General features: G+C 36.5%; 2 protein-coding genes across 3 annotated transcripts; one reads left to right on the top strand and one right to left on the bottom strand.

The window, feature by feature from the left end:
- Positions 1–33086: 33086 nt before the first annotated feature.
- On the bottom strand, positions 33087–57746 carry LOC117077498 (phospholipid scramblase 1-like). 2 transcript variants are annotated; one of them, XM_033201203.1, is made up of 7 exons: positions 57658–57746; positions 52587–52689; positions 51196–51238; positions 43178–43398; positions 40350–40511; positions 37460–37621; positions 33087–33286 (listed from the first exon to the last, which is right to left on the bottom strand). In XM_033201203.1, the coding sequence occupies exons 2-7, from the start codon at positions 52668–52670 to the stop codon at positions 33257–33259; spliced, it is 702 nt and encodes a 233-aa protein (XP_033057094.1). In that variant the 5' UTR covers positions 52671–52689; positions 57658–57746; the 3' UTR covers positions 33087–33256. The 2 variants fall into 2 exon arrangements, with proteins under 2 accessions (XP_033057094.1, XP_033057099.1); XM_033201208.1 differs by having other exon boundaries at positions 43178–43248.
- Positions 57747–60983: 3237 nt separating this feature from the next.
- LOC117084067 (keratin, type I cytoskeletal 18-like) lies at positions 60984–62375 on the top strand. Its single transcript, XM_033212389.1, has one exon. It carries the CDS (start codon positions 61196–61198, stop codon positions 62315–62317), a length of 1122 nt encoding a protein of 373 aa, XP_033068280.1. The 5' UTR covers positions 60984–61195; the 3' UTR covers positions 62318–62375.
- The last annotated feature ends 9714 nt before the right edge of the window (positions 62376–72089 follow it).

Raw genomic sequence — 72089 nt, 5'->3', positions numbered from 1 at the left:
CTAAGAACTATGGTAAAAGTTAATGGGCAACCATTAAGCTAACTAATTATAGCATATGTTTTTAGAATTTACTATTTACTCTTTGTTCTTATATGTAGGTTTTCAAAGTAAATTATTTACTTTATATTTATGTTGCTGTATACACATTTTGATTTCTCAGAATTCAGAACATGTCTTTTGAATATATAATCTAACATATATATATATATGGTTGAGTGAAGTAAATACAGCTTTTACTTCAGAGATGGTGCATCATGCTTATCCCAGCCCTAGAACATTTCCTATCCCTCACTTAAACACCAGTTGACGCTGGCCACCAGGTCACTCCTGGCAACTAGGAAAACAGGGTTAGGACATCAGCTTGCCTCACCAGGTTATCTGTGCTGTGGTGGTGGATGCAGAAATCTGAACAGCTGCTGAAATTACACAGAACTAAATAGACACAGTCAAACATGAAAACAAGTAAAACTGAAGAAATAAGAATAAAATCTGAATAATATTTGAGACAAATGTTCTATAAATTGGATAAGTTTGTAATTTTGATTATCTTTTCTACATCATAGCTTTTTTTAATTTGGAAGGCTGCACTAAAAGGCTTTGAGGAGACAATGCAAGTCATGAATATGAAGAAAAATTCCTAGTATAGTTAAAAGAATGAATGACAGAGGTGAAGATTCATCTCAAATGTAAGACTGTTAGGATTAAAACATAACAATAAGGGAACAAGATATCTAAGAACAACAACTAACATTCTTTGAGTAGTAGACTATCTTCCAGGTGCTGTCCTAAGCATATAACGTTAATTTACCATTTAAATCTCAAAAGCTCCTATGTGATATGTACTATATTATCTCTATTTTACAACTGAGGAAATAAAGAAAAGAGGGTATTGTAGTACATTAAGATTAGTAAATGCTGGTACTTAATATATCTTTTAATATCCCAGTAAACCTGTGGAGTATTGTTATGCATATTTTATGTACCAGAAGATCGAAGCCCAAATAGGTTAAGTAAATTGTACAAATTTAAGTAGGTGCCATGTCTAGAATTTAAATTCTTGTTGGCTGCTCCAAAACTGCTTTTCTTTTTCCTGTAGTAAACAATACTCCTAGAATGAGGCAGGTTATATAAGAGTAACCGGACTGTAATGCAGCACACCTCCATTGAGATTCTGGCACAGTCAAGTGTAACACCTTCTCAGGCACTTAATCTTTTCAGCCACTCTTTCTTTCCTGTAGAAAGGTGTGGTTTGTGGGGCTGGGCAAGGTGGCTCACACTTGTAATCCCAGTACTTTGGGAGGCTGAGGCGGGCGGGCCACAAGGTCAGGAATTCGAGACCAGCCTGATCAATATGATGAAACCCCGTCTCTACTAAAAATACAAAAATTAGCCAGCCGTGGTGGTGTGCGCCTGTAGTCCCAGCTACTCGGGAGACTGAGGCAGGAGAATCACTTGAACCAGGGAGACAGAGGTTGCAGTGAGCTGAGATCGTGCTACTGCACTCCACTCTGGGTGACAGAGTAAGATTCTGTCTCAAAAGAAACAAAAAACAAAAAACAGAAAAGTGTGGGTTGTGATGAGTAGTATAAAGGAATCTGAAGTCCCTTCCAATTCTAAAAGCATATGTTTATATTTACATTACTTTATCTGGTAATATGTAGGTATATTTAGATAAATGAATGTGACTATGCTACATAATAGGTAAATTTCTAATTGAATAGATGCAACTGATGGAATCATGATTATTGACTAAACAACCCTAATTGTGCTTGACCCACCGATTAGCACTAAAGAGCAGTAACCCACATAAAAAGGCTCTCTGTAATTTTCCTTAGGTGAGGCAATTTGGTTTCCTCCCTCTCCACTATCCTCTCCCATTCTGATTGGACGGGCCAGGGAAAATCCCTTTTGTGTGGAAGGAGCAAACTGCTGTGAAAAGTTGGATCAGAAGGAAGCTGTGGATTGGACATTCATTGTTTAACCTCTTGCCTGGCAGAAGGGCAACAGCAGGTACATTTGAAAGGTCTCTGTATGGTCATGATTTTTCAGCCCATGCATTCAGTGATCGGAGGATGAAGGGCCTTAGTGTCCAATTACACATTTGTAGTAAAGATATGTGTGTCTTCAGTTACAATGAAAACCATCTGGTCTGAGTTGTTTTTAACATCATTTCTATTATTAGTTTCAAAATATGTCATCACTAGAAAATGAAATGAGAAAGTCATCTTTAAATTATTAGCAGTTAAGTCTGCCCTCAAGAGGTAGGTCATCATGAATCATTTCACAGGGTGTAAGACAAAAGAGCCTTTTAAAAATTTCAGTTGAAACATAAACAACTGATGGGAACATCAAACTATTTCATCACCTTATAAATGTTAATATGCTTTAGAATTTGAAGTGTTTATTTTAATTTCAGTGCAAGATGACTTAAGAGTTTTCCATGTAAAAGATAAAAGTCATCTTGTATCAGGATGATTATGTCTTGTATATTACCTGCATTCAGAAGACTTTAACTATAAAATATTTTAATTATTTTATACATTAGAGCATAAATTATCCAGCTCAGTAAGATGATCAGGGTCACTACTAATTGCAAATGGAAAAAGTAACCAAGAGGAGTTGAAGATCTTGTGTTGTCAAATGAATGTGTAGAGCTGCTGCTTCAAGAGTCAGCCACACTCTATTGATGAACAGAGGTTAGGCTTCATGTTTACTGTGCTCATTTCTTCCTGACTCCAAAGCAAAGGCACTGCACTACACTTCAGCAAATCTAGATTCTGCTTGACCCTCACTAAGTCATTTCATTCCTCTGCTCTTTCTTGTCCTTATCTGTGAAAGTTAAATGATGGGTGGATAGAAGGTGTAAGTGTAAGGGGGCATTGACCAGATAATATATAAGATCCTTTTTAATCTAAGAGCTAATGATTATATAATTTGTAAATAAATAAAATTACACAAAATAATTCTCTTTTAATTTTAGAGAACAGTGTTTTCTGTTTGAACCACTGAAAAAATGATTGCTGTAAAAAGTAACTGCCTGTTTAATAATGTCAATTTCCACCTGATTCAAATACTGCTGAACACTACTAAATTATATATACTTTCCAGGGGCTCCAAATGCTGAAAAACATGCATGTTGTCCAACTATTGAGAGAGACAGAAGTAAGAGAATTAAGTTAGCACTAAGAAAGAAATTGATGATAGATGTATCACAATGAATCAAATGAGTTCTAAAACAATTTTTGAGTATGAATGAAATTAATTAAAAATATGTGTTATCAAACTGAAATTAGCCTATTTTCACCTGGTCATATAGACATTAAAAGGGCTGTTCAAATAGGAAAAACAGTTTCCTCCAGTTCCACTGTATAAGACTGAAAGTTTTATCTAAAATATCAGAAAAGCATTAACTTGCCAGAGCAATATCTAGAAATAGCTGTGTATACCTAGATTGTTTCTTGCTCAGTTACTACTCACTGGTCTCTCTGACATATCACCTCCCATTTGGATTTGATCAGGAAGTTCAGGATGGTTTTACATGGACCAATTATAGACAGTGCAATTTTTTTCAATGGCTTAGGGAGAGTAAGTCAGCCAAGGTGAATCTCAAAGAGTGACCAATTTTAAACTATTTCATGGGTACCTCTGAGAGATTAATGTATTGACTTCCATTCACTTGAGTTAATAATGGAAGTTTTCCCTAGGTGCATGGGATAATAAGGAGAGGTTTGAAGATGGCAGAAGCATGTGAATGAAGCTGGCACAAAGGAGAGAACACATTCTGGGGTGATATTACATGAAAAATGAGTTTGGGAAAAACATTAGGTAAACTTTTAATCCTGGTTTTACTTAGGAATCACTCACAAGATGAAAGTCTAATGGGCAGTCTGATTGTGCTTTTGTAGAGTAGCTGTGCCCTGCTCGTGTACCGCTTCCATCCTCAGGTGGTTTGGACTCTCGTGAACCCACCGACTGGAACAACTGAGTTGTCTAAACAGCAAAGATGGTTGGCCACCCCTCCCTTCAGGTGCTCCATCCAAGGCAGAAATTAAAACTGTCTGCTGGAGAATATGGGTGGGGGTGGCTGGAGGCCCCAGTTGGAAAGTCCCACCCAGAGTTACAAACAATCCATTTACATTCTTTAAGTTATTTAAAAATATACAGCTTAATTATTATTGACTATAGTCACCATATTCTTTCTACTATGTTGTCCTGTTTATCAGTGTTTAGATTGTGTTCATTTGTGTAGCCCAAGTGAGATGGAAAGCTGCTGAGGTAGAGCAGGTCAAGGAAGCATTAGAACAGCATATTGATACTGATTTGACTTAAGAAATTCACCGAGTCATAAGCCAATATGTAGATTTTTAGCCCAAATGTGTGTCTTGCTACGTACGGGAGAAAGAGGCCAATTAGGCTTGGACTACTTCCACTCTCTCACTGGAGCTTGAGTTAGTTGTATAGTATCAAGAGGTATAAAAGTATTCTGGGACACATCAAAAAGCATGTCTCAATTATTGGACAGCCAAAGTAGTTCAAGGACTGGTCTTAACCTTCAATGATAAAAATATCTGGTATTTTGGAAAACAACAAATATTTATGGAACCTTCAATTCTGGTCATTCTTAGGTATACACCCTTGAACAATTTACACATGTACACAAGGGATACGTATGAGAATATTCTTTTTTTTTTTTTTTGGTATCTTTTTAGTAGAGACGGGGTTTCACCGTGTTAGCCAGGATGGTCTCGATCTCCTGACCTCGTGATCCGCCCGTCTCGGCCTCCCAAAGTGCTGGGATTACAGGCTTGAGCCACCGCGCCCGGCGAGAATATTGTTAACACCATTGCTCATATAAAGAGAAACTGAAAGCATTTATAATGTCCATCAACAGTAGACTTGATGTGGTATAATCATATAATAGTACACTAGTGAAAACAAAAATATAGCCACATGCATCATCGTGAATAAAGCTCAAAAATATTATACTGAGAAACAGATGCAAGTCACTGGAGAAGATAATATTATTTTATTTTAAAATGTTTGAGAGCAGAAAAACTAAATAATATTTTTTTCCAGATGCATGTATGAAGTTAAAACTTAAAAAGAAAGCTGGGGAATGAAGAGAAACAAAAAACACAATGGTTATCTTTGGAGAGGAGTGAAGAGGAACAAGAGACTCTAACTTTCTGCAAATAGTCTTAAGAATAAGAGATGATCAGTCATTATTCTTTAAATGAAATGTGTGTTTATGAATTTTTAGATATATGACATTAGTTCACATATAAAAGAACCATTTGACAGCAAGTAGATTGGTTTGGGAGGTGGAGAACGTGGGGAGATTTTGGTTAAACGATATAAACTTTGAGTTATAAAATGGATTCTGGAGATCTAATGTTTAGCAAAATGACTATGCTTGATAATAATTCATTGTATACTTGAAATTTGCTGAGAACAAAAAAGTATTTTCACCACACACATACACACACAATGGTAACTCAGTGAGACGATGGATATGTTAATTAGCTTGACTGTGGTAATCATTTCACAATATTTATTTATATCAAAAGATTACATTGTATACCTTAAACATATATAATTTTTGTCAATATACCTAAGCTGAAAAAAAAAAAAATAATAGAATGCATTTAAGAAAAAGGTTACACTCAATATGTAACTGTCAAACTTAGATATTTAGATAACAGAATTTGGAAAGGTAATAAATTCAGGTTTTGGAACTCTAATAGAACAAGGAAGTTAGAACATATCAAATTATTTTTCAATTATAATGTCATTTACCAGATATTTTAAATATCTTCTATGAGCCATATATTTAGATTTATTTGACATCAAAATCAAGATGAGTAGTCAAATAATGTCTCTTTTGAAAGCACAAAACTTAAAAGTTTTTTCAATCTCTGAAAAAAATGAAATAATAAAAACTTACCCAGAAGTATATGGTCTCTGTTTTACATCTGTGAAGATCTGAGTAATGGAGGCTCTGAATTGAATATAGGTGATAGACACTCCCCTTGTATTAGTCCATTCTTGCATTGCTGTGATGAAATATCTGGGACTGGGTAATTTATAAAGACAAGAGTTTTAATTGGCTCAATGTTTTGCAGACTGTACAGGAAGCATGAGGCTGGTATCTGCTCAGCTTCTGGGGAGGCCTCAGGAAACTTAAAATCATAGCAGAAGGTGAAGGGGAAGCAGGTATGTTATGTGGCCAGTGTAGGAATGAGAGAGCAAGGGGGGAATTGCTACACACTTTTAAACAACCAGATCTCATTAAAACTCACTCACTATCACAAGAATAGTACCAAAGAGGAGGGTGTTAAACCATTCATGAGAAATCCATCCCCAGGATCTAGTCCCTCCCTCCAAGCCTCACCTACAACATTGGGGATTATGTTTCAAAATGAGATATGTGTGGGGAGACACATTCAAACTATATCAGCTCTTGTGACTCTAATGATGCAATAATTACTGCTCGTCTCCCCTCTAGCCACCACTTACTCCCATTGTACCTCAATATTCCTCAGTATTCACTCTCACCATCAGTTCCCAGATTCAAATCTCTGCCGTATTTATACTTTACTATCCACCTACTGAGAGCTGCTGGGGTTGGATGAATACGCCATATTTGAAAACAGAAAGATAAAAAATAGTGGTCCTGTGAAAGGAAAAGTAAAAGAACTGTGGTTACTATTACCTTCCATTTTTCAGCAACAGCTCAATCTCATCACACTTTGTGGGTAGAGAAGAACAGAGAAAGGTAAGGGAATGGAGAAGCAGTGTGAGACTGGGCAGTCTGAAAATAGTATGGGTTATATTGCAGTGATATGGTTAGGATATGTGTCACCTCCACATCTCATTTTTAAATGTATTCCTCACTGTTGAAGATAGGATCTGGTAGGAGATATTTGGGTTACAGTGGCAGATCCCTTATGAACGGCTTCCTGGCATTTCCATGGTAATGAGTGAGTTTTCACTCTAGCTTCACATGAGATCTGCTTGTTTATAAGAGTGTGACACCTCCCCCTTCTCTCTTGTCTGATCTTGCTGTATAATGTGCCTGCTCTACTTTATCTTTTATCATGATTGTAAGCTTCCTGAGGCCCTCACCAGGAACAGATTCTGACACCAGGCCTTTTGTACAGCCTACAGAATTGTGAGCCAATTAAACTTCTTTTCTTTATAAATTACCCATGCTCAGGCATTTCTTTATAGCAACACAAGAATGGCCTAATACAGATAATTGGTACCAGGAATGGGGTCTTGCTACAAGTACACTTGAAAATGTGGAAGCAGCTTTGGAACTGGGTAATAGCCAGAGGTTGGAAGAGTTTGGAAGGCTCAGAAGGGAAAGTTTGGAACCTCTTGGAGACTGTTTAAATGGTTGTGAACAAAATGCTGGCAGAAATATGGACAATAAAGTCCAGGCTGATCAGGTCTTAGATGGAAATGAGGAATTTATTAAGAACTAAAGCAAAGGCCACCCGTATTATGTCCTAGCAAATAACTTGGCTGCATTGTGTTTATGCCCAAGGGATCCATGGAAGTTTGAATTCAAGAGTGATGACCTGGTGATATGGTTTGGATTTGTGCCCCTGCCCTAATCTCATGTCAAATTGTAACCTGCAGTGTTGGAGGTCAACTTGTAATCCTGTGTGAAAGGTGATTGGATCATGTGGGTAGAGTTCTCATGAATCATTTCGTATCATCCCCTTAGTGTTTTTCTCATAATAGTGAGTGAGTTATTGTGAGACCTAGTTGTTTAAAAGTGTGTAGCACCTCCTCCCTCTCTCTCCTCCTTTTCCGTGTGCTCCAGTCATGATGTGCATGCTTCCCCCTTAACCTTCTGCCGTGATTCCAAGTTTCCTGAGGCCTCACAGACACTAAGCAGAAGCTGGCATGCTTCCTGTACAACCTGCAGAACCATGAGCCAATTAAATCGTTCTTCTTTATAAATTGCCCAGTCTCAAGTATTTCTTTATAGCAGTGCAAGAATAGACTGATACGCCTAGTGTTTTGTTTTTTCTAAGACCACCTGAGCGGGCGCAAAGGAACCAGCGACTAGGCAAGGGTAGGAGCAAAACTGCAAGTTTATTTTGGTCACCTAAGGTGTGGGGAAGAGGTCTGTCGGCCTCCGGCAAAGAAGGCCAACAGAGTCCCCCCGTGGGGCTCTCGGACGGCATTCCTGGAGTCCTGACATCCTGATAGGAGTGAAGGACTGAGGAAGGCTGCGCGTGGGGTCCCGCCAGAGCGGCTTTTCTAGGAGTGGGAGGGCAATAGGCGGGGCACGGGCGTGTCGGGGGCGTTCCGCAGGTGCGACCAGGTAAATCTTGGTCACTTCAGATTGACGTCACCTGGCGCATGCCCAGTTGGTCTGCACCTTCCCGGGCGTCGGCTGCATTTTCGCGCGCGCGGGAAGAGTTGCGGGGGATGAAGAACCCGGAAGTGCGCCATCTTGCCTCCGTTCGTCCAAACACCTAGGGTATCTGGTGAAAGAAATTCCTGAGCAGCAAAGCATTCAAGATGAAGCCTGGGTGCATCTAACAGCCTATCTTCAGGTACCAGAGCAAATAAATGACTTAAAGTTGCAATTTATATTTGAAAGGGAAGTAGAGTATAAAAATGTGAAAAATTTGCATCCTGGCCATGTGATAGAAAAGGAAAAGGCTTTTTCAGGAGAGAAATGCACTTAGGCTGCAGAGCAGCCATTTGTTAGAGAGATTAGCGTGACTAAAAGGGGGTCAAGTGCTAATATCCAAGACAATGGGAAAAAGGCCTAGAAAACGTTTCAGAAATCTCTGAGGCAGTCCCTCCCATCACAGGCGGAGACCTAGGGTGAAAGAATAACTTTCTGGGCCAGGCCCAGGGCCCCACTGCCCTGCACAGCCTTGAAACACTGCTCCCCAAATCCCAGCTGTTCTTGTTCCAGCCTTGGCTCAAAAGGCCCCAGATATTTCTCAGGCTGTCACTTTTGAGAACGCAAGTTTCTGTAAACCTTGGCAGCTTCTATGCAGTGGCAAGGTTGTGGGTGCACAGAATGCAAGAGTGAAGCTTCCACCTAATTTTCTGAGGATGTATGAGAAAGCCTGGGTGCCCAGGCAGAGACCTGTCACAGAGGCAGAGCCCTTACGGAGAACCTCTACTGGGTCTGTACGGAGGGAAAATGTGGGGCTGGAGTGTGCTGGTTCTTTCATTATCTTAAGATATGTTGGAGTGAAACCAAATATAGTATCTGATACCTATCTCGCAAAAGTTGTCTGTAGAAAAAGAATGAATCGAAATAGAAAGCAAGGAATAGTTTGTATGGGGAAGCAGTTCCTGCAATAAGCAACCAATTTACAGTAATTTAGTGTATAAATTATCCAAGTAAAAAAAGCCAAAAACAAACGGTCCTATTTTTAAAATTTTCTTTCTTGGTTTATCCTTAATATTTTGATACTGAAGATATTTTAAAATTATGATATAATTCCATTTTCATATATTAAAAATACCAAAAAAAAGAATATGAAGATATAAGTTCCAGTTTGATCCTGAACAAGCCATTTAATTTTGATTCTTATCTATTATTTACATAATAATGCCAACTCATTTATTACAAAGAATCTTTGTGAAGATTAAATGACATAAGGCTGCATGTTTCAAGAGGGCACCATCTCTATCTCTGTGTCTCCAGGGATTAGCACAGTCCTGAAACAGTAAGCAATTAATAAGTACTTGCTGGACATTTCATAACTGAATAGTTGTTCAAATTAAAGGGTTTTTTCTCCTTTTAGCAAGATTGGAAAGAATATTTCTGTTTTGAATATTTCTAGCTTTTCACTTTGATTAATTGTGCTTTACTTGTTCAGATTTCCTGGCCATCACTTTTGAGCTTATAGAATCAATAATTTCTGCAAAATTTTAGAACAAACTTTTACTCCAATGGGAGAGTATATTAAAACATCCCTTTTCTACAAACTTTGGACAAGTTCTTCTAGACTTTTTGAAAACAGTGAATCTTTCCACTTATAAAATGATCTAAGAATTTGCCCCCATCCATCAATGTTTTATTTCAGAGCTCTGGAAAATCAATAAATTAAAGGTCTGCAGAAACCCATAAAATTTCTGACACATTAAATTTGCATCAAAAGACAAATTTCTGCTCTTGCAAAATCAGCACAGAGTTCAGAATGAGAGAAGAAATGTGACATTAATTCTGCGGGATAAACCATTAGAATGAGATAATTAAACAACAGCAAAAGAAAAAAGCTAAGGTGATCTACATTAAAGAATTTTTTACCAGAAAAGTAAAATTGGGCATTATCTCACTGTTGAGTTCTAAACAATCTTGAGAACCGAAAGAACAAATTTGCATTGCTGTTTTTCTGGCAGATTCAAGAGAATCAAAATGTACTGCACAAAAACAACCAATTAAACAAGTAAGATGTGAGAACACTGTATTCCAAGAAAGAACTACTAACTCTAATGGAATCTGAATTCAAGGTACATGGGTGTGGTGATAGTTACTAAGCTGATACATGGTTAGAGGGAACCTTGAAGGAGAAGGTACCAAGTGTCTGGGTGAGCATAAGAACAATGGAAAAATCTCATTAAAGAATAGTGGCATGGTGATTTTTTTTTATTGTGTGGGTCAAGAAAATATTTGGATTGACCATGCTAGTATGGTTATTTTCATGACTAAGCAATTTGCTGGATATAATAGGCAAAATTTGAACTATGTAAAGATGCCCTTTGTACCTATAACTATATTCCTCTTTCAGCAGGAGATGAAGAAAAGCAATAACATAACAAAACTGAGTGATGAAATGCTGTTCCTTTTTACTTTGGATATTGAGAACTATGAAACAAATTGAAGAGAGGGAGCTGTAAACATGAGAAGAAATTGTGATAAAACTGGATAAATTCTGTATTGTATTTCTAAGAAGCTGGAGCCAATGCCAGAAGAGAAATGTGAAAAGCTCATCAAAGAATGAGAAAGATAAAAATTTGGCCTAAGGCTTGAAAAGAGAAAAAGGAAGCCAAAAGTAGTTTCAGACAAATTTAACAAACAACACTTTGAGAATTGCTCTTTTCAGGAAAAAATGATAAATTCCAAAATGAATTTTTGATATGCATTTTCTCATCGAGTGTACTAATGTGATTTCCATATATTGGCAGGTAAATTGGATGAAAATATCACTTTCATCTACATCTGGGGAAACTAATTACACTTAGGAAGCTCTGTTGGCATTGGTCTCTGGAGGAGGAAGCCAGGGAAATACTGTGTTGTCTTAAATTCATCGTGGAGAAAGCAGAAGTAAATTGTTGGGGGACCAATCTTGAATTCTCTCATCTATGTTGAAATTCCCTGGAGACAGATGTCCTGAGGATAAGAAAAAAAAAATTGTTTTTCAAAATCAGAAGATAACAACTAGCAAAGGATAATGATAAGGATGGAAGATATAAGGAAAATTAGATTTTGGATTCTACATAACGCTTATATTGGACTTAATTTACCTCTAATTTCTTGAGGTCCAGATTTAGATGACTGATTTGAGACGTTTCTCTTTTGTAACATGAGTATTTAATTTGGTTCTCTCTTCTTGGCTAATTCACTAACAATCTATAAATATTATTTACTTTTTCAAAGAACCAGCTTTTTGTTTCACTTGTCTTTTGTGTGTGTGTGTGTCTGTGTGTGTGTGTGTGTGTGTGTGTTTGGTTTGTTTCAGTTTCATTTAATTCTGCTCTGATCTTTGTTATTTCTTTTCTTCTGCTGGGTTTGGGTTTGGATTGTTCTTGTTTCTCCAGTTCCATGAGGTAGGAACTTAGATGGTCTATATGTACTCTTTCAGACTTTTTGATGTAGGCCTTTAACACTACAAACTTTCCTCTTAGCAATGCTTTTGCTGTATACCAGAGGTTTTGACAGATTGTGTCCCTATTGTTCAGCTCAAATAATTTTTTGATTTCCATCTTGATTTCATTCGTGACCCAATGATCATATAGGAGCAAGCTATTTAATTTCCATGTATTTGTAGGGTTTTGAGGGTTCCTTTTGGAATTGATTTCCAATTGTATTCCACTGTGGTCTGAGAGAGTACTTGATACAATTTCAATTTTCTTAAATTTACTGAGACTTGTTTTGTGGCCTATCAGGTGGTCTATCTTGAATAATGCTCCATGTGCTGATGAATAGAACTATATTCTGCAGTTGTTGGGTAGGATGGTCTGTAAATCTCTGTTAAGTCCATTTGTTGTAGTGTATAGTTTAAGTCCATTGTTTTATTTTTTGTTGTTGTTGACTTTCTGTCTTGATGACCTGTCTAGTACTGTCAGTGGAATATTAAAGTCCCCCACTATTATTGTGTTGCTGTCTATCCCATTTCTTGTGTCTAGTAGTAATTGTTTTGTAGATTTCAGAGCTCCAGTATTAGGTGAATATATATTTGGGATTGTGATAGTTTCCTGTTGAACTAGTCTTTTTATCATTATATAACGACCCCCATGTGTCTTTTTAAACTACTATTGCTTTAAAGTCTGTTTTGTCTTATGTAAAAATAGCTACTGCTGCTTATTTTCGGTGTCCATTTGCATAAAATGTCACAAAATTTACCTTAAGTTTATGTGAGTCCTTATGTGTTAGGTGAGTCTCCTGAAGACAGAAGAAATTTGGTTAGTGAATTCTTATCCATTCTGTCATTCTATATCTTTTAAGTGGAGCATTAGACCATTTACATCCAATGTTAGTATTGAGATGTGAGGTACTATTCTATTAATTGTGCTATTTGGTGCCTGAATACCTTATTTTTGTGTTTTTTTTTTCTTCATTGTGTTATTGTTATATAAGTCCTGTGAGATTTATGCTTTAAGGGAGTTCTATTTGGGTGTATTTTGAGTATTTGTTTCAAGATTTAGAGCTCTTTTTTAGCAGTTCTTGTAGTGATGACTTGGTAGAGGTGAATTCTCTCAGCATTTGTTTGTCTGGAAAAGACTGTATCTTTCCTTCTATGAAGCTTAGTTTCCCTGGATACAAAATTCTTGGCTGATAATTGTTTTGTTTAAGGGGGCTAAAAATAGGACCCCAATTCCTTTTAGCTTGTAGGGTTTCCACTGAGAAATCTGCTGTTACTTTGATAGGTTTTCCTTTAGAGGTTACCTGATGCTTTTTCCTCATAGCTCTTAGGATTCTTTCCTTCATCTTAACTTCAGATAACCTGATGACTATGTGCCTAGGCTATAATCTTTTTATGATGAATTTTCCAGGTGTTCTTTGAGCTTCTTATATTTGTATGTCTAGATCTCTAGAAAGGCCAGGGAAGTTTTCTTTGATTATTCCCTCAAATATATTTTCCCAACTTTTAGATTTCTCTTCTTCTTTGGGAGCACCAATGATTCTTAGGTTTGGAACACTTAACATAGTCCCAAACTTCTTAGAGGCTTTGTTTATTTGTTTAAAACTGTTTTTTTCTTGTCTTTGATGGATTGAGTGAATTTGAAAGCCTTGTCTTCAAGCTCTGAAGTTTTTTTCTTCTGCTTGTTTGATTCTATTGCTGAGACTTTCTGGTACATTTTCCATTTCTCTAAGTGTGTCCTTGACTTCCAGAAGTTGTGATTTTTTTTATTTATGTGATTTCACTGAGGTTTTTTTTTCCTTTCATATCCTGTATCATGTTTTTGATTTCTTGAAGATGTACTTCACATTTCTCTGGTGGCTCCTTGATTAGCTTAATAATCGACCTTCTGAATTTTTTTCTGACAATTCAGACATTTCAGCTTGGTTTGAATCAATTGCTGGTAAGCTGGTGTGATACCTTGGGGTGTTAAAAACCTCATTTTGTCATATTGTCAGAATTGGTTTTCTGGTTCCTTCTCATTTGGATAGACTATTCCAGAGGGAAGATCTGAGACTCAAGGGCTGCCATTCAGATTCTTTTGTCCTATGGAGTGCTCCCTTGATGTGGTGTTCTCCCTCTTCCCCTAGGAATGGGGCTTCCTGAGAGCCAAAGTGCAGTGATTGTTTTTTCTCTTCTGGGGTCTAGCTACCCAATGGAGCTACCAGCCTTGGGGTTCATACTGGGGACTGTCTGCAAAGAGTCTTGTGATATTTGTCTTCAGGTCTTTCAGCCATGGATACCATCACCTGCTCTGGTGGAGGTAGCAAGGGAATGAAGTGAACTCTGTGAGTGTCCTTTGTTGTGTTTTTGTTTAGCATGCTGATGTTGCGTTGGTTAACCTCCAGTCAGGAGGTGGTGTTTTCAACAGCACACCAGCTGCAGTACTATAGAGAAGATGCAAACTTGCCCTAGGTTGCCTGGTTATGTATTTATGTTTCTCAGGTGGTGGGCATGGCCATAGAGCTCCCAAGAGATTATTTCCTTTGTCTCTGGCAACCAGGGTAAGTAGAGAAGGACCACCAGGTGGGGGCAGGTATAGGTATGTCTGAGCTCAGACTTTCTTAAGCGGGGCTTACTGTGGCCGTTGTGGGCAATGGGAGTGTGATTCCCAGACCAGAGGAGTTATGTTCTCAGGGGGATTATGGCTGTCTCTGCTGTGTCATACAGGTTGCCAGGGAAGTGAGGGAAAGCTGGCAGTCCCAGGCCTCACCCCACTCCCACACAGCCTGCAATCCCAAAGGCTGATCTCACTCCCACCTTGCTCCTCCAACAGCATCGAGTCTATTTCCAGGCAGTCAGTGACCAGGGCTGAGAACTTGCCCCAGGCCATCAGCCTCCCCACTGAGAAAGCAAGTCCTTCAGCATCTCAGGTAGCCTACAGTGGCGATCCAGTTTCTTCAAAACATCTTTGGATCCTCTCAGCTTTCCGGGTATGTTCCTGTGGTAGTTCTCAGATGTTCACGATGTGAATCTCCACATACTGCTCGGTCTGTTCAAGAAGGAGATGCAAGCTAGTCTTGCCTCCTATCTACTATCTTCTTTGGGACTTCAAGTTTTAATGAACAAGACTTGAGTTGCTTCTCTTTCAGTCCAATCAATTTGGTTATTGTATCTTTAATCAAATTGTTACCCTATCGATTTTTGTTTCCAAACAGTTAACTACTACTAGCACTAAAATAATTGGGGAAACTCATGACATAAAATTAAATTAATAAAAAGTATGACATTTAGGTTTTAAAAACTAATGACTGCCTTTTGCATAATCACAAAGGGCCTCCTGGCAAGTATATTATACAGAGGATTCCAGATATACATGGTCCCTGCCCAGCCCTGGCAAAATTATCTGAGAAGGGAAGATGAGAGAGCTTCACTTCTTAGTACAGTAGATCAGACACAATACTTTAATCATGGAATGAACTTATCTACAAATATTGATGATAATGATGATGATGATGATAATAATAATGTGAATAAATTATGCCAAACCTGATGTTTTCACATTTAGGAAAGTGGAAAATGCATAGATTCTGTTGCTTTTCTCACTTTCTTTTGAGAATTTTAAATTGATAATACATTGCACCATTTGAAAATACTCTTTGGTTTTCAGGAGACAGAATAAAAAGTAGAGACAGAGTAAAGTGTCCTCTGTACAGAAGCTGCATCTTTAAGGGAGAGAGTGCCCTGCAACTAAAAATGTAATTCTTGCTCTGCAGTATCATTGCAGAGGATGGTTTGAAAATAGAGTAGACAGCTGTTTCTTCACAACTTTCTTTTGTTGAAAGCTGCATCATGCTCACTAAAATAAGCCTTGAACTGCTCTTCTTGTCTATCTGAATAGGTCAACTAGAATGGAGAATTTTGCAATACAGCTTCTTGTAAATGCTATGCATCCTTTTCATTTGGATAACTCCAACTTTTTCAGTGGTTTTGTAAACAATGAACAAGCGTTAAGTATCCTAGATTTGGCGTAAGCCAAGACCAGCTCTGCCACCTGGCATGTGTTTGCATCTATATATTTCCTCCTCTGTGGTAGTGAAATATCAGTAATACTTACCACACTGCATTGTTTTGAGAATTGAGATAACCACATATATAAAATATTTAACAGAATACTTGGCAAACAGAAGGCACTAAAAATATTTGTCATTTTTATTATATTCATGTTCATTATTTCAAACAATGGTGATTCCACAGTCACAAATAGCTCTGTGAAGAAGCTAGAGCTTCTTTGTACACAGCCAAGACTTTTTGGATTGCTGGTTTGCAAGTCATCTAAAGTAAAATACTGTTTGTTGAACAATATCATGTTTTGTACAAAGTTCAGTTTAAAGTACCAAGGTCAAATAAATTACTTGAATGCTGTCTGTTAAAATACAGAAATAATTTTGATTTGTGACTTTTTGTCTTCTCCAGGATAAGGAAAGAGAAATGAAGAGAATTTGTGGAATTGAATTGAGCTAAATATAGTTAGAGATTCTGGAACAGGGGATTCTATGAAGATGGTGACTGCACAGTAGTACCCTTTCCCCCACTACCTACTTATATGCGTCAGTGTCTCCTCCCTGAGTTCCTAAGAACTCTTTCCTGAAATTCTTAGGCCCACTGGTGTCTGTGTGTATGTGAGATGTTGGTTTGGACAACTAATGCAGAGCCATGTATCATTTGGGCTTGATAATCTCCGTAAGCCAGGACTTGCATAGCACAGATAACAAAAACTTGACCTTCATGCTCCTCTGTCTAGGAAAGTCCTAGTAGATTTGGGTGTTGAAAATCTTCTTCTAACTGCCTCAGAAGGGGACAGGTGACTCCCCTGCTTTTATTATACAGTCTTCTCAGAATACATACCAATGTCTTTATAATGACCTGCACAGTTTCCCAGTTCAGACCTCATCTCTCATTGTCTCTAATTTCTTGCTTTCACTCTAGCCACATTGGCCTCTTTTTGTTTTGTGAGTATCTGCAGCATACTCCCACCTCAGGGTCTTTGCAAATGCTACATCCTCTGATTGGAATGCTCTTCTCAGATGCCCACAAGTTTTGCTCTCTGGTCCTCCTCAAATTTTCCGTTAAATGTAAAACTTTTTCCCCATCATTCCACTTAAAATTCAACCCCAAAGTGTATGGGTTTTCCTAGTTTCTTTGTTTTTTACCTAATGCACTTATAACTTTTTCAAATACTTTTACAGATTGTTTTGTCAAATGCCATATATCTTATTTCTTTAAAATTTGTTTAGCTTACAAATGTATTTATTAAATTTGTCTTCTGCCTCCCCCAAGGAATACAAGCTTCTACAGTTCTAGAAAAGTAATAATAAAATAAAAATAAAAATTTATGCACTGGAAAGACAAATTTAGAATTTAAGAATAAACTTAGAAATGAAGATATTCATGAGAAAGTGAAATTTTAATGAATGTTGAAAATGTAACCAATGCTTTTGAATAGGATCACTAAAGATAAAGTGAACTCATTCAAATTTAATGTATTAATTTAATACATAATAATCCCAGCATTTAAAAAATTATCTAAAATGATATTCAAATTATGGGAGAAATAACCTCCCCCACATAGGCAAGGAAAATATTGAAAATATAATTTAAATGATAATTCAAAGTAATGGAATCTGAGTATTTTCCGCATTAGTGATTCTGTGCAAGAAGTGATTTTTCCAGTCCATTTCCATGAGTAATTCAGTCCATTTGATTAGCTTTCAAAGTGTAGCTTCTCAATGCTTTAGATTCACAAATACGTGACAAGTGTTAAAAGGGTTTGCTAGTCTCTTCTCTTGTTCAACCCACAGTGTATTTTTTTCATCCTAATTATACAGTGGTGTGTTGTGAATTTGAAGAACAAAGATTCAAAATATTTTGTAGTTTAGAAATTGTCTGCAGGTTATAGAAATAAAGAGTAAAAATAGTGGAATATTTTAAGTTGTTTATTTCCAGTGAAGATGTAGAATTTAATTCTATTTTTAAAGTTTTTTTAGAATTACCATGTGTTACATGTGAGTTTATTGCTGTCTGAATCATTACAAAGAAAGAATCTCTGTCCATTTTCTATTTATTAAATTTAGTCATGTTTTTCTTCAGTATCTCTATCCCATCAATTTTTGTTTTGTTCATAATGTGCATAATGTGTATTACTTTGGGTTCTCCAGAGAAACATAACGAATAGTATAAGTAGATAGATAGCTATATAAAGATAGCTACAAAAATATATCTACCTTTAGTTTAGTCTATCTTTAGTTTATCTTTAGTCTCTCAGTTTCTAAGTTTTCCATATGCTTAGGAAATCTTCAGAATTAGGGCACATGGTGAGACTTACAGTTATTCTTTTAACATTTTTCTGCGGTAAGCAAAAAGAAAGGAGAAAGTTGGGGTTCTGAGAATAGACAAATAAAGGTGGGTACTCGAGGTGTGGAATCCAGGTGGCAGCTGTTTCTTCCCCATTCAGGTTATCTTGTTTACTTGAATATACAAATGACAAAACTGGCACTTTGCCACTGAAAGGTTAATTTATCTTGAATGTTAGCATAATTTTAGAATTTATTATACTGAAAGAAAAGAAAAAGCATGTGGGGTGTTTTGTTTTCTTTTCCTATGACCTTCAGGCAGTCAACTACTCTATTATGTAAACTTAGGCTAGACTATCCCATTGCCTCCCACTGCCTGGTAATTTTTGTAAATTTAGAAATAATTACATATTTTTGGAAAAGTTGCAAGAATAGTACAAAAATTTTTCATATAATCCTCACCTACGTTCCCCTATTGTTTCACATTTGCTTTATTACTCTCTTAAATATATACATACATACATATAAAATAATAATTGTAAATTGCAAACATGGTATTGCTGTACTCCTAAATACTTCAGTGTGCATTATCTCCATGCAGGAGCATTCCCTTAATATTACCACAATTAACATATAAGGAAATTAATATTGACACAATATTTTACACAATCAGTTGCTCCTTTCTGATTCCTTGTTTTATAATTTACTTTCAAACATTAGGGCACACATACTATGGGCAATTTTTTTGTTGTTTTCACTTTAATAAGTACCAAGTGTTATTCAATTCAATTAAAATAGAACTATGTCATGGTTTTTATTCTTACATAATACTACACTATGAATCACCAAAATTGGCCAATATGATCTTCAAAATCTTGTGGAAAAAAATCCCTAAGAATATGCAAGCAAAGTAGTAGAATATAATTAAAATTATAGTTTTTCTTTTTTTGCAGTAGAGTCATATGAGGTAGCCCATCTTCATTGGTAAACATTTTTATAAATGTCAATAATCTCTACCTCCCTTGTAAAGCCACTTGTTAACACTGTATTGTTACTACACATTTATGCATCTTCAAATCCCACTAGACTGTTAGACTGCAAAATTAGTACAGGCAGAAACTGTGCCTCCTTCATTAACCAATGCATTGTGGATACTGAATCAACTGGTTGAATGAATACGTGAATAGTAAGTATGACACAGAAGCGAATCTAGTTGCCACCTTGTTATGAAACGAATGGCCATCAGGAGTCATCCTCCTTACTCTCCTGGGTGATCTACCCAAACTGTTATCAACATGTATGTCTATACTCCCTTTTCTTCTCATTGCAGAAGATTAGGTATGCCCTTCTCATGTCTCCTGCTTCCTATTCCATCCTTAGGTTCCAGGCTCTTGCTCTGTTGGTCATATGTAGTATTCCTCTCCTATATCTTCAACTACTTTTTTTCTTTTTTGGTTTTCTTCCCTATATCCAAAATGTAGGCTTCGTTCTTCCCACCAAATAAAGCCATCTCTTGTTTCTACTACCTGTAGCCAGTATCTAGTCTCTTACTTCCCCTTTTCCTGCAGAGCTTCCTAAAAACATAGCTTGTTATATATTTCTGTTATCTCCTGTGTATTTCTCAAGTACACTTGATCTATATTCATTTCTTAATATTCTAAAGGTAGTTCTGGCTTAAACAATGATATGCATATTTTCATATTTTGTGGACACCATTCCATTTTGATTGACGCTCTGCTCCCTGACATCATTCTTTCTGGTTTCTATACTTTGGAATTTAGTTGGATTTGATGTTTCTTGAATGGACAAATGCATCTCCTGCATATATTTTACTAGAATTGAGTAGTCATCTAGAGAATGCCATGTAGATGAAAGCAGAACAGGTCAAAACATATTGCTTGTTCCATTTTTCTTCATTTCATCTTGATATGGCTTGGCTCTGTGTTCCCACCCAAATCTCATCCCAAATCCCCATGTGTTGAAGGAGGGACCTGGTGGGAGGTGATTGGATCACAGGAGCTGTTTCCTTAATGCTGTTGTCATGATAGTGAGTGAGTTCTCATGAGATCTGATGGTTAAAAGTGTGGCACTTCTCCTAATTCTCTCTCTCTCTCCTGCCACCATGTAATAGGTGCGTTGCTTCCCCTTTGCCTTCTGCCATGATTGTTTCCTGAGGCCTCCTCTGCCATGAGGAGCTGTGAGTTAAACTTCTTTTTTTAATAAATTACTCAGTCTCAGGTAGCTCTTTACAGCAGTATGAAAATGGACTAATACACACCTCGTTTTATTTTTTTTTTATTTTTTATTTTTTTTGAGACGGAGTCTCGCTCTGTCACCCAGGCTGGAGTGCAGTGGCACGATCTCGGCTCACTGCAAGCTCCGCCTCCCGGGTTTACACCATTCTCCTGCCTCAGCCTCCCGAGTAGCTGGGACTACAGGCGCCCGCCATCTCGCCCGGCTAATTTTTTGTATTTTTTAGTAGAGACGGGGTTTCACCGTGTTAGCCAGGATGGTCTCGATCTCCTGACCTCGTGATCCACCCGTCTCGGCCTCCCAAAGTGCTGGGATTACAGGCTTGAGCCACCGCGCCCGGCCCGTTTTATTTTTATTAAGATGAACATTTTTAAATGCATTCTGAAAACTAACGACACACTGAGTGAATCATTGTTAAATTAAATGTTTCTATGTCAATTTGTCTGATAATTTTCTCTTCATTACTATGATAGCCATCCAAAGATAAGGTTCCTTTTTATTTAACATGAGGAGGACGCTAACAAAATTACTATGCTTTGGGACACAGAAAAATTTATGAGAGATGTTACCATGTATACCGCAAAATAAGACTGAGCTTCACCCATGAGCTGATGAAATCCATTATATAATATTTTTGTTTTGAATATTTCTTATTTTCTGAAGGTCTGAATACATCCTAAATTGTTTGAGTAAATCAGGAGGTGACTAAGCTTCATGCTAGTAAGAAACGAGAGAAGAAATATTTAAGTCTACAAAATGTATGTATTTAAAATAATTATAAATGATATTTTATAGGGAATAATTTGAAGAAAATACAATGATCTTGTCACTAAATTCATAAAAATATAAATTGTGGGTTATGTTTTTATAGTTTTGATGAGTTTGAATACCCAAGAATAGAAAAATAAAGTCCTTACTTTCAGAAATAGGAGGTGTAGCATGATGCTTTTCAGATTAAGAAAAGTGGTATAATATTTCCTCCTCTTAGTTCTATTGTGCCTATATCTCATACTTCTGGCTGTGTTAATATCCCATAATATCTCATACTTCTGGCTGTGTTATAGGTTGGACATGCTACTTTACTGTTAGTCCTATATATCCCCAAGATATTGTGTTAACATTTAAGGACCCGTGAGTAATAGGTACACAGTTTAACAACTGAAACATTTGTAGTTTTATTCATATAGTCGATCTCAATTAAAACCAAAAAAAGAGCTTCAATATTACAAAAACTCCCAGTTAATACAGGCATCTTGAATTAGCCTACATGCCAACTTGACCACTGATAAGGAGATTCTTCTCTTTCTTTTTCTCAAAACCAACTGGTTATATGGCTGAGGGATAGTGATGTTTGGGTAGCTCTCTTAACTCTGAGAAAGGGTTTCTAAGTCGGCATGTGAGTTTCAGCACTCCTACAAAAAAAGAGCATGAACTCTGGATGATTTAACCCCCCACTTTCCAACAGTAAGGTGACTTTGAGGAAGTCGCCAAACTTTCTTTTGCCTCAGTATTTTCCACTGTAAAAAAGGGATCACATTGTTACCTGTGAGGTTTATTGTAGGCTTAACTGTGTCAATAAATGTGAAGTACTCATGAAAGGAGCTGGTAGAAAGTATATAATGTGCTAGCTGTTTGGTTTTCAGAGGCCTATATCACTGATAATTTATCTTTGAATAGGAAGTTCAAGTGCCATATCAAGGCTCATCACTAGATTTGTGATCTTGGGCATTTTACATGATCCATGTGACTTTATATTTTTCACTGGTAAAATGAGATCAATAATTCCTGTCCCCATTATCCCTCAATGACTTGATAGGTTTTCTCTTGTGAAGGTTCATGGTGGTACAGAATGTTTCTCGGCCTCTTCATCAGGCTCGCAACAGGGGTGCCCCATTTACTTGGCCAACCATGCTCCCCCTTGAAGGAGGGAGCACATAAGCGAGTGTGTGAGGGATCAAGTGAGCCATTCCAGGAGCCAACATGAGCAAGCTCTGTGCAGCAGTGACCAGGTGGGGTGCCTGTGACCCTGAGGCCCCAGAAGAGGTGATACAATGCTCCTTTAGTTCTGCTGGTTATGGATGGCTATGTGTTAACAGCTCAATTTGCCCCTTGTCTCATCATGTGGGGCAGCTGCCCTCCACCAGAGAGGGCAAAGGGCTGGTGTGACAGCCTGTTTTGGGTACCTGCACTCAGTGACTCCTGAGCTCTTGTCTGGTGTCCAAGCGAATGAGGTCGCATGGATACTTGAAGGATGCTGAACGTGAATAATTTTACTGAGCAATGGGAATGGCTCTCAGTGGAAAGGAGAGCTGCAGAGGGAACGGGAAGGGCAGATAGCTCTCCCTGAAGTCCAGCCGTGTCTTCCTCAAAATCAAGCCATCTCTTCATCGCCAAAGTCCAGCCATTTTGTCTCCAAAGTCAAGCCGTCTTGCTGAAGTCAAACTGCCTCTCTCCCTTTACTGACCAAGTCTAGGGTCTTTATAGGCAAAGGATGGGAATGGGGCGGGCCATAGGTAGTTTTGGAAAAGGCAACATTCAATTGGTAAAACTGGATTATTCAGAAAGTACCAATCAGGAGAGAATAGGCAAACAAGAATAGAAATTCTCACTTTGGGCCACAGGTTTCAGGCTACTTTGGCTTGAATGTGGGATTTCAATGGAGATCTGCCCCTATCTGCCTAGAATTTCTCTGCCTCCTGCCTGTACTAATGGTACACAACAGCAAACATCACACAATGCAGGTAGGAACTCACAGGCTAAGGGTGAGCAGGAACACAGGTCTCTGTTTTTGCAATAGTCTGGAGAGATGTGCTTAGACAATGGGACTGGGTGCTGACAGAGGTCATCTGCCTTCTGCTGCTTTCTATTTTTAATTGAGTAAGTATAACAATGATGTTTCTCAGGGGAACAGATACTTTAACGTTCGGAGCAAGTTTTCTAATGATGTGCTGGCAAAAGCCAGCTCTCTAGCACTTGGAGATGGTGAAGGAATTTGCCTGGCCACCCAGAGAGAATGCTCCAGCATTCCTTTTCTTCATATAATTAAAGGACAAAATGTAAGTAATATATTGTTAAAATGGTAAAGCATTACATAAATTAATTGAGTCTATCTCTGAATATCAAAAAGTAATAATGAAATATTAAAATGAAGAATGTAATTTTCTGTGTGGAGATTATAAAACACACATGAATATTATGTTCTTAATCTTCAATAGATTACTTCTATTTAAGTATTTTATTCATTTATTTATTTTTAGAGATGAGGTCTCACTCTGTTGTGCAGGCTGGAGTACAGTGGTGCAATCATACCTGACTCTAATTTCAAACTCTTGGGCTCACAGGATCCTGCTACCTCCTAAATCACTGGGATTACAAGCATGAGCTACTGCACTTAGCTATTTAAATATTTAAAAATCTAATCTTAAAATAATCTTTTTAATGGTGAACCTTTAGTGCACAACTGGGGTGAGTGGCGGAATCAAAGGCAAAGGAAATTAAAATAATAACTGAAAATGAACAAATTGTTTTGCTTTAATAAAATTATATTTCTAAAATCAGTAGCAATATTTGAAAGCCACTAATTTGGATACATTCTTTTTTAAATAACAAAATCTTTTTTTGTATATTCAGCAGAAGAAAATTTACATGTATATTTGTATATAATATTGGAGCTTAAGTGGAAGTTTTAATTTGCATGGCCAAACTTCAATGAGGAAGTAGAAAGTTTTATAACTTGCTCAATATACAGTAGGTAATATGTGATAGAGCTAGAACTCAGATCTGCATTTGCTGTAGTTCAAAGCTATGGTTTCTCATTCTAGAAATATTTAGCTTGCTACAATATACAAACCGATACTGCCCTCTGACCACTGCCGGCTTCATAGGCCTGATTGCCAGGAAGTCACACGGGGCCCTGTGCTTGCATGAATGTGCTGCTGTTTCCATCCTGAATTCTTAATAATGGTTGAAGAAGGAACATCACATTTTAGTTTTCACTGAGCTCAACAAATTATGTAGCTAGTCCTGCTTCTGGAAAATATCTTCACATCTCTTTAAATAGTCTCTGTGTTTGTAATGAATGTGATACAACCTATTCTAATTAATAAGAAAAATTGTCACGGGACAACCATGACTGATCCTTTTCTTTTCATGATTAGTAAAACAGCTTCACGTCTCAGATACCAGTTTCTCTTACCTATGACAATTGCACTTAGTGACCCCAAATGTGCTTGCTTGTTGCTGAAGAGCTCTCTACCCATAATGATGCTTCCTGAAAGTTCTTCAAAGGAAAATACTCTACTGAGCCCTTCTGTACCTGCCTAGAATGCTCTTCATTTGGTTTATGCAAACCTCTTAGCAAACCACAGGGGCAGTTGTAACTTCCTCTAGTTTACTGAGGGGATACTTTGGCCCTTCCTGCATCTATCTTCAAAATACTAAGTCTATGGGAAAGAGAGACAAAGAGGTGTTAAAACACTATCAATAGACTATATCTCCCACCTAGAAAGAATGTACAATTTTGATCTCATTGTGTTTCTGTAGCACATTATGCAAATGTCTTTAATAGCCCTTATCACCTGGTAGAGTTGTTGTTGGTTTAATTGTGTTTCTCCTCCCCTACTAGGCTCCTTAAGTAGTAGGATACAGCCTTGATCATCTTTTTTTTTTTTTTTTATCTTTAGAGCCTGAAATTTAGCCCAAACTTTGATAGGTGTTTATTAAAATGAAATGAAATAAAATGCCGAAGTTCCCCCTTTATTCAGTAACTTTGGCAGTATATATTTCAATGACTATTATGCATTTTTTCAGGTGAGTTATGTAGAAACTTCCCCAAACTAAAACTAATGAATCCTCAAAACAGGTATGTAAGTGCTTCATTACCTAAAAGCAATGTTTCCAATTAGTTTCCGCTTCTGGGTTTTATTTTCCCAATGCAATTTAGCTAATGTTTTCGCTAAAGAGAAACTGATCCACTTATTAATGTCCTAGCATAAGGTAAAGTGAATCACTATCAGCATAAATCTTTCTCCAATAGCATTTGACAAAAACCATTGATAATTAGGTAGGCAACCACAAACTGATTTATCAGACAGCAGGATCATAAAATGCCTTTTGCCCTTTTCTCATTTGATTTTCTTTGTCCTGGAATACTGCACTTATATGTGAAATTAGTGTCTCTTGAATGACACAACGTGATTGATGCCATCTTCATTGTAACAAAATAATTTTTCCACATTAATAAATGTTATATATTATAATATGTAATATATCTAAATTTATAGTTTTAGAACAATTTTTATAACTATATATAGTTTTATAAGTAATAGAATCAATCTTCAAACTCATTAATCAGGTTAATAAAAATCTCAGCAATTGAAAAATATAATTAAATGTATTCAACCTGATAAGAGTATCTATCCCGATGTTTCAATTACACTTACGGGTATGTTATTAGTATGCATATTCCAAATTTGGATAAAACTCTTAGAAACCTAATATGTTATCCATCATAATTGTGGCTATCATATTGTATGCCACAAAAATAACTAAATTATCTTGTCAAATGCTGATTATAATAAACTTCCACCAGATTTTTAACCATGGCTATTTTAAGTTTTTGTCACCCATAGGGATTATTTTGAATTCTTCTCTGAAAGTATTTGCAATCAGATTCAAGGAAAAGACTAACAGGTATTTGTATGTCCTCTTAAATATAGGTTTCCAATATGTTTAAGATCAATGGGCAAAATAAATTTTTTTTAAAACTTTAATGAAGAAACTGATGGGTTTATAAAATTTCTAATCAAGAACAAGCAGAACAAAAATTAATTACATGAGATTGAACAACTAATGAAGATGTTTTTATGACATTTAAAGCATTGTTGATTCTTTATTAAATGTTATTTTTTTCCAAATTTAAGAAATTTTTGTTCTCTCAAACTATTTGAACTTTACAGAAATTTGGTTAAATATACTTTTGTAAACAAAGATAGAAGAATTTGCTTTTTCTCCCTCTTTGATTCCACCAAAATTCAAAAATGTTCAAGATTATTCTTATGAAAATATGGTTACTTGCATAAGTCCAGTAAAAATGTGCTTTCTCTGTATAGCAGGATACAATTTGAAACACTGATTATATTACCAAGTCTTCGACTGAAATATCACATTTGAGAATGCCTGGTTTCAAGAGTTCCTTACAGTACAGCCACCTTCCCAGCAGATAAAAATGGTTACTTCTTGGCAGGCCCAGAAACCTTAAAGAGTATATGTAAAATCTAAAGTCTGCTTTGGTTTGGCTTTCTAGCCTCAAGAGGTTTTCTGAGATTCCTTTATAATCAACATATGGGAAAAATCATATTTCCAAAGAAAAGCCACAATAATACCTATTATTAAGCTGTAGCCCTGGGCATTGTTTTCAAGTTTTTGTTATCTAACAATAGACTAGACTAGATCCTGAATTCTTTTACATTCTTCCAATCTAACTTTCTTTCATGGAGTTATTAAACTTGGGAACTGCTGTGTTCTTAATGCCTCATATGCTAAAGCTATAATAATTTTAAGGAGCAAGACTTGTACTTAATGTATTGGCCACACAAAAAGTTTACCAAACCCACCTGATGCCATAACTAAGAGACACTCAAATTGCAAACCGGGACAAGAAGTTGACATTTTCATGTAGTAGACAGTTTTCCACAGATGCCAGAGCAAGACTCCATGTCATAATGAGATTCTTACCCCTCTTAATGCCTACCTTTTCCACTTGGCAGGATAATAGATATCTGATTCACTCAATTAGTTGCCTTAAGTCTAGATTCATGGCTCTAAACCATTATGCAAATGGAGATTGTTATATGACTATTAATTTGACTCTGTATTTTCCATTTTTAAACTTTGTATTTGCCACTTGTTAAAATTCTGCAGAAGTGCAACTCTTAAAATAATACTGGCCCAGTTATTTGAGATGATAGCAAAAGACTACATAAGAGACAAAATTGAACTTAATAATGAACTCTAGGTAGGCTTAGCCTGAGAGCCACTTCCTTCAAACCACCATTGTTATTCAAATGCAGTTAAAAGAGTTCTGACACTGACTCCTACTCACCATTCTCCCAACATGGGACCAGACCAACAAACTGGAATAGGTTCATTCTGGCACTAAGAGATAACACAAACCTAACTATAGGATGATTGATCAATGATGTTTTCAGAGAAATAGATTGATCAATAGGGGGAAATGAGAAAGTTGTCAGAATAAAAATAGAGTTGCTTGTGTTAAAAATGAAATCTTAAAAATTGAGCCAGGAAAGGCTACGAAGAGAGGGTTCCCGTGTATAAATGCCTGATAAAAATGATCACAAAAGACTGCAAATTCTGCAGTCTTGAACAAAGGCTATTACAACTTCACACAAAGAATAATTCTGAAAAGACATCTGTCTAACAACTGCCTATTCAACATCAAACTAGTGTTACTCTTGTTATTGATCCTTGTAGCTAAAGATACTTATATAAGAATTATGTGATCATCTTCATTTTTTCTTTAAAAACTTTTGTCTTCCTTTACTTCCCTGAATATGCACATAGTTTACTATGGCACACATATACCCATTACAATGCCCTACTCCCAAATAAATATCTTTTTCTTTTTTTTAGTTTGTTATTTAGACTGACAAAGGTAACAGTATTAGCCAATGTACAAAATCAATTGTATTTCCATATACTGGAAATAAAAAACTAGAAAATATAGTTGAAAGATACCATGTCCAAAAGCATCAAAACGTTAGATATCTGGTAATAAAAGTAATAAGAAATATGTAAGGAACTTTTTTTTTTGTACTGTGCTAACTACAAAACTTAGATGACAGAGATTAAAGGAGCCCTAAGTAAAAGAGAAATATATCACGTTTTCATATTAGATGTTTCAATATTGTCAAAATATCAGTTCTCCATAAATTTATCTAAAAATTCAATAAAAATCCAAATAGAAGTTCCAGCGGGGTTTTTTGTTTGTAATGTAGAAAGTGGGTAGAGGGGAGTAGCCAGATGCTATTGATTGTGTAATAAGTCTTTCAGCAGTGTTTGGCATTTTAGATTATTCAAATATTTTACTTTGATAAATAAAAACTAATTTTAAAAGTTTTTAATGTACCTTCAATGTCCCTGCTCCGTGATAAGCTAGATAGTCCAGAAACGATCCAAAGATACAATGTTGAGAAACATCAGTGTTTAATGAATAGGTACACAAGAAGATTTAATAGAGCCTAAAGATGCGTGGCAAGAATAAAAATTTCTCAGAGAATGGGTTTTCTGTAAACCAATGAAAGAGTTTAGGAAGGAATGGTCAACAATACTAAATGCTGTACAGAATCCAATTAAGGTAAGATTTAAAAGTACCCCTTGGTAAAAAATAAGGTCATCGTAGATATGCAAGAGAAATCACAGTGGACTTGTGGTGAATAAGAGGCGAGGAAGTGGAAAAAGAAAGTAGAGAAAGTTGAAGAAGCTTAAAATGAAAACAACAACAACAACAAAAATGTTAAAGGTAAAGGTAGCTATGCGATCAAAGGAAACTTTATTTAAAATAAGGTCCTCAGCATGTTTAAATACTGGTAAGAAAAACATTCTTGGGATTAGTTCCCAAACTTGGCTGTGCACAAGAATCACCTGGAAAACTTTTAAAAATTTTAGTGCCTGTATGTGGCATGGTGATGGGAATATATGTGAAATCTTTGTACATTCCAACCAATTTTGCTGTCAGCCTAAAAGTACTCATTTAAAAATATCAAATGCCCCAATTGTACTTTAGATAAATGAAATCATTCTCTGGGGTTAAGACCAAAGCATCAATAGTTTTTTAAAGCTTCCAGGTGATTCCAATGTATAGATAAGTCTGAGAAGCGCTGCATTATTCTAACATTTCTCAAAATTAAAATTATCTTGAGAATTTGTTATTCATAAAAAACAGATTGCTGGGTCTCATCCTCGGAGTTACTGATTGACTAGGTCTAGGGTAGGACTCATTCGTTTGCCTTTTTGGAAGTTCCCAGATTACGTTAATGTTGCTGACTCAAAGCCACACTTAGAGTGACATTATATTCCAGAGAGGGAGACTGAAGATAAAAAAACGAGGATATACCTGAAGATCCCCAGCCATGCTGCATACAGATGGGGTGATTTGGATGATTCCAGTGGTCCTCTAAACTGTTTCATAAGCCTTCATAATTTTCTCCACTTGCTGCCTTTAGCAAGCAGCTCACAGAATTCTGGCTGAAGTCTGGTAGTTTGCTTGAGTGCCAACATTTTCAAGTGTGGTTCCCATTAGTAGTAGCAGCAGCTTTACCTGGTAACTTGTTAAAATGGAAATTATCAGCACACCCAAGACATGTGGAATCAAATACTCTGGGGATGAGATGCAGCAATCTGTGTTTTGAAAGACCCTCCAGGTGATTTTGATACATGCTAAAGTTGAAAATCACTATTTCAGTGAATGGCGTATTTTACGTTTTCAAAAGCCAGTCGGTACATCTAATTCCCCCTACTAGAGGCTGTCTTTGCTTCTTGTGCCCTTGCTTCCACTTAATCATCCCTAATGCCTACCAAGTCATCTGAAGAAACTTCACTTGTGCTATGATTTGTTATGGGAATGTCACTGGCTATAAGTGCTGTCAAAGCTTCCAATCCTTAGGGTGCTAGATGAGCACCAATTAATCTACAATGTGAGAGGCAAACTTTGTCCCTGAAACAATTTCACCTGTGTCAGGAAGCCTACATGGTCTCTTCTTGAGCAATGTTACCAACTTCTAATCCTCAATACTCAAAATACAAAGGATGAGACTAGACACCATAGTATACACTTTCTTCTCGTCCTCCTGTAACTGTTTTGTTACATGAAATGTATTGGAATAGTTGAGCTGAGGACAACTTTATTTTTTAACACAACCTACATAAATGGTTTAGAACCTTGTTCCGGAACATGAGCAATGAAATTTTATCTTTTGTGCTTAGTGTTTGCAAGCTTGACCAAAAAACAAGCGTAAAATGTTCCATTAAAAAATTCTGTTAACAACTTCAACCAAAGTTTTCTTCCTCTAAAAAAAGTTTGAATCTCTATGAATGGGGGCAAAAAAACAAGATAACAGTATGTGAAAATTTCTAACTTTCGTCATGTACAAATGTTCTATGTGAGCACAGCATATCTGAACTATCAGCATTCATTTGAACATGACTGTAATAATACTGTCTAATATATACTAAGCATTCAGTATGTATCATACATTGTAATGAAAATTACCTAATTTTATATTCCAAACCTGATTCTGTCAGATCTGCACAGAGAGGGAAAAGTTGGTCTGTCTCCAGGGGATGTAGGCAGGGAAGTTTCATAAAAGAAATTGTGAACAAGATACATAATTTGGAAATGAGATTGCTTCCCAAGAATTCTGTAGCAGAAAATATCATGTTATTTATTTTCTTGTTTAAATTAATTTTGTTTCAAGTTTCTTTTCATTCATGTATGAGAAATGCCATTTTATGATTGAAAAACTTTTTTTCTTGAGAAAAAGTGGTGTGTGCCATTTTCCCAATAAAATGTCCTAAAAGATTCCTAAGAAATGTTACAAAGCATAGAGAACTGGGGTAAGCTTATAGACTAGGGTCTTGTAGTCCCCTGGAAGACAGGAATTTCCACTTCCTCCTGGCCACCCCACAGTATGAGATTCTTTATGTGAGTCTACCGGGACAGTGCACCCAACAAACATCTTCAGGCACACATGTGGGTCCATTTGCCTCTGGATCTTTGAAGGGGAGTAAGGGACAGATCCCTGCGCCTTGGCAACATGTGCCTCAAGTCTGTTCCCTCTCCCTTTGAGTGAACCACTTCTGCTGGCTTTAAATTTTTGATCCCAAGTCTTTTTAGAATGACCTAGACTATACCCTTTTAAGCATAAACTTTTGCAAACAAAAATCTGTTATTTTCTTCTGTGGACAGAAATCCTAACCACAAGGGGAGGATTTATCCAAAACATTAAATAGTAACACTTGTATAATTAGGACTGCTCTATCTAGATACTTTTATAAGAAAGAATAGCTTTTCTGTGGAAGTATCCATGTCTTGCTTTATTATATTTCACTGAGTCTTTATCTCTTTTGATCCCTTTAAGAGAGTGTCTGTGTAGTTCTGATGTAGGATGACCTGGTATTTGGATATTATCATTCATTGAAACCAATAATACCTGTGAATTATCATAAATATTTTAGTTAATTAAATAGTGATATATAATTGAAAATATTCCAAATTCAAAGATATTTCATAGGTAATACGAATAAAACAATCACCCGTTAAATAGTGTGCTAGATTGTTAAAAAAAAAAAAAAGTCCACAATATTTTAGAGCTCTTCCCATCAAGAAGTGGAATCTCTTTCAACATCCCTTGAATGGGGATTTAGCCATGTTACTTGATTTGGTCAATGGGACATTAACAGACATGATGCAAACAGAGGTTTGAAATGTGCTTGTGCATTAAGGATGTGTTCTCTGGCTCCGTTTGCAACCCACCTGTGATATAACGAAGATAAGCTAGGTGTGAATAAGTCCAGAGAAAGAAGCCTGTCCTAAAAAGAATAATGGATGTGACTTTTTTCCAGTGAAGTGGACTAAATCTGATAAGTAGAAATCCACACAGTTTTTAAGGGAGTGAGCATAAACTAAAAGAGACTAAGACATTCTAAAGTGAAGAGATCTCTGTTTTCAATATTCGTAGACAGAAACCTACAAAAGTTACTCAGCTAAAATCATGGTAATTTCATTTAGAAAAGAAAAAAATGTTTCAGAAGGCAGACACAAAATTCCAGAGATTAGAGTAGGACAATGCACTGGAAAGCCACTCCCAGGGAGCAGAATTTTCTCTGTCACCAGAGTAAGGGGAACTAGAAACATCTCTTCTGATTTCTATCATTTCTATTGACCAGTGACTACTACATGAATTTTATTTGTTCATTGTGGCTATTTTGACCTTTGCTCAGTATTGCATGTAAGGTGGGTCTTGTTTGTTTTCAAGTCTCTGAATCAAGAGAAGCTGCATCCAAGTATCCTCGCTCACATTTACAGAAGGTAACAGATCACATCATACTGGACTTGAGCTTAATGCTATAATTGAGAGAGACTTGTTTGGAGTCTTGATGGGGTTAAGGATATTTTGTGTTTGGGGAGAATGTATATAATTGGAACCAGAGAGAAGACAGTGATAAATTGTGTTGGGGGAAGAAAGGCCACATTATTTTGCAGCAACTGGCATTAAAAAATTGAGTCTATTTTTCCACCCCTTGAATGTGGGCTTGGCTATGTGATTTGCTTTGGTCAATGGGATATTACTAAGCATAATAGAAGCAGAGGCTTGAAATGAGCTTGAACATTTGAACTTGCTTTCTTGTTGCTTTTGTAACACAGTCATGTGTAAAAGCTTTGGCTAGCCTCCTAGATGATGAAAAATATGTGACCTATTGCCCCCATTCCCTCAGCCAATAGCCTGACATGTGAATGAAGCCATCTGGGATGAGACAGTCCCAACCAATCTGATAATTGACTCAAAATGCATGAGTGAGCCAGGTTCTGAACAGGAGAACTATACAACAGAATCCTAAGCTAAACACAATTATTATTTGAAGTTAAAAAATTTTGATACAGTTTATTATGCAGAAAGAATATATATGAACAGTTTTAGTAAAATAAAATGTATTTAGATATTTTCAGTGAAAGTTGCTTAGTTTTGTGGAGGGCTGGCAAAAATAAATGCCAGTGACCTCTGACATATTCTTTCAGGGTAATTCTTATGGCCACAGTTCAAAATACATGTAGTCCTAGAATGAAAATGAAAAATACAATTAGGTTGGTTTAATCGTAGAAACAACTACAGGCATTAGACACGAGAATGCTTTTTAAGGTCCCTATATTATAATATCATGATCACAAAACATATTAAAAAGCAAGTGTCTGAGGAGCAGACCCGTGAGGAACCAACTTCCAAGGGCATAAGAATGACTGTTTGCCCTTAAATACATCAAAATAATAGATTTGCACATCTCTAAAGGCCCTTAGAGATCAGCAACTAATACTACCTCATTTTACTTATGTATGTTTTTTCATTCATATACGCATCTTAGAAAACTGGAGGAAAAGAGAAGAAAAACGTTTATATTTTCAATCAATCCCAAAATCTACCATAAGTATTTTGGTACAAATTCCTCCAAGTTGTACATAATTGCTGTTACAATGTGCTCATACCCTGGCTTTTTTCACTGCGTAAAATATTCTGAGTATTTGTGTCATTAAAGGTCCTTAAAAGTATTTAGTTTTTTAGTTTATTTTAATATCTGTTTATTACTCTATTCTAGAGATGTCTCATAATGTATTTAGTAAATCTCATACTCACACATTTAACTTTTGCTGTTTATTTGAATGAAGTTTGCTACATAGAGTGTATATTGCTAGTTACTATAAAGATTGTACATCATTATTTGTCTGCATCTGAAAGAATATAAACATTACATTTTTGACAAATGTTTTTAATTTATTCCTCTAAAAGTTGTACCTAGAGTTCATGAGCACTTGATTCCTTAAATCTTCATCAGCATTGAGCATACATCATTAAAAATGAAAACATTAATATATGATTTAAAAAATGGTATTTTATCCTTTATTTTTTGCTTCTCTTGTGTGTTTTTGGAAATGCTTTCTTAAGTTGAGTGGTTATTTTTATTCCCTCTTTGATAATTATTTGAATTATTTTTCATAATATTTGTACATTTTCATTTAAATATCATTTTTATTAACATAAGAATATTATTCCTTGGTCATATTTGTTGTGTATTTCCTTAATTTATTATTTTCCTTATTTCCCATATTTTCCTTAATTTATTATTTGCTTTTAAATATTTAATATTATGAGGTTTTATGGGGTACAGAAATTTAAACTATTTAAATGTAGTAGTCTGTTACTTTATGATTTTCTTGCTTTGAAAGACCTATTTGTCTAGAGTCCAAGTATGGGTACTCTTTGTTTATTTGTGTTTGCTTAATTGTTCAATATCTCCTTCATTATGCTTCCTTGGGTTTATTCTTTTTTATTTTATTTCTAACTTTATAGCTTTAGCTAATTTAATTTATTAACTTTTCTCTTTTCTTCAATAATTATTTATAGCTATATATTTTAATATCTTTAGTTGCATACCAAGAGTTTTGACATGTAATATTTTATTACATATTTTAAAGTATTTAAAATTTTTTGTTATGGCTTTTTAAAAATAATTGGGTTATTTACATTTCTATATGTATAAAACAATTAAAATATTTACTAACTTCTAATTGAGTCTTGTTTGCTCATATACTAAGGTCTAAATGATAATGATTCTCTGTAATTTGTTGAGATTTGCTTCTTGGCCCACTATTATATCAATTTTGTAAACAATGTTTATTTGAGAAAAATGAGTATTGTCTAATTGTTTGGTAAAAGTTTCGCCGGGCACGGTGGCTCACGCCTGTAATCCCAGCACTTTGGGAGGCCGAGGCAGGCAGATCACCAGGTCAAGAGATTGAGACCATCCTGGCCAACATGGTGAAACCCCTTCTCTACTAAAAATACAAAAATTAGCTGGGCGTGGCGGCACGTGCTTGTAGTCCCAGCTACTCGGGAGACTGAGGCAGGAGAATCGCTTGAACCTGGGAGGCGGAGGTTGCAGTGAGCTGAGATTGTGCCACTGAACTCCAACCTGGTGACAGAAACTCCGTCTCAAAAAAAAAAAAAAAAAAAAAGTTCTAAATAAGACCATTAAATCAAGCGTATTCATTTTGTTGTTTAAATTTTAAATAACTTTACTAATGTTCTGTCTCTTATATCTAGTATAAATGAAGAGATATGAGTAAATTCCCCATTTTTATGATGGGTTTGTCACTCTAATTTTTAACACTTGTCTCTATATTTTGTTTTGTTGTTGTTGCTTTTTGAGACGGAGTTTCGCTCTTGTTGCCCAGGCTGGAATGCAATGGCGTGATCTCGGCTCACCGCAACCTATGCCTCCCAGGTTCAAGCGATTCTCCTGCCTCAGCCTCCCTAGAAGCTGGGATTACAGGTGTGCACCACCATGCCTGGCTAATTTTGTATTTTTAGAAGATGGGGTTTCTCCATTTTGGTTAGGCTGGTCTCGAACTCTTGACCTCGGGTGATCCGCCCACCTCGGCCTCCCAAAGTGCTGGGATTACAGGCATGAGCCACCGTGCCTGGCCACTTGTCTCTATATTTTGAAGTTAATATTACATGCATACAAGCCTAGAATTATTACATCTTGTTTGAATAGAAACTTTATCAACATAGGTACCCATTTTGTTTCTATTTCTATTTTTTGGAGTCTTAATGTCTTCTTTTTTTTATTTTCCTGGTATTAATTTAGCTTCCCTAGCTTTCTTGTGGTATTTATCCATATTCTCTTTCTTTCAATTTTTTGGTCATTAATTTAGGTTTGTCTTTTTAAAGGAGACTACAGACACTCTAAAAATCCAATTTAACTATTCTTTTTTTTTTTTTTTTGAGATGGAGTTTCACTCTTGTTGCCTAGGCTGGAGTGCAATGGGCAATGTCAATGTCAGCTCACCGCAACCTCTGCCTCTCAGGTTCAAGCAATTCTCCTGCCTCAACCTCCCGAGTAGTTGGGATTGCAGGCATGTGCCACCTGCTCGACTAATTTTGTATTTTTAGTAGAAACGGGGTTTCTCCATGTTGGTCAGGCTGGTCTCGAACTCCCGACCTCATCCCAAAGTGCTGGGATTACAGGCATGAACCACTGCACCCAGCCCAATTTAACAATTTCTGTCAACTGGTAATTACAGAAGGTTTACAAAAATGTCATTTTGTCCAATGTTGTTTTGTTATAATGTTGATGGCAAAAATAATTAGTTTTATTCTATATCATTGTGTTTAAATTTGCAGTTTCCAAGAACCTATCGAAGACAGATGTGGTTTGGCTCTGTGTCTCCACCCAAATCTTATCTTGAATTATAATCCCTATGTGTTGAGGCAGGGTCCTGTAATCCCCAAGTGGGGAGGGAGGGCAGTGATTGGATCATGGGGGTGGTTCCCCCCAGGCTGTTCTTATGATAGCCAGTGAGTTCTCAGGACATCTGATGATCTTATATGCATCTAGCATGTCCCGTGCTTGTACTTACTGTTTCCTGCCGTCTTGTGGAAAAGGTCCCTGCTTCCTCTTCACCTTCCACCATAATTGTAAGTTTCCTGAAGCCTCCCTAGCCATGTGTAACTGTAAGTCAATTAAACCTCTTTCCTCTATAAATTACCCAGTTTTGGGTATTTCTTTATAGCAGTGCGAAAATGAAATAATACAATAACATTAAGTGAGGATTAGGAAAAAGGAACATAACCTTGGAGGGCTCATCTAAAGTTCAATAAAATTTGAGAGCAAATAAAATGCTAAACATATCTGTGATTTTATTAGAAAAATAAGCTAATAGCAAATATTTAATTTGTGAATTTAAAAAGAAGCAAAACTAAAACACTAGTCAACAAAAGTATATAAGTTGTGAGAGAGAGATTAGAATTAAAATGTTTTTAAGGTCTCTGTATTGCTCAAGAGATAGAGCTAAATCAAATAATATCTATAGTGTCCAAATTAACAATATATTACCATTTCAATAAAGTATAACAAGCATGTATTAAGTTCACATTATAAGAGATAACTATAAGTCACATTGAATGAGCCATATTTTTCCTATTTTCAGTGACAGTCTGATTTTTCATGAAGGCTAAGGATTTAAACCTGAATCATCATGTTTGTAGAACACTCTAATTTTTGCTTCCTTTGCAATGTGAATACCGAATCCATGATGTCATTTGGGGACTGAGGATGGCCAGAAAGGCACAATTTGCAGTTGATTCAGGTGATTCAAGGAGAAATATTAGCAAAAGTGCAATGGTAATCTCAGAAAATATAATTTTCAGCTAAATAGAGTAAAAATAGACTCACAATGAGGAAAGTTGCTCCAAGCATCAATGCTTTAATTTTAACATCAAGATCAAATGGAAACTGGATCCCAAATTTCTCACCATTGGTTAATATTCCCCTTACAAATCCAGAGTACTGTTTTGAAATCTTTCCAATAACCATTTCCTCATCCAGAGTCAATAACTAAAATGGAAAAATATATAATCTTAAGAGAAAAATCTATGAGATAAAAAGTTATTCCTGTACCAATTGATTAACTAATTATGACCTTTATGAGTTATAATCATGCTGATTGTACCCAAGAATTTACAAAATATGCAACATGGACACATAATAGCCCTGTAAAATGTATAGGCAATTCCTATCTAAAAGTAGATTTTCAAATTGTATACAACTGATTATATCTATTTCTATTCTATGTGTATACACACGTATATACTTAATTCATATAATTTGCTTTAATTTAACATGAGTATGAATTTCATTATAAAATGAAAACCACTAGTTTCTCAGCTCATTACACAACTTCCCAACTCTTTCAGAAGTGCTTTTATTTTCTGGTTGCCTTTACTTTTTCCTCATTTTTTTTTTCTCTGTTACTTATCTAAACCTCCTAGAGCATCATTTCTCATACCAACTCACACTAATTCCTTCAGAATAAGAGATACTCATGTAAACATAAAACAACAAACCTGGGTTGAATCATAGTACTTGCCTTGTAATGAGGGCCATAAGGGAAGGGTAGGGTACTATCATATAGTACAATTGGGAGCTAATAAGCAGACTACACAAATGGTAGGGGCATGGTTTTAGAGTAAGCTGCTTGGGGACAGCATCATTTAAGCTGAGACTTAGAGGACCAGAAGGAATTAGTGACAAGAGAAACAGGAAGACAGACAGCATTCCAGAGAAAGTTAACATGTGGAAAGGCCCCGAGTTAGGAGGGAGCATAGCTGGAGTGAAGTGAGGGAGGGGGCTAATAGCAGAAAATCAGTGAGACCAGAAAGGTTAGCAGGGCTGCTCATACACAGCCTTGTGAGTAATGCTAAGAAATATGGGAAATGAGAAATATCAAAGTGTTTTAAACATGCCCAAAGTTCTTCACCCTTTTCAGAACTCTGAACCCACCATTCCCCCTCATTCTCAACAAAATATCTTATCTCTTATATTACAGAAAAAATAAAAGCCGTGGAACAGGAATTCACACTCAGACACCAGCCCTACAAACAGAACGTATTCATACCAACATTTCCTGCCTCCTTCCTGTTATGGTGAACGGGCCATCTCTATATGAAGCTAATTCTCTACATGTGTCTTAGTCCCATACCAAATAAGAAACCGGGTTCATCAAGTATTCAGCCTCTGTTGTATCTCCATACTTTCTCTCATTGGCTCTGTTTTTTTACAATCAAAGGGATAATGACATACTTTTCAGAAAAATACCTCCCCTTCCACCTGTGCCTTCATCCAGCCAGAAACAGGATTGGGGTATTGCAGAGATATAAGTAATACAAGTACATGGTCAGTTCCTTTCTTAATTTTTTGGTGTATTTCATCATAAAAAAGTTTTGCATTAATTTTAATTAAAAAAAAGTGCTACACATTCATTTATCACTTACCATTAATACTAAGATTTGTGTTGCTCCCTTAAATTTTGTACCTGAGATGAACACCTTAATTGCCTCATTCTATTTCTGGCCCTGTAACTAGCTACTACTTTATCTCTTTCCTCTTATTCATAGCCAAAAATATTAAAAGGATTGTCCACATTCATGCAAAAGATGACTTTCTTACAAAATCATGATTTCCCTTTCTTGCTCCTCTTACTTGGAGCTTACCCAAGAGTGCCAGCTTTAAAATTGTTTTGCTTCAAACAGGAAAAATGGGAAGAGTTTTATATAACTTTGACAAAGTTTTGCAAATATTACAATGAGTAGGATTTGCTGTATTATACTCTGAAATACAAAATAATGCACAAAAAGCATTTTATTATTTGGTGTCAGTAAAAATGGCTTTGGATTCCAGAGTTTTATGCACAGTCTACTCTGTTACTTTGGCTTTTAACTCAAAATAGAGTCCCATGGAGTCATATTATTACTTTCTGAACTAACCATATTATTAACAATTAATTTGTAATGTATTAAGTATATTTTACTTAATCAGTATATGCAGATGCCAGTAAGAATCAGAATCACTAAAATGAATCGACATAATTCTAAGAAAGGAAGGAAAATTAGGTAGTATTTTAGTTAGGCTGTATCCAAATTTCCTACTAGATATTTTAGATATTCAAACAAACAAACATGTTTTAGGTGAAAGTTAGGGAAGTATGGCTTTTTGCACATCTACTATAATGTTAAACCAACACAATATTCTCTATTGCTTAGGAATCTTCAGGTTTAAATAAATATAACAAGTTATTTAATTTTATTAACTATACGAAGTATGTTTAGCAGCTAATTTCCCAAATTATTATCTGGATGTTGGCTGTAATCTGAGAAGTAAATTAGTAAGCACATAGAAAAATTTTAACAAAATATTAAATTTCAAAGTTTTATAAAAAGCAGAAACTGTGTTAATGAACATTAGTATAACACATTATCTATAATTAGTACCAGATTAGGTCATTGTCCATTTAAATAAAGTTTAAATTTCTCTGTCAATATTCTTTGAGATATTAAATAACTAACTTTTGATACCTTTAAAACCTGCCTTATAAGCTACGTAAACTTATAGAACTTTTAAATAAGGACACTGTGAATTAGTAATCCAATTTTTTAAAAAAGTGAATAGTTACAATATTTTCATAATATTCTTTTATTTTTCTTTATTCATATTCACTAATTATATCTATTATAAAAATGTAATAAACTAATTTTAATATGACATCAAAATATTGTTAATTACTTACATTAAAGTTTAGATCCCTGATACAGCTGAAGACCAACCATGGGCCTCTAATTTTCATTATCTCTTCCTTATTCTCATTTTTTATTTTGAACTTTGGCAAGAATGGGTGAAAGTATTGATAAACATACCCAATTGTTTCACCAGGTGGAGCTTCAACTTTTAGCTACAAAAGATTGAAAATATATCATTGATCCGACCAGATATGTTAGACTTGTAAGTAACACTTTATTTAGTTCTGCATGACCTCTTAAATGAGCTTTTTGTATATTTAGACAGAACTTTCTGTATTTAAGGGATGCTTCATGTTTGAGAGTAAACATAGAAGTGAGAAGACCAGGATTTATATGTTAAAGTCCCCTGAGCTAAGACATGACTTCACTGCCTACTAACTGCTTGAAATGTGAACAAATCACTAAAGTCTCTGAAATTTACTTTCCATTTGCAGAAGAGGGATAATAATAATTTCCTTTGTAGGCATGTATGAGAATTACTTTTTAAATTGCAGTGCCCATGAAATACAACATAAACTCTAATCTCATCCAAAACTGCTTATTACTCAATATGCGAAGCAGTTTCATAACTCTTTGCCATGGCAAATCTAAATTTTGTCCCAATTTTTATTTAAAGCTCAGTTCATCAGACTCAACAGAGACTTGTTGAATAAATTATGGCATATCCATGTAATGGGTTATTATGCTGCCATTTAAAGAAACAAAGAAGTTCTAAACATAGATGTAATCCTCAAATTACAGTGTTATGTGCTTAAAAAGTAGAATAATATGCTACTAATTATATTAAAACACACACACATAGCATAAACATGCTATATTTATGTAATACATTATACAAATATTGACAACATAACTGTGTAAGAATACATGAGAAACTTATAATGGTAGTTGTATCTAAAAAGGGATGTAGAAGATATAGGAAGCAAGCATTTGAGAGAAATTGTTTCTCCTGAATATGCTTCCATTATATTCTGTCCTTTTCCATTCTGAAAAGTAGAGAATTCTGACCTTTCCTTTCCCTTTTCCTTTTTTCTTCCTTCCTTCTTTCCTTCCTTCCTTCCTTCCTTCCTTCCTTCCTTCCTTCCTTCCTTCCTTCCTTTCTTTCTTTTCTTTCCTTTCTTCCTTCCTTCCTTCCTTCCTTCCTTCCTTCCTTCCTTCCTTCCTTCCTTCCTTCCTTCCTTCTTTCCTTCCTTCCTTCTTCCTTCCTTCTTTCTTTCTTTCTTTCTTTCTTTCTTTCTTTCTTTCTTTCTTTCTCCTTCTTTCCTCCTTCCTTCCTTTTTTCCTTCCTTTCCTTTCCTTTTTCTTACCATACATAAGTATTACCCATTAAAAGGCAAAGGAAGACTGCTAAGTCAATCTGATGATAATGGTGGTATGGCTTATAAATCCCCCCAAAAACTCTCATGGAAAATGACAGAACAAATATGCTAGCAAAACAAAACAAAACCACTGTCAAATTCTTTAGACAAAATTAAATGACAAAATTAGATGGAAAAACAAAGGCTCAAGCCTCAAAATATAAGTAGATATAGTGAAACACGTGACAAGAATAAAATGCTTCTGAGATTTCCAGAATCCAGACAATAAACACATACATTCATAAATTTATACATACAAATAAAAAGCATACAGATGACAAAGGAAGAAATAAAATCTGTATTTTCGTATCTATAATTGTAGGAAACTTTAGGGAATCCACCAAGAAGCTACTAGAATTTATAAGTAAGTTTTAGCAAGGTCAGACTAAAGTGTAAATATACACAGAGCAATAATTTTCTATATACAATATAGTATATAAAAGCGACAAAAATGTAAAGTTTAAATAAAAAGTACCATTTATAATTGTATATGGAAACATACAATAATTAAATTAATTTGTAATACAATATTTGTAAGACCTAAGTACTGAAAATGACTATTACTGGGAGTTATTAGAGAAGATCTAACTAGAAGGAGAAATAAAACATAGTCATTGAGCAGAAGATTCAATATTAATAAGATATGAGTTCTTTTCAAATTAATCCATTGATTAAATACCCTCAGTATCTCAGCAGGATTTTTGAATATGAGAGGTTTTTTTTTTTTTTTTTGTAAAATTTATATAAAAATGTGAAGGAACTAAGAGAGCCAAAAAAGGTTTGACAAAAGCAAAACAAAATAAAAAGGCTTGTACTACCTGATATTAAGACTTACTCTATAGCTGGTATTATGCCAATATTATATTGTCCTTATGATCTTAGCTCTGCATGTGTATATATATTTGTATGTATACACATAGGTAGAATAATAGAAGAGAGTAGACTCTAGAAATAGGTAAACATATACATTGGCAATTCATTTTCAGAAATGTTGCCAAAACAATCCAGTAGAAAAAGAATAGTCTTTTACAAATAATGGTGTTTAAACAACTAAATATTAAATTGGGAAAAAATGGTTCTCAACACTTTCCTCACATGAATACAAAAATTAACTAAAAATGGAGGTGGATTTAAATATAGAGTTTCTCTAGGAAACATGAGATAGAGTCTTTGCCACTTCGCAATAGGCAAAGATTTCTTAGGTCACAAAAAGCCTTGGATGGATGCTTAGATAGTTTAGAACAGAAAACATCTAAAGATCTTACGACCTTCATTGCCTAGAAAAAATTTGCAATGTTGTACATGATTCTCAGCCTATAGGTACATGGTACAAAAATTCAATGATCTCTCTGACATTTTTCATTCCAGAAAATCCTTTGCAGCCAATCTCAATGTTTATACTTTATCATACAGTCCAGTACCAAGGCTTTTTTGATACGATGGTATAAATATTTACTTACCTTTTGTAGGCAGCATCTACTCCAGCAGCAGCTACATTTCAGAGCCTTATGCAGAGCAAGTACATCTCTACCTACATTATCATAAATTGTAATAGTAAAAGGCCTTGAAAATCCACAAAGGTGTCGAAGGAAGCAATTATTTCTTTCTTCTGCAAAATAAATTATCTGTCCTTGATTGTTCAAGATTTCATATGTTTTACTAGTTTCAAATTTTCTGAGGACTAGAGAATAAAATAATGTATGAATTTGTTAGTAATACTGATATAAGATGTATGTAAACAGGTACCAAATTACCTTCAAATATGGAAATTATATTGGATAGTTGTTACAGGAAGTCAGGGACCCTGAAGGGAAGGACTGGCTGAAGTCATGGCAGAAGAGCATAAATTGTGAAGATTTCATGGACATTTATTAGTTCCCCAAATTAATACTTTTATAATTCCTTATGCCTGTCTTTACTGAAATCTCTAAACATAAATTTTGAAGATTTCATGGACATTTTTCACTTCCCCAATCAATACTCTTGTGATTTCCTATGCCTGTCTTTAATCTCTTAATCCCATCATCTTTGTAAGCTGAGGATGTATGTCACCTCAGAACCCTGTGATGATTGTGTTAACTGCACAAATTGTTTAAACAATATGAAATCTGGGCACCTTGAAAAAACAACAGGATAACAGTGATGTTCAGGGAACAAGGGAGATAACCATTAGGTCTGGCTGCCTGAGAGCCGGGCAGAACAGAGCCATATTTTTCTTCTTTCAAAAGCAAATAGGAGAACTATCACTGAATTATTTTTCTCAGGAAGGAACATCCCTGAGAAAGAGAATGCGTTCCTAGGGTGAGGTCTCTAAAATGGCCGCTCTGGGGACATCTGTCTTTTACAATTGTGGACAAGGGATGAAATAAGCCCCGGTCTCCCGTAGCACTCCCAGGCCTATTAGGACGAGGAAATTCTCACCTAATAAATTTTGGTCAGACCGGTCATCTGCTCTCAAACCCTGTCTCCTGATAAGATGTTATCAATGACAATGCATGCCCGAAACTTCATTAGCAATTATAATTTTGCCCTGTCCTGTGATCTTGCCCTGCCTCCATTTGCCTTGTAATAGTTTATTACCTTGTGAAGCATGTGATCTCCGTGACCCACACACTATTTGTACACTCCCTCCCCTTTTGAAAATCACTAATAAAAACTTTGCCAGCATCATGGAACATGCTGACATGTGATGTCTCCCCCAGATACCCAGCTTTAAAGTTTCTCTCTTTTGTACTCTTTCCCTTTATTTCTCAGACCGGCCGACATTTAGGGAAATAGAAAAGAACCTAAGTGAAATAACGTTGAATTATTGGGGGCGGGTTCCCCCAATAGATAATAAACTGCTTGAATTTAGGTAACTAATTTTCACTGGTATCTTAGTCTTCTTATGAAGAAAAATGAGAGCTAGGCTAAGTACTCTTTGGCTCCATTTACTGCTAAAATTCTATGCATAGCTTTTTGTTATCCTTTTTGAACTTCAAGTAAGTTAACCCATTACAATTACGTTTTATGTTAAATCGTATTCTTCCTTATTACAGAATTTTAAAAAGATTTCATTAGAACTCCATTCTGGAGAGTAGAAATAAAAAAATTGTACTTACACTGAATTGAAAGAAGTAGGAAATACTCTCATATATTATTTATATAAGGTAATAATCAAATTTACCCTTTTTGCAAGCAAATAAGAATATTGTTATCTTTTGTTTTAATAATTTTACTTCTGTTATTATGCAAACAAAACAATCCTAAAACTTAAAAAAGAAAGTTTTAGGCATCAAATGTTCACTACTGCACTATTTAGAACAGAAAAAAACAAAGTGAAAACAAAGAAAGTGTCCAATAAGAGGCAATACTTATTATCCCCTATTGAGGATTACTATGTAGCTCTTTAAAATGTTGGGTTTTTATAATAAAGAAAAAACAATTTTAAGTGACTAAGAAAAATAGTGTGGACAATAATTAAAAGTGATTTTTTAAAAACTCTAACAAAATAATTTTAAAACCTCTTCAGAGGAAATATATCAGTAGTTGTGCATGGATGATTTTTTTTCTCTCACTGTTATTTTTGAAATGAGTATACACTTAACAAGTACATGTTACTCTAACATACATTAAACATTCTGGTGGGTTTTTTTTGTTTGTTTGTTTGTTTGAGATGAAGTCTTGCTCTGTTGACCAGGCTGGAGTACAGTGGCACAATCTCAGCTCACTGCAACCTTCGTCTCCCAGGTTCAAGTGATTCTCCTGCCTCAGCCTCCCGAGTAGCTAAGACTACAGGTGCATGCCACCACATGCAGCTAATCTTTTTGTATTTTTAGTAGAGATGTGGTTGCATCATATTGGCCAGGCTGGTCTTGAACTCCTGACCTCATGATCTGTCCACCTCAGCCTCCCAAAGTGCTGGGATTACAAGCATGAGCCTGTGCCCAGCCTAAACATCCTATTTTAAGGCTAAACTTTGAAACAGGTTGAGTATAGAATTTCTTTATTTTTAATGATTCTGCAGGCATTAAACGTAATTGTTTCTATCCCATGCCAACATATATAAAAGGTACATATTTCCATTTGATATTGATGACTAGATCATGATTCATAACTCATTAAAATAATATTTTCTGCTTTAAAAATCAATTTTTAAGTAGAAATTACATATGTATGGCACAAATTTTAAAAATGCAAAAGGAGTATAACATTAGAAATAATTTCTTCTTCCAGCCCTGCCCTCTCCCATCCTCTTGCAATTTCATATGCATCCTTTCAGAGATACACAAAGAATATAAAAAAACTACACATATTGTAAACACACATGCACACACACACACACACACACACACGCACACTCCTAACTATATGCTCTACTGTGTAATTGTTGTTTATACTTAGCAGTATACTCTGAAAATATTCCCGGCATATCTGTAGAGCTGTCTAATTCTTTTAAATAACTCACGGTGTTAAGTTACATGAAAGTGTCTTCATTTAGAGTGGTAGTTCTTTTTTTTTTTTTTTTTGGGACGGAGTCTTGCTCTTTCGCCCGGGCTGGAGTGCAGTGGCTGGATCTCAGCTCACTGCAAGCTCCGCCTCCCGGGTTTACGCCATTCTCCTGCCTCAGCCTCCCGAGTAGCTGGGACTACAGGCGCCCGCCACCTCGCCCGGCTAGTTTTTTTTTTTTTGTATTTTTAGTAGAGACGGGGTTTCACCGTGTTAGCCAGGATGGTCTCGATCTCCTGACCTCGTGATCTGCCCGTCTCGGCCTCCCAAAGTGCTGGGATTACAGGCTTGAGCCACCGCGCCCGGCCAGAGTGGTAGTTCTTAAGCCTGCATCAAGGTCACCTGGAGGGCTTTATAAAGCAAATTATTGACCCCAAACTGGATTTTCTGAATCAACAATGGGTCTGTCATGGAGCTTGAGAACTTGCATGTCTAACGTGTTCCCAGGTGATGTTGATGCTGCTGTTCTAGGGATCATACCTGGAGAGTCACTGGTTTGGAGAAATTGTTCCCTATTCAAGGATGTTTAGATTCCCAATATTTTTGCTATTTTTGTGACTTAAATTGTGAGTTACTGTGGGTATTTCTCTCCTTTGAATTTCTACAATTAGTTTTGACCTGTCCCATTATTTTTATGACTCTATACTATATATTTAAGTATTGTCTTAGTTTATTTTGTGTCACTACAGCAGAATATCACACACTGAATAATTTATTTAAAAACTGGATTTATTTCTCACAGTTCTAGAGGCTTGGAAGTCCAAGGCTGAGGGGCTGGCGTCTGGTAAGGGACTTCTTACTGCATCATGTTAAATATGAATTCCAAATTTCTCTTCAAAGAATTAATATGTCAGTATGTTCAATTCTTTGCCTTCCACTTTTAAACTTAACTTCTTCATAAAGCAACCTTTTCTGATTACCTGCTCCACTCTGACTCATTCTCCATCTTGACTCATTGCGATTATCTACTCCACCCTGACTCATTTCATAACCATTTTTCCCGCCAAACCACTCACCACGTCACTCTCTTTAAATTAGTCAATCAGAATTAGTTTAGCCTGTGTGTTCTAAACCTAGCCAATAGAGGAATGATACAGCAGTAGGGACCACATGTGTCAGGAATAAGAACCGCTTTCCCTCCCTTGTCCAAATGTGCACTCACCATTGCTCCATCTGTAAGGGCACACCCTTCTATAGAAGTAGCTTGCCTTGTTGAGAATTACAAAGAAAATTTTATATTTGAGTGCTATTTCTTTTGAGGCACCAAAACTTTATTTATAACAATCATAATATGATGGAAGGCATCATCTGGTGAGTGAACATATAAGAGAAGGAAGGGGTCCAAACTCATCCTTTTATCAGGAATCCACTCCTTCAATAACAAACATGCTCCTGCCACAATGGCAACAATCTATGCCTGTAGGAAGAACCCTCATGGCCTAATCACTTCTTAAAGGTCCCACATCACAGCACTATTGCATTGAAAATTCAGTTTTCAGCACATGAAGTTTGGGGGATCCATTCAAACCACAGCATTCCACCTCTGGCCACCGAAATTTACATTCTTCTCACATGTGAAATACATTCATTCCACTCCAATAGCCTCAAAGTCTTAACTCACTCAAGCATCAACTTACAAGGTCAACGTCCAGGGTCTCATCTGAATCAGACATTGGTGAGACTCCAGGCACAATTTGTCCCAAGGCAAATTCCTTTCCAGCTACTAGCCTATGAAATGAAGTTATCTACTTCCAAAAAAATATGGTGGAATAGGCATAGGACAAAAATTTCCCTTTCAAAAGGAAGAAATAGGCAAGAAAAAAAGGGGTTAACTGGTCCCAAGTAAGTCCTAAGTCCAATAGGAAAAATAACATTAAGTCTTAAAGCAGGAGAATAATCTCCTTTGATTCTATGTCTTGCAGTCTGGGCATACTCGGAGTGGGGAGGTTTGATCCTTAAGGTCTCAGGCAACCCTATCCCTATGGCTTTACTGGTTTCAGTCCATGCAGTAGCTCTCATGAGTTGCATTCTGAAGCCTGCACCTTTCTCAGGCTGGAGTTGCTTGCTAGTGAACCTACAGTTATGTGGTCTCCGAAGCTGACCACTTTGACCACTCCATTGGGCATTGCCCTAGTGCAGGCTTTCTGTATTGACTTTGCTCCTGTGACAAGTCTTTCCCTGGGCCCCCAGGTTGTCTATGACATCCTTTGAAATCTACATGGAGGCTTCCATGGCCCCACAGCTCATTCACTCTGCACATCTGAAGACTAAGCACCATTTGGATGTCACCAATGCTTACCACTTGTGACCTCTGGAGTTGCAGCATGAGTTGCACTTGGGCCTGCTTGAGCCATGGCTGAGGTGGCCAAGGAGTACTTCGGTGAGGTATCGGGACTAGAGAACTATTATAAATAAATTTTCGGTGCCACAAATGAAATAGCACTCCAACATAAATTTAATTTTCTCAGCAAGGCAATTTTACTTCTATAAAAGGGTATGACTCGTGGATAGAGCAATGGCAAGAGCACACCTGAAGAAGGGAGAGGAAGGGGCTCTTATTCCTGATGCAGATAGCCCCTACTGCTGTGTCATTCCCACAGTCTAAGCTAATTCTGATTGGCTATTTTAAAGAGAGCAGGGGTATTAGCCGGAGTGGTGGGGTGAGTAGTTTGTTGGGAAAGACAGTTACAAAACAGGTGACTCAGGATGATTCAGGTCAGAGCAGGTGAGCAGGGGTGACTCAGGATGGAACAGGTAACCAGGGGAACAGATGTGAACTACTGATTAGAACTGGCAGGAAAGTTGTTTACTGAAACTAGAGGCAAGAGGGCGAAGAGAATCAGGAAGTTAAACTTTAAAATGGAGAACAAAGAATAAGAGAGCTGAACATACTAACATACTGATTCTTTGAAGAGAAACATGGAGTTCACTATATTTAACAGAACTAAGACAGCCCTGAGCACTGAGCTTGTGGAATGTTGTTTGGATCCATCTTCCAAAAACATTTGGTGCTCCTGGAACTCTGGGCCTGTGATGGGAGGGGAAACCTCAAAGCTCTCTGAAATGCCTTCGAGGCCATTCTCCCATTGTCTTGATGAATAGTACCTGGCTCCCTTCTATTTTTACTAATCTCCTTAGCAAACCACTGCTTGGCTACACTTTTGGTTTGCTCTCCTAAGCATACCTTTTTACTCTTTATATGGGTACTCTGTGAAATCTCCATAGTGTTCCATTCTGTTTCTCTTTTAATTATAAATTCCATTTTAAGTCATTTCTATCCTCTTGCATCTTACTGAAAGTGGTGAAAACTAATCATGCAGCTCCTTCAATATTTTGCATAGAAATTTCTTCTGCTAGATATCCTCATTCATTATGCTTAAATTCTGCCTTCCCTAAAGCTCAAGGGCATGGACATAACTCTGCCAAGTTCTCAGCAATTGTATAATAAGTATGGCCTTCACCCCAGTTTGCAACACCTTGTTTTTCATTTCTATCTACGACTCATCAGAATTGCCTTTGCTGTGTATCTTTCTACCAATGCTCTGATCATAGTCACTTAAGTAATTTCTCAGAAGTCTCAGACTTCCTTATAGCTATTCTCTTCTGGGTCCTCACCAGAATCACCCTTAATTTTCCACTGATGGCAATCTAGGCTTTTTCTAGCTTCCTTCTCCAAACTCTTCCAGCCTCTACCCATGACCCAGTTCCAAAGCTGCTTCCACATTTTCAGGTATCAGTTTTCTATCTTAGTCTGTTTGGTATTTCAATAAAATAATACCACAGACTGGGTAATATATAAAGAAGAGAGATTTATTTCTAAAGTTCTGGAGGTGGTGAAGTCCAAGAAGGTGGGGCTGGCACCTGGTGGGAGCCTTCTTGCTCCATTATATGGTAGTGGAAGGCATCACATGCTAAGAATGTGTAAGAGAGGAGGGGAGGAAGGAGATCAGATGCATCCTTTAATCAGGAATCCACTCCCACAGTAACTAACCCACTCCTGAGATAAAGGCATTAATTCATACATAAGGGCAGAGCCCTCATGACCTAATCACCTCTTAAAGGTTCAACCTGTCAACACCGTTACGTTGATGGTTAAGTTTCCAGCACATGAACTTTGGCGAACACATTGAAACCACAGCAAATATATTAATTCCTCACACTTCAGAGGAAGTTCTTCAGTGCAAGCCTGGATCTGACTCTTCCTTGATTCTCTCAAAATGAATATCATATGCCTTGTTTGTTGTAATTACATATGGTGTTTCTGTAGTAAATGATCTTGCATAAATTAAAGCAATTTAGTATAATTCAGCAAGAAAAAAAAAAAAAAACAAAGAAAGCATTCTTTTATAATATGCCAAAACGGGAAAGCTTTCATGAGTTAAACAAATTATCAATGCCCGTGTTAGTTTTAGAATCGCTAACACATAAGAAAGGCAATGATAGTACTATTTTTTTTTTAACTAGACACTCATTTCCATGCATTTTAGTTTCATCCACATAAAAGAAATACTCATACTAAGTTGAGATAAAGGTAAACAGTTAAATTCTAAAGGACAGTTTAATTTTTCAGACTTGGGAGCACAATTGGACTATCCCGAAACTTACCTGCATTCTGCTTCTATTAACAAAATTTCTGAAGAATTTAGAATTATTGTTTCTCTAAAATATCTGTATTTGAGGAAATCAGGGTGGGAAATCCATTTCAGGAGTTATACCTATGTTTAGCATACTAAAAAGGCAGGAATGATCCTGAAAGGATCTACTTTAAGAGAAAGTAAAGGATAAGAAAAAAAAGTATTTTTTTTCCTGTCGCATGAGAAGACTATTGCTGCATTTACCTTCTCATTATCTAACGACCTTCTATACACTCTCTTCATGTTTGCAAGGTTTAGTTTCCTTAAGAAACACTTTAATTTATAGGGGTTGATTTAACTACAACAAAATAAGTTATATCTTAAAGAATTAATATATCAGTGTATTTGGTACATACCTCCCAGAGGATCAAAATATTGACACACTGTTAACTGATTTGTCTATTAGAGTAAAAATAAAGAAGGTGGTTATGAAGTACTCAGACTATATTTAAAGCACATATCAACAGATAACTTATTATTTACATTTAGGATATTTAAAGTAATTGATCCATTGTCAACATCTCTGATTTTTTCTGTCACTTGTCTTGTATATCATAGTAATCTAAAATTAAATTTTATTTTACTTCACCATGGAACAGGCAAATGAAAAATTATTATTACAGTCTATAAGGTGTTTCGTCTTGTCTCAATTGTTAACATACTCAATAATTTGGTTAACAAAAATTTAAAATACATACTATAAATATTTTTGAATTTCAGACAATATCTACACTATCATTTGAATATTTTAATATAGTTTTTACCCAAATGTTAAAAGGTTTTATTATATTTATGTCATAATTTATGACAAGTTTATAATTAAGCACTGAAAATGTAAACAACCTTTTCAAGAAGTTACATATATACTATTTTATTTTTAAAATATTACAAAATAAAATGTGGCCAACGATTACAGAGAACTAAATTGTCAAAGTTAATTATTCAAGAGACAATATCACAGGAAATTAAATCAGAATTGACATCATAAACTTTAATTTAATTGTATTCAATCTAGTACAGAATAAGAGACATTTTCCTAGTATTAATGTTGATATTTTACATTTTCATCTCAGGCTTCTAATGCACAAGCAATAGATGAAGTGAGGATTCTCGAGGTTAGTATAAGTTACATTCTCAAAATACAATTTGCTATTTTAAAAGTAGGCATTTATTTTTTTATTTATTTTTATTTACTTTATTTTATATTTTGAGGTGGAGTCTCGCTCTGTCACCCAGGCTGGAGTACAATGGCACGATCTCGGCTCACTGCAACCTCTGTCTCCTGGGTTCACCCCATTCTCCTGCCTCAGCCTCCCGAGTATCTGGGACTACAGGCGCCCACGACCATGCCCGTCTAATTTTTTATATTTTTAGTAAAGATGGGGTTTCACCATCGTGTTAGTCAGGATGGTCTCAATCTCCTGACCTTGTGATCCACCTGTCTCAGCCTCCCAAAGTGCTAGGATTACAGGCATGAGCCACCCCATCTGGCCAAAAGTAGGTATTTATTTTTAAATGAGATTCCTAGGAAATAAATTTTTAAGTAACAGTATTATAATATGTAAAGTGTAAGTTTACTATCTCAATCAAAAATAAAAATTTAAATGTAAATAAAATACAAAAATCTTAGTGTTAAGGTCATAGTATTTTAATCCATAGTCAAAAATGTTTATAACAAATTATATTCTGGAACGATCTAAATTCATGTTATTGTGGATCAAGTAAGTTGAGAAACACATTGCCATACCTGATACAAATACTCCAATCCAGGTGGACAGCTGGTTATTGTCTCTGGTGTAGACATCCACGGTCGTAGGTCATAAATAGCCATAATCTGGATTATGTAAGTGCTTTAGAGTATGACAAATTGAAAATATTTAGCCTTTTATATTTAACATCTAACATTATCAAAACATATTAACCTGGTTAGAGACAGGAATATACAACTACAGTTTTAGCTTTTCTACATTTAATGGTGTAAACATGATTCATCTCTTATTTTGTAAATTGTTTTTAATATATGTGGTTTTATATATGAAGTCCGTCTCTTATCAAGTACCAAAAAGGAATTTTAGGAGTACAAGTGCCAGTTAATACAGTCATGATAAACTGAGTGCAAATTGATATTCCCATGTGACTTTAATCTATTTAAACAAAATTAAATCTTTATGTTTCAGAATCATTTTAAAATGGCTGGATTTTACCCACACCAATCTTGAAGAATGAGCATTGGTGAACATGGAAACATTTTGTCCCGAGTAAAGACAAGATAAATCATCTTAAAATGAGGTTTGAGTAGATCTCTGTCTCCAGCACCACGATTCTAACAAAATTAGAAAGAAGCTCTATGGAGCCAAATTTTCTAATTGACCCTAATTAGGATTTTGTTATTCTCTGTGTTTTCCTTAGGTTGCTCAGAATAAAACTTATAAAATAAAATCCATCTACAAACCCTGTTTCCAGCTCAAAATTTAAGGGGAGGATTTTAACAATGCCTATAAATACATTGAAAATATTGCAGAACTTATGTTATTTTGTGGCAAATATTGTATGAGCTACTCTCAAATAGATACAAGAAAAAAAAATTGAACTTTTAACTAAGAGGCCACAACATGTAGACAAGAGACAAATATAAATAATGACAAAGAGGAAAACATACTTTTGAAAAATGTTTACTGCCAAAAACAAGAGTAAATTTTAAATAGCAGGTTTGCATTCCAAAGATATTGACTATGAAATAAGAGTTGAGGTAAAGAGAAGTAAAGAAAGAATCCTAGCAAAAGAGAGGATGATACAAACTTAAGAGTTACTATTGTATTATTTTAGATGGGTCAGATAGCAACTGTATGTTTAAATTTATGAGAAACTGCTAAATGTTTTCCAAAGTGGCTACTTCATTTTACAGGTTCTAATGTTCAAAAGGAAAGCTGAGTGACTTTAGTTAGCAACATGTGTTGTATATTTCAAAGTAGTTAGAAGAGAGGATTTGAAATATTTTCCACATAAAGAAATGATAAATATTCAGGGTGATGGATAATTCCAAATACCCTGAACTTTATCATTACACATTCTCCATATTTAACAAATACTCACATGTACCACCTAAATATGTAACATATTAAGTATCAATTTAAAAAATCAGCACAAATGTATTTCTTTACAATTTCTGGTGGTCAGAAGTCTGCAATGGGTCCTCATGGTTGCCTTTGTGCTGGAAGCTGTAGGAATTATATTTTTCTTTCTCTTTTCTAGTTTTACCTTCTGATCTTGTATTCTCTCAGTAGGAGCCTTGTAATGACATTTGATCCACTCAGATAACACAGGATAATTTGCCCTGTGTTAAAAGATCTTAAGATCCTTAATGTAATTATGTTTGAAAAATACCTTTTTTCATCTAGGTAATATATCTATTGGCTCTCTGGATTATGATGTAGGTATGTTGGGGAACCATTGTTTCATCTACAATAGTTCTCTCTCGGGTTCCCCAAAGGAATAGTCATCCCACATGCAAAGTATACAAACCCCATATCAAATCTCCAGAATCTCAACACTTTCCAGTATCTACTGAAGTCCAAAATCTCAAATAAACCTCATCAGCTTAAACATCCAAAATCTCACCATGTAAATCTTGTGTCAGTTGTGACTGTGGGTATGATCCATTATGGGTAAAAATTTCTCTTCATACTTTGACTTGTAAAACAAGAAAACATGTTACTCTTTTCATAACACACTGGTAGGACAGGCATAGTTTCCCTGTTAGAGGTATTTCTGTTCAAAAAGGGAGAATATAGAATGAAAAAAGGAATCATTAACCCAAATAATTTTGAAATCCAGTATGTGAGGTTCTATTAGGTTTTGAGGACTGGAAATAATCCTCTGTGGCTGTCAGTGTCACCTTCTGGCTTCAGGATTCTGCCCTCTTGTCCTGCAGCTCTGCTCTCAGAATGATTCTTCATTTTTCTTAAGGGGAAGCATGTGCTTTCAGCTGAGTAATATTATTAGGCAGTTTTCATTTGCAATTCTAGTGAATTTATTTTATTTCTTCCTTTCCCTGTCATTTGCTCCTCCATTGATATTTCCTTCATAATGCCAACTCCCTTTCTGGTTTCTGCTTAGATCCAAAAGTCACACACCTAAACTCTTCAAAGAGTCCTTTGAGTGATTGAATACTCTGAAATGTTGCTACTTCAGAAGCACTAGCAGAAGATTGTCCAGCCACTCCCTTTGCCTTCTCTCCAGAGCACAGTTTCCTGACATTGAATGTGCTTATTTTAGTGTCTTATGCAATCTGGATGAGATGAAAATCTTCTAAATCATCAAGTCCTGATTCCTTTTTGCTTAAAATTCCCTCAAGATTTTTTTTTCTCTCTCTCTTCTTTTTTTATCCCCCACATTGTGCTATAAGCAACAGGAAGAAACCACAATTTCAACACTTTGCTTCGAATTTCAACTAAAAATCAAATTTATCTTTCAAAATAATATTATGACACAGTTCAGCTAAGCATTCTATCATTATATAAGAAGAATACAGTTTTTTCATGTTTCCTGTAACTTCCTTCTGATCTTTCAGATACAGTACTGTTGATAAATATATTTCCACTAACAGTCTTGTAAAGTAATCCAGGAATATTCCATTATGCTCCTCAAAGTTCTTCCAGCTTTAACCCATTACACAATTACAAAGCGACTTATGTATTTTTAGGTACTTGCTACAGCAAACAATGTCCCACTTCCAAGTACCAACACCTGTATTCATTTCCTATTGCTGCTATAACACATCACTACACTACATACTTAGTGGCTTAAAACAACACATGTATGATATTATAGTTATGAAGTTAAGAAATCGAAATTGAATTGGCAGGACTCTGTTCTTTGTAGGGCCTCTAAGGAGAGAAAAAATATGTTTTGTTGCGGGTTTTGTTTTGTTTTGTTTTGTGGCCTTATTCATCTTCCAGAGACTGCCTGTATCCCTTGGTTTGTGGTCCCCTTCCTCCATCTTCACAGTCAGCAGCATAGCGTCTCCTTCCCTCTTTTACTTTCTGCCTTCATCCTATAAGGACACCTGTGACTATATCAAGGCCTCATAGATAATACAAGATATTTTCTCCATATTAGGAGCCTTAACTTAATCACACATGCACAGTAACTTTTGCCATTTAGGACAAAGTAATTACAGCTTTGGGGGATTGCGATATGCACATCATTGGGGAACATTATTCTATCAGTCACATCTTGGCTACTGTGACTTCAAGGTAGTTGATTTTCAAGGCTTCTGTAATGCTGAGGAGAAGGTGATGGAAATAAGGTAAATCAAAATGTCACAAAGCTCACTCTTCTTACTGAGATTTTCCCATTTTTCTTGAATAAATCTTCTTCAGATTGTTGCAAGCCTTTGGTTAATTTTCCAAGTTCTGAAAATTGATGTTGACAAGTTTTACCAGTGTTCTGATTGCTTTTATTGAGGAGCAGATTTTCAGACACCCTCACTCTAAATTTGTGTAAAATAATCAACATATATAGGGAGACTATTACTAGGAAACAAATCAAAATATAGCATCTGTGTACACTGGTTAATATGCAAATATATAAACGACAAATACACTTCTAAAAAATTCCAATTACCCACTTATTAATTTTTCTATATTTTCAATAAATGTATTGGTTTTATACAGTATAATATTGTATATATATATACCATTGTATATGTACATATAAATGTATGTGTTTTTAATGTTTGCTAAGTAACGCTGTATTGATTTTTTTTAATACTCATAACCAAGCAAAAAGATATAAAGCAATCATGCTGAAAAAATTGGTTATCTTTCAAATGTTTTCTCAAAGAATCTCAACTTTAAATTGTTGCTCTAGTATTGATTATCTGTAGTTTAATAAAGCAATATATTGCTGCTGGTGAACATTAAATACAAACAATTTTTAAACATTGTCATGATTTAAATACTTTCTATGTCACGGATCTTCAAACAACAGTGATGATCACATAATTATATAAAATGGATAATTTACATGAATCCTTAGAGAGAATAGGTATATTGTATTATGCTTTAGCCAAATTATAGGTTTGTTAATTCTAGAAAAAAATTCTGGCTGAATTCATGAAATCTCATACATACAAACAAGATTTGTAGTTGGTTCAGTGTGGGACCTTATAGATTATTCCTAGTTCAACTCTCATCTCAGTTTAATAGGTCAAAAACATAACCCTTAGATATATTGTGTGGTCACTTAGATTTATTAATGGAAGAGCTAAAAAGAGAACTCAGATATCCCGAAGAGAAACAGCAGAAGCAGCTGTGATGGGTCATGGAAGAAGAGTGGGGAGTATAGATGGAGAAAATGTATCAAGGCAGGAAAAAAGAGGCCTGTACATATATATTTTACACAAATGTTTAATCATAAATCAGAAGAAAGATGGGGTTGAAGGCCTTTTTACTATGCATCTATGTTGTTTATTTCTGTGTTCCCTAGATACAAACATAAATGTCTGCTTCCTACTTTGTATACCGAAGATCTATGTGGGTGTCTCATATTTATAGTACACTAAACCCAGAAACCTAGGCATATTCTACAAAAAGAGAGCAGGATTTTATCTCATATTAGATCAGCAGCAATGAAGCATCAGAAAGGTTATAGATTCTTTAGCCTAAAGACTACTATTTCTTGGTGCGGGTTATATAAAATCTCAATTAGATCAGCAATGAAAAGGACTATAGACATAAACACAGGGTAGTTGTCAGTTATGGACATCAACATTTGAAACAGAATAGTTTCTGGAAACTACATGTGGAATTGGGTACCTGACAGGTAAGTTGAAACGCTTTGGTCCTCTGCCTGGCCCACAACCCACTGTCTCTCAAAGTTGCTGTTAGGAAGAGTCTAAGATGGGCCGATCCAAGCAACCACAATAAACATTCCATTCAGAATTTTGAAGGTAATTAGTTCTATGAATACTTGCATGTGTTTTTAAGTCATTTGCTTCTGAAAGTAGTGAATGGGTGGGACAACACAATTGGTAGGTCAGTGCAAATGCGGACCTTTGGGCCAAATCAGGCCAGAACAGGTGAGGGCTTAGCCAGAAAAATAGTTTTGTGTCTTTGTTTTTAATTTGAGGGACATTAGCTGAGCTGCACTTTCAGTGTCCTACCTTTGTTCATTCTTGTCTGTCTTTTAAGACATCTACAGTATCATGTATTTATCTTATTTGCCTGGCCCCAGCAGGCAGTTGAGTCATGAGCCCTGGCTAACAGATTCAGTTCTGGTCAATATGAGTCATAAAACAAAGCTCTCAGAGACATACAAGTGCACAGATATAAGATACTGTCTTTAATCTTCTATTGGCATCAGGGTTACCTTGTTCTACCCATTCTGGCTGACACCTCCATAAGGAGTTTCTCTGAGAGAATCTCATTCACATCATTCATGCCTAGAAGTCAGAGTGTGATCCGGCATGAGTAATATTAAACAAGAAAACCAATAGGAATCTGTAGGAATTGCTTGAGAATTCAAGTGTCCAGGGTGATATTTTAGATTTTGAGTCACAGATTAGAAAACTGGCCAATGAACGTAGCTGATCCAAATCCCACACAAAGTGTTTTTGTGTTTTTTTTCTTTATTTCTTATTTATATAAATTGTGACTCCTTTTTCTCCACCCACCCAGCCTGCAGGAGGCTGAAATTCCTGGTAAATAGAGAGGACAGGGACAGCAACCTAAGTGAAGACTACTATGACTGGTGTTATCACAGTCATCAGAAAATAAACTTTCATCATTCCAGTTTCCGGGTTTCCCATTGATGGAACTGGTTATACATGGTTCCGCTTAGCAGACCAAGTTGGAACAGCTATGCACTGCATAATTTATTAGCTACACTGGTTCTGACTTGAGCCAGCAAGAGAAAAAAGAAGACTGAGATTCTTAGTGAGCAAGCCTGTCAATGCACTTGACATGTTTCAAATTATTTATTCTCTTTCTTCATTTGTAGAACAAATTTCTCCTAAGACCTTCCTCCAACGGAACACAAGTAAGTCCACATGTGGCTGTAACTCTAAAGTGCTCTTCACTTCAGTGCATATAAGTCTCCAAATATTAAATCCCAAAACCTAGAAGCATAGGGGTAGACCTGGTATAACAGGTTTGTGATCTGTGAAATAAAGCAGGACACTGCCACAAATGAAGCCGAAAATAAAAATGGACCACCCTTTAGATAAATCAGAGGTCTATATTTCTTATAGTATTTATAATACTACGATATTGTAATATTTTGCTTATTAGGATGTCAGCAGTGTGTGTGGGCATCCCATTTGGAGGGTCTGTGGGAATGAAGTTTGCATATATTCAGCTGTGACTGAGACCTAAGCCCAGATTGGCTAGACTCCCACTGCATTCTTATGTTCTTACACTATTGTGGGCTCAAGAACACAAACATTCTTGATTCTTTGGTTCTGTCTCTTTCCTCTCCTTGTTGTGCCTCTCTCTCTCTGGTTAGATTCTCACGAGAAACTTAATACTAACTCTACTTAGTTAACAGTATTTTAACTTGGAAGTAAAATTGATAACTTTTTCTACTTCTATTAAATATCAGTTATTTCATTTGCCTCAATACTATCTATAACACATTACTTATTTAGGCTGCACTAATGTTAGATATGACTGTAAAATAAAGATTATTCTAAAAGTCACATAAAGTAGTCATTCATTTGGTCCACACACAAAAAATATTCAAACTTCACCCTTAAAACATCTGCTTTCCATCATTTTTTTCTAGTAAAGAGCTTTAATATTCAATGACTTACAATATGATTTGTGTAACTTAAAATATTTTAGATAATGCTAGTCAGGTACCCTTAAAATAGGTAGATTATCCTGCATCATTCAGGTGGACCAATGTAGTTCCAAGCTTCCTCTGAATGTGGGAGAGGAAAGTAGAAGAATTGAAGTCAGTGAAAGAAAATGTTACAGTGGAAGCATTTGCTGGTTTTGAAGATGGAAGGAGGATCAAGAAATAGAGGTGGCCTCTAAAAGTTGAAAAGATAAGGAAACAGATTCTTCCCTAGTGCTTCCAGAAATAATAATGAAACTCTTCCAATAAGTTGATGTTAACCCAATATGTTAATCTTCTCAGGCTACCCAAATAAATTACCACAGACCAGAGAGCTTAAACACAGAAATTTATTTTCTCATAGATCTGGATGTTAGAAGTTCAAGATCAAGGTATCCTAATGTAGGTGACAGGTTGATGGGTACAGCAAACCACCATGGCACGTGTATACCTATGTAATGAAACTGTATGTTCTGTACATGTAAACCAGAACTTAAAGTGTATATATATTAAGTTATTATAAAGAGTAAAAGAGAGATAATTCATTTACTGAAAACTCATTGACTATCACAGAAATATTTGTTTATAGATTGGAGATATAAAACTTTATATTCCTATTTTACCAATCTGATCTCTAAGACAAAACAAATATTAAACCTCAGTTTGCTGAGGTAAGCTATCATGTAGTACAGCAAAATCCAGGACTTTTTTTTCCTTATTGGTAACATTTGTAAAATTGGGTCTTCCACAGAAAAAAAGCATCATAAAAATGTAATTTTACTAATTGAAAGAAAAGCAAAAGATTTAACAGATGAAAAATTCTGAAGTATTTAGCAGAATAGAGGAAGAAATGTAATAAGTACAATCTTTATATTACATGCAAATGTACATTGCAGTGATGCTTCATAAGCTTATTTGTATAGTCCACAGTGTAGTGATTCCATAGGAATGGAAAATAATTTCAAGGGACTATGTTCCTCAATATTTTAAATGAATACTTAATGCCACATAAAATATAATACTTAGAATAGGCAATATATTTAAGTGGAACACTGGTGACAGGCTCATATACTAATAAAAATAAGGCTTAGCAAACAGATTTAGCCTAGTACTAATGCACTGTAAATATAGCTTTTTATAATTTATTCCTCCTACAATTAATGAATATAGATGACGCATGATGTGGTTGGCTCTGTTGCAGAATCAGGGGATATAGCTATCAAAAAGTCAATATGCTGTCAATGAGCTTACAGTCAACTTCTGGAGGAAATAAAATAATTTTTTTATTAAAAAACTTCATGGTCGGCAAAGCCTGAGTCCTGTCCTCTCGCCTTCCTCCCATACAGCGTGAGCTTCACCACTCGCTCCACCTTCTCTACCAACTACCGGTCCCTGGGCTCTGTCCAGGCGCCCAGCTACGGCGCCCGGCCGGTCAGCAGCGCGGCCAGTGTCTATGCTGGCGCCGGGGGCTCTGGTTCCCGGATCTCCGTGTCCTGCTCCACCAGCTTCCGGGGCGGCATGGGGTCCGGGGGCCTGGCCTCAGGGATGGCTGGGGGTCTGGCAGGAATGGGAGGCATCCAGAACGAGAAGGAGACCATGCAAAGCCTCAACGACCGCCTGGCCTCTTACCTGGACAGAGTGAGGAGCCTGGAGACCGAGAACCGGAGGCTGGAGAGCAAAATCCGGGAGCACTTGGAGAAGAAGGGACCCCAGGTCAGAGACTGGAGCCATTACTTCAAGATCATCGAGGACCTGAGGGCTCAGATCTTCGCAAATACTGTGGACAATGCCCGCATCGTTCTGCAGATTGACAATGCCCGTCTTGCTGCTGATGACTTTAGAGTCAAGTATGAGACAGAGCTGGCCATGCGCCAGTCTGTGGAGAATGACATCCATGGGCTCCGCAAGGTCATTGATGACACCAATGTCACTCGACTGCAGCTGGAGACAGAGATCGAGGCTCTCAAGGAGGAGCTGCTCTTCATGAAGAAGAACCACGAAGAGGAAGTAAAAGGCCTACAAGCCCAGATTGCCAGCTCTGGGTTGACCGTGGAGGTAGATGCCCCCAAATCTCAGGACCTCGCCAAGATCATGGCAGACATTCGGGCCCAATATGACGAGCTGGCTCGGAAGAACCGAGAGGAGTTAGACAAGTACTGGTCTCAGCAGATTGAGGAGAGCACCACAGTGGTCACCACACAGTCCGCCGAGGTTGGAGCTGCTGAGACGACGCTCACAGAGCTGAGACGTACAGTCCAGTCCTTGGAGATCGACCTGGACTCCATGAGAAATCTGAAGGCCAGCTTGGAGAACAGCCTGAGGGAGGTGGAGGCCCGCTACGCCCTACAGATGGAGCAGCTCAATGGGATCCTGCTGCACCTGGAGTCAGAGCTGGCACAGACCCGGGCAGAGGGACAGCCACAGGCCCAGGAGTATGAGGCCCTGCTGAACATCAAGGTCAAGCTGGAAGCTGAGATTGCCACCTACCGCCGCCTGCTGGAAGATGGCGAGGAATTCAATCTTGGTGATGCCTTGGACAGCAGCAACTCCATGCAAACTATCCAAAAGACCACCACCCCCCGGATAGTGGACGGCAAAGTGGTGTCTGAGACCAACGACACCAAAGTTCTGAGGCATTAAGCCAGCAAAAGCAGGGTACCCTTTGGGGAGCAGGAGGCCAATAAAAGTTCAGAGTTCATTGGAAAAAAAAAACAAAAAACAAACAAAAAAACCTTCATATTGGTATGATGGGGAAAACCTGGGAGAAAGGGCAGAGGAAGATGGATATAATTTATGTTGAAATCAAAAAGATGAGAAGGGGAAAGCTTTATGTGAAGACCTGCTGAGAAATGCTACAGGAGGAAGGAAAAGCAAATGTAAAAACCCTGACTTTGTAAGGAATTTAGCATGTTCACGAGAGAGGAGAGTCATAAGAAAGGAAGAGTATGCATGGCTGTCACCAAAGCAATAGGAAGAAGTTCATCTACGGAGACCTTTAGTAAGGAGTTTGGATTTTATCCCAGGTGTCATTGATAATTACTGGAGGAATTTAAGCAGAAGAGTGAACCACATATATTGCAAAGTTTTTAGGAGTGCCCAGTACTGGGATTTGCAAAGGAAAACATAGCTACAAATAATATCCTTTCATAAGCTAAAAAAAAATACGACAAAGAACAAGTCAACAACACATTTAGTATTATAGGGAGGAAATTAAACACTTAGTAACTTACTTACTTTTATTGTTCATGGATTGAAATAGTTCTGAAAGAGACCTAATATTAATATGTTGTCTATACATTTGTAGGTCCAATATAACTGTTGGAACAAGATATTCTAAAACAATACGGTCACATTCACGGGATATTCCTCTTTATTCATCGAGTAGAGTCTTATCTGGCCATTTAAATCCTTTGGGCTTGACCTCATTCCCTTTGCTGTTTTCACAGTAGAATTTATTATTATTTTATATAGAGACAGAGTCTCATTACGTTGCCCAGGCTGGTCTCAAACTCCTGGACTCAAGTGATCCTCCTGTCTCTCCCTCCCAAAGTCTTGGGATTACAGGCATAAACCGCTGCATGTGTCCTCGTTAGGAATGTAGAAATTGTTGGTCAGCCCATGATGATGAACGCTTTCTTTTTTTTTGAGATGGAGACTTGCTCTGTCACCAGCCTGGAATATAGTGGCATGATCTTGGCTCACTGCAACCTCTGCCTCCTGGGTTCAAGTGATTCTCATGCCTCAGCCTCACGAGTAGCTGGGATTACAGGCACACGCCATCATACCCAGATAATTTTTGTATTTTTTAGTAGGGACAGGGTTTCCCCATGTTGGCCAGGCTGGTCTCGTACTTCTGACCTCGTTTTCTGCCCACTGCGGCCTCCCAAAGTGCTGGGATTATAGTCGTGAGTCACTGCACTTGGCTGATGGAGAACACTTTCTAAAAGCCTTTAGGAAGAGAGTCTAATCAGGAAGAAAGCCATGAAGAAATGCTGCGAGCTAAGACCCCAAAGGGTAATTGAGCTAAAACTTCAGTCTTCACAGCCTGCACAACCTAAATGAAGCGCGTGGTTCATTTCCAAGCCTCTGGGCTTGGGCTCCAGGAATGGTCCAGGTAAAGAGCAAGAAAGGTTAATTATCAGATCACACCACTGCAATTATCTCATAAAATTTCAGGTCCTGTGGACCTGTCATGCCAATCCTGACCAGCGACACTACTCTGTTCATTAAGAGATGTATTTTTGGCCGGGCGTGGTGGCTCAAGCCTGTAATCCCAGCACTTTGGAAGGCCAAGACGGGCGGATCACGAGGTCAGGAGATTGAGACCATCCTGGCTAACACGGTGAAATCCTTTCTCTACTAAAAAATACAAAAAACTAGCCAGGCGTGGTGGCGGGCGCCTGTAGTCCCAGCTACTCGGGAGGCTGAGGCAGGAGAATGGTATAAACCCGGGAGGTGGAGCTTGCAGTGAGCCGAGATAGCGCCACTGCACTCCAGCCTAGGCGACAGAGCGAGACTTGGTCTCACAAAAAAAAAAAAAAAAAAAAAGAGAGGTTTTTTTTCTTTAAGCAGAGAACCCAGTGTCAGTTGTCACAGCCATAGCACTTTGACCACCAAGTGAAACTTTGTACTTGGTCTCTCTCTCTCTCTTTATTTCTTTCTGACAGCAAATATTCTACTCAGTAATTCTGCCTTCTGATGCCTTGACCCCATCCTAGTCTTTCCCACTACTATCCAGTCACTATTTTCTCCATCTACTGTAGATCCCGGTGCTTTTCATGACTGTTAATTACAATGAACACATCAGGCAAATCTCCATTACTCAACATTTTTATCTTTGACCCATATGCACTAATGCAAACTGCCCTCCCGCTTCTCAGGCCCACCCCAGTGTTGGCTGCCCTTTCACCAACTCTTCCTACTGTGCAATCCTAAGTGGCAAATAAGTCAACTGATCCCTCCACATCCTCAACTAAAATATAGAGTTTTCAAGAAGAAACCACCTCCTTCCTTGCCATTTCAAAATTATTTTTTATGATTACCAACTTTAAGCACACATTTTCATAATATAGTGAAACTCTTAAGAATGCTTCAATTACAGTCACCTCTTAGTTACATCTAAGAAGTTCAGCAAAGGTTGAATAATTCCAAGTGGGTTTATTTGGCCCTGAAATAAATCAAAAGATGTATTTGTGTTACTGATTTAACTTCCTGGATTTTCTTAGAACAATAGGAATCCAGTTTGCATTAACTGGTCAGAAATCAGTGCTGTGGACCTCATCAAGTCAGAAGAGTAGAAATGTTAAATCTTATATTTTTATGCAATTAATCTATAAGGTGAACAATAAGCTAGTAAACATGTGTAACTAGGGTAGACTAACTAGGGTAGACCACTAGCTTTCCTGGGTCTCCAGTTTATAGACTTCTAATGTGGTGGGACTTTTCGGCATACAAAATTGCATGAGCCAATTTTTTATAATACATATCTTCATATATATATGTCTCCATCCTAGTTCTGTTTCTTTAGAGAATTCTGACTAATATGATGAGTCTATTCCAAGAAATAACATAACTCAGTTTAGGAAATGATTGGACTGTGTCCTGAATAAATTAGCTAATTAATTTAACATGATAACTTTAAATCATTGCTTCCACCACTTTTACTAAAAGGTAAATTTCTGAAATAACTTCAGAGAAAGAGAAAATCATATTTTTATGCTGTACTAAAAGAAAACAAATGTTCGTGGTAAAGTCATATTATATATTGTACCATTTGAATTATAGTTACTCCAAAACAAACACAGAACTTCAAGTTACAATCTGATTACTAAACACTTCTTTCTAACTCTCTGTTAAGTGATAAATTTGGAGTAAATTGAGGTAGCATATACTATATACACATTAGTACATCTCTTTTAAAGTAATTCTATCAGAAATCATATCTTCATTGCTGCTCTGGACTATTCGATAATTATAAACCTCTGCACTCAGAGAAAGGGAGAAGCAGCACAGAGGATTTCCAGTTCTGACTCCACAATTTGTATTACAGTTGTTAAATATTAACAACTGTATAGGACAACATCGATTTGGTTTGAGCTCCTGCACTAGGCTTCAACAGATCAAATCAAAATGGAGTAACAAATGCTCAAGTTCCGCATTAGCAAACTGAAACTAAGTTGTTTATTTGACCTTCCAAGAAATCAGGAGAGAAATGAAAGCCCAGCCTCCAAACAGGGCAGTTTCAACCTACATGACAAAGAAGTTCCCACACTTTAGCCCTTATAAAGAGAGTAACCTGAACTAATCTAATGTTAACTAATCCACTTTTTGTATTATGCTATTTCCTCAATGCTGCTCAAGGTACCTTAGAAAAACTGACTACTTTGCAATGCCCCGTGTAGCATCTCTCTATTTTTAGATAAGAGGCTATCATATTCATGAATTCCTAACATAAGTTAATTACATCTTTAAACTTGTTGTAATTTATCTTTTGACACAGCTAAAGCCTTTTGACCCATTTCTTAAGGTCTGAAATTTTTGTCTTACTGCTTTCAAACATAACTAAAGTAAAACCTGGAACCCACAGGGAAATCATACTTAATTCTGGAAGATCTTAAAATTACTATGCCTGTAACATAGACAATTAACAAATAAATTCAGATTAATAGCCTAAATCTAGTTATGCCTAAGAACAACTCTCTCCAGCCACACTCACCCTCAAAAAAAAAAAAAAAAAATCACAATATAAAACAGTTCACATTCTTCTCAAGCCCCAAGCAGAGACATAGGTTCTGAATGATTTTAGTAAAACTCTACCATTCTGAAAACAATCACAAGAATTCTAGGTGACTAACTTCCTGCCAGTAAGTAAGAATGAGACATTATGCTATGCCAGAGGGGAACTGTGACTAGCCCAGGGAGAAGGCAACATTTATTGAGGTAAGTCACAAATTAAATAGCTTTCATGTCATTCAGTTACATGATATGTAAATTTTATGCACTTAAAAGATTTGGTTACCATCGAAGAAGACAAACATTTCATCCGTTGAATTGTGGTTTCAGTCAAAGTAAAGCAGAGCAAGCAGAGATGCATTTATACAAATATGTGGGGCAAGAAGATGGTGAGCCTTTGAGTACAAAGCCCACCATATCTGTGAGGTATGAGATTGAAGTAGGGTGACTGAGGCCAGTTATTAATGCAAAGTACCTTGTAACCGGGAGTTTAACCATAAAAATCCACTTCAGCATTTAGGCTCAAGAAAACAAAACACATATGCTTAGAACCAATATAAGATAGCCTTTTACAGTTTTGTTTGTTTGTCTTTTGGTTTTATTGAGACAGGGTCTCACTCTGTTGCCTAGGCTGGAGGCCAGTGGCACGATCTCGACTCACTGCAACCTCTGCCTCCCAGGTTCAAGCAATTCTCGTGACTCAACCACCGGCATAGCTGAGATTACAGGCATACACTCCAACACCTGGGTAATTTTTGTATTCTTAGTAGAAATGGGATTTTCCATGTTGTCCGGGCTGGTCTCAAGTTACCTGCCTGCCTCAGCCTCCCAAAATGCTGGGATTACAGGTGTGAACCACTACACCTGGTCTATAGAATTTTATATTAAACTTTGAATCAAAATGTAGATACTATATCAACTAGACCCAACTGAAACTGTAGTAGTAAAGTGTTCTACAAAACTAACAAGTAAACCAAGGACACAAAAGAAACAAAAATGAGTCTTAAAGTCAGTTATTCTCATTTGATTGCTTTATTACTGCTCAAAAACCTTTCCTTACAACGCAGACCTCCCTCACAAATCTGAGTTTTCCTTTCTTCTTTATAAATGAGAAAACTAAGCCCATAAAGATAAAGTGTTTACCTAATGCTGTATAGCTCACTAACTAGCTGAATTGAAATTATTCATAATTCATATCTGTTGCACTCATGTTCCCATTTCGTTGAATAAAAAGAAAACAAAAAACCCCACGTTCTCCCAATGTGCCAAATTTCAGTGAAAGTTGTTAGAGGTTATCTTTAAGGTATCTTTCTTATGTAAGATAGAACTATCTTGAATTTCAATTCAGTCTCACGACCAATTAGTTTTTAACTAGGATAGGCAAAATTTTTTTAAAAGCAGTTTTTAGCAACAAAATTTGAGAAATGAAAAGCACAGTTGTTACTACTGATTAACAAGTGCTTTGGCTTTTAAATTTAGCAGTGTTCAAGGCAGTGATATAGAGCGTGTGTATAGGTACACATATGTGTACATACATATATCCACATATATGTACACATGCATAAATATATAAGTACATAAATACTTAACATAAAGCTTATTTTGTTTTTCAATGAATATTAATCAAAGGCATAGAGCATGAAAGGCACTATACAGGCACTAAAAATGGAGGAGACAAATCCTAGCCAAATCAATTAGTCAAGAGAAAGAAATAAAAGGCATTCAAGTAAGAAGAGGGGAAGCCAAACTATCTCTCTTTGCAGATAATATAATTCTATGCCTATAAAACCCCATATATCGGCCCAAAGACTACTAAAACTAAAAAAAAAAAAAAAAAAAAAAGAGTTCAGTAAAGTTTCCAGATACAAAATGGATATACAAAAATCAGTAGTATATCTATACATCAATAATGACCAAGCTGAGAGTCAAATCAAGAGCACAATATCATTTACAAATATCCTAATAAAGAATAAAATACCTAAGAATACAGCTGACCACAGAAGTGAAAAAATCTCTACAATGAGAATAAAAAAACTCTGCTGAAAGAAATCAAAGATGACACAAACAAATGGTAAAACACTCCATGCTCACAGCTGGGAATAATCAATATTGTTAAGATGGCCATACTGCCCAAAGCAATTATAGATTCAATGCTATTCCTATCAAATTACCAATGTCATTTTTCACAGAATTAGAAAAACCTATTCTAAATTTTATATGGAACCCAAAAAGAGCCTGAATAGTCAAAGCAATCCTAAGGGAAAAGAACAAACCTGGAGACATCATGCTATCTTACTTCAAACCATATGATAAGGCTATAAAAACCAAAACAGCATGGTACTAGTACAAAAACAGGCACATAGACCAGTGGGCCAGATTAACAAACTCAGAAAGAAAGCTGCACACTTATAATCATCTGATCTTCAACAAAGTCAACAATAAAATGCAATGAGGAAGGACTTTCTATTCAATATAGGGTGCTGGGACCACTGGCTAGCCATATGCAGAAGATTGAAACTGGATCCCTTCCTTTCACCATATAAAAAAGTAAACTCAAAATGGATTAAAGACTTCAATGCAAAACCAAAACTACATGCCCTGGAGGAAAACCTAGGAAATACCATTCTGGACATAGGCCTTGGCAAAAATTTTATGGTAAATACTTCAAAAGCAATGCAACAAAAACAAAAATAGACAAGTGGGACATACTTAAACAGCTCCTGCACAACACAGCAAAATAAACTGTCAGCAAAGTAAACAGACAACCTATAGCATAGGAGAAAAATATTCACAAACTACCTTGCATCTGACAAAGGTCTAGTATTCAGAATCTATAAGAAACTGAAATCAACAAGGAATTAACAAATGACCCCATTAAAAATGGGCAAAGGACATGAACAGACACTTCTCAAAAGAAGACTCACATACAGCCAACAAGCATATGAAAAAATATTCAACATCACTAACCACGGAGAAATGCAAATTAAAACTGCAATGGGATACCATCTCACATCAGTCATTATGGCTATTACTAAAAAGTCAAAAAATAATGGATGCTGGTGAGGTTCCTGTACTCACTGGTAATGGGAATGTAAATTAGTTTAGCCACTGTGGAAAGCAGTTGGATATTTCTCAAAGAAGTTAAAACAGAACTTAAAACCATCCGACCCAACAATCCTATTACTGGTTATATACCCAAAGGAATACAAATTATTCTACCATAAAGACTCATGCATGCCTATGTTCATCACAGCACTAGTCACAAGAACAAAGACATGGATTCAACCTGGATGTCCATCGATGGTGGACTGGAGAAAGAGGATGTGGTGCATACATACCATGGAGTACTTTACAGACATAAAAAAAGAATAAAATCATGTCCTTTGCAGTAACATGGATGGAGCTGGAGGCCATTATCATAAGTGAATTAATGCAGGAACAGACAATTACACACAGTGTGTTCTCACATGTAAGTGGGAGCTAAACACTGAGTGTACATGGACACAAAGGCAGGAAAAACAAACACCAGAGCCTGCTTGAAGGGGGAGGCTTGCGGGAGGGTGAGAGTTGAAAAACTACCTATCAGGCAATATACTCACTACCTGAGTGACAAAATCATACCAAACTCCAAAAACATAAAACTTACCCATGTAATAAACATGCACATGTACTCCCTGAACCTAAAATGAAAGTTGAAAATAAAAAGTAAGCCTGTGTTTTCAGCTGAGTAATTTTATTAGGAAATATTCTATTTATAGAATTTTGGTAGTCTAGCAAATTTCTTTCATTTCTTCTTTCTATTTTTGTCTTTCAGTCCAAGGTGGCAATTTTTTTTTTTATTATTATTATACTTTAAGTTCTAGGATACATGTGCATAACGTGCAGATTTGTTACATATGTATACTTGTGCCATGTTCGTGTGTGGCACCCATCAACTCGTCAGCACCCATCAATTCATCATTTATCATGTATAACTCCCCAATGCAATCCCTCCCCCCCCCCCCCTCCCCATGATAGACCCGGTGGTGATGTTCCCCTTCCCGAGTCCAAGTGATCTCATTGTTCAGTTCCCACCTATGAGTGAGAACATGCGTGTTTGGTTTTCTTTTCTTGTGATTGATTTGGTAAGAATGATGGTTTCCAGCTGCATCCATGTCCCTACAAAGGATGCAACTCCCCTTTATTATGGCTGCATAGTATTCCATGGTGTTATGTGCCACATTTTCTTAATCCAGTCTGTCACTGATGGACATTTGGGTTGATTCCAAGTCTTTGCTCTTGTGAACAGTGCCGCAATAAACATACATGTGCATGTGTCCTTATAGCAGCATGATTTATAATCCTTTGGGTATATACCCAGTAGGGGATGGCTGGGTCATATGGTACACTAGTTCTAGATCCTTGAGAATTGCCATACTGTTTTCCATAATGGTGAACTAGTTTACAATCCCACCAACAGGTGTAAAAGTGTTCCTATTCTCCCATCCTCTCCAGCACCTGTTGTTTCCTGACTTTTTTTTTTTTTTTTTTTTTTTTTTTATACTTATTAGTTCTAGGGTACATGTGCATAACGTTTATATCATGTATAACTCCCCAATGCAATCCCTCCTCCTCCCCCCTCCCCATGATAGGCCCCAGTGTGTGATGTTCCCCTTCCCGAGTCCAAGTGATCTCATTGTTCAGTTCCCACCTATGAGTGAGAACATGCGGTGTTTGGTTTTCTCTTCTTGTGATAGTTTGCTAAGAATGATGGTTCCCAGCTGCATCCATGTCCCTACAAAGGACGCAAACTCATCCTTTTATGGCTGCATAGTATTCCATGGTGTATATGTGCCACATTTTCTTAATCCAGTCTGTCACAGATGGACATTTGGGTTGATTCCAAGTCTTTGCTATTGTGAATAGTGCCGCAATAAACATACGTGTGCATGTCTTTGTAGTAGAGTAATTTATAATCCTTTGGTATATACCCGTAGTGGGATGGCTGGGTCATATGGTACATCTAGTTCTAGATCCTTGAGGAATCGCCATACTGTTTTCCATAATGGTTGAACTAGTTTACAATCCCACCAACAGTGTAAAAGTGTTCCTATTTCTCCACATCCTCTCCAACATCTATTGTTTCCTGACTTCTTAATGATTGCCATTCTAACTGGTGTGAGATGGTATCTCATGTGGTTTTGATTTGCATTTCTCTGATGGCGAGTGATGACGAGCATTTTTTCATGTGTCTGTTGGCTGTATGGATGTCTTCTTTTGAGAAGGTCTGTTCATATCCTTTCCCCACTTTTTGATGGGGTTGTTTGTTTTTTTCTTGTATATTTGTTTGAGTTCTTTGTAGATTCTGGATATTAGCCCTTTGTCAGATGAGTAGGTTGCAAAAATTTTCTCCCATTCTGTAGGTTGCCTGTTCACTCTGATGGTAGTTTCTTTGCTGTGCAAAAGCTCTTTAGTTTAATGAGATCCCATGTCAATTTTGGCTTTTGCTGCCGTTGCTTTTGGTGTTTTAGACATGAAGTCCTTGCCCATGCCTATGTCCTGAATGGTACTACCTAGATTTTCTTCTAGGGTTTTATGGTATTAGGTCTAACATTTAAGTCTCTAATCCATCTTGAATTAATTTTCGTATAAGGGGTAAGGAAAGGATCCAGTTTCAGCTTTCTACTTGTGGCTAGCCAAT

The sequence above is a fragment of the Trachypithecus francoisi genome, unplaced genomic scaffold (assembly GCF_009764315.1).
Source record: "Trachypithecus francoisi isolate TF-2019V2 unplaced genomic scaffold, Tfra_2.0 Lachesis_group0, whole genome shotgun sequence".
In the NCBI taxonomy this organism is placed as follows: Eukaryota; Metazoa; Chordata; class Mammalia; order Primates; family Cercopithecidae; genus Trachypithecus; species Trachypithecus francoisi.
The sequence above is the reverse complement of the archived record's forward strand: the minus strand, read 5'-3'. Positions and strand labels throughout refer to the sequence as shown.

Coding starts and splice junctions, on each gene's coding strand:
- LOC117077498 (XM_033201203.1), bottom strand. CDS start 52,670: ATGGCTATTTATGACCTACGACCGTGGATGTCTACACCAGAGACAATA. Junction 37,622..40,349: donor TCAGGGATCTAAACTTTAAT/GTAAGTAATTAA, acceptor TTTCCATTTTAG/TTATTGACTCTGGATGAGGA. Junction 33,287..37,459: donor TTGGAGCAACTTTCCTCATT/GTGAGTCTATTT, acceptor TTTTCATTCTAG/GACTACATGTATTTTGAACT.
- LOC117084067 (XM_033212389.1), top strand. CDS start 61,196: ATGGGGTCCGGGGGCCTGGCCTCAGGGATGGCTGGGGGTCTGGCAGGA.